The sequence below is a fragment of the Lolium perenne genome, chromosome 6 (genome assembly GCF_019359855.2).
Source record: "Lolium perenne isolate Kyuss_39 chromosome 6, Kyuss_2.0, whole genome shotgun sequence".
Taxonomy (NCBI): domain Eukaryota; kingdom Viridiplantae; phylum Streptophyta; class Magnoliopsida; order Poales; family Poaceae; genus Lolium; species Lolium perenne.
In genome coordinates, this window is record NC_067249.2 from 265,539,259 (window position 1) to 265,611,347 (window position 72,089).

General features: G+C 46.9%; 2 protein-coding genes and 1 long non-coding RNA gene across 6 annotated transcripts; 1 reads left to right on the forward strand and 2 right to left on the reverse strand.

Moving 5' to 3' along the window:
• Nucleotides 1-26,599: 26,599 nt before the first annotated feature.
• On the forward strand, nt 26,600-27,160 carry LOC139832732 (glucan endo-1,3-beta-glucosidase 12-like). Its single transcript, XM_071822556.1, has one exon. The coding sequence runs from the start codon at nt 26,600-26,602 to the stop codon at nt 27,158-27,160; it is 561 nt and encodes a 186-aa protein (XP_071678657.1).
• Nucleotides 27,161-28,924: 1,764 nt separating this feature from the next.
• On the reverse strand, nt 28,925-37,195 carry LOC127305494 (AP-1 complex subunit gamma-2). 4 transcript variants are annotated; one of them, XM_051335910.2, is made up of 20 exons: nt 36,921-37,195; nt 36,542-36,847; nt 36,306-36,447; nt 36,007-36,180; nt 35,725-35,904; nt 35,124-35,278; nt 34,742-34,832; nt 33,931-34,094; nt 33,806-33,860; nt 32,787-32,909; nt 32,577-32,672; nt 31,985-32,112; nt 31,514-31,618; nt 31,129-31,415; nt 30,540-30,638; nt 30,363-30,461; nt 30,165-30,242; nt 29,913-30,085; nt 29,693-29,797; nt 28,925-29,382 (listed from the first exon to the last, which is right to left on the reverse strand). In XM_051335910.2, the coding sequence occupies exons 1-20, from the start codon at nt 36,956-36,958 to the stop codon at nt 29,287-29,289; spliced, it is 2,694 nt and encodes an 897-aa protein (XP_051191870.1). In that variant the 5' UTR covers nt 36,959-37,195; the 3' UTR covers nt 28,925-29,286. The 4 variants fall into 4 exon arrangements, with proteins under 4 accessions (XP_051191870.1, XP_051191873.1, XP_051191871.1 ...); XM_051335913.2 differs by having other exon boundaries at nt 30,165-30,239; nt 30,363-30,458; nt 36,921-37,115; XM_051335911.2 differs by having other exon boundaries at nt 30,363-30,458; nt 36,921-37,115.
• A 1,916-nt stretch (nt 37,196-39,111) lies between these two features.
• LOC139831889 (uncharacterized) lies at nt 39,112-40,986 on the reverse strand. Its single transcript, XR_011746243.1, has 2 exons — nt 40,668-40,986; nt 39,112-39,341 (listed from the first exon to the last, which is right to left on the reverse strand). It is a non-coding gene; the product is annotated as an uncharacterized lncRNA (long non-coding RNA).
• Nucleotides 40,987-72,089: the final 31,103 nt, after the last annotated feature.

A 72,089-nucleotide genomic window follows, 5' to 3' on the forward strand; every position in this document is an offset into this window, starting at 1 on the left:
TCTTCAGTTTTCAGTGTTCCATTCTTCAGTTTTCACTCTTTGGTGCTGTATTCAATCTTGTTCTTTTCCATTCGTTAGTTATTTTATCTTTTCGTTCACTGACTTTTATTCATCAATTTTCACTCATGATTAAGGAATTTCAGTTTTTCAATCTTTAGCAACTCACCACCAACTCTTTTGTTTCGGTCTCTTGTAACTCTTCAATTATTTCGTCAGTCTTTAACTACTTAGTTCCTCTGTCTTTAGTCCATCATTGTTTATTCATTCATTCTTCATTCTTCATTCTTAATTGTCTTATTCGCTTTTTCTTCAGTGAATAGCAACCTAGTCCCTCTGCCTTGAGTAATTCATTTATCAGTTTTTTTCTCTCTTTGGTGCTCTTAGATTTTTCAGTCCTACTTTTTTTTTTCTTCCGTCTTCATCAGTCACTTTATTTGCTGTAGCAGTCAATATTTACATTTCTGAAATCCCTACTTCTGTATATTAGAAGCCATGTGATAGCAAGGTCTTTTTTTTTTGTAAATTGCCATTCTTCATTCACTTATACGCTCTTCCTTTAATTGTTAGCAACTTATACCCTCTGCTTTTAGTAATTCAATTTTCACTTTTTCAGTTAATTCTTTCTCAAGTGTCCTTAGGTTTTTCAGTGGTACTTTCTCTTTCTTTTTCTGCAGCCTTTTTCAGTTTTACTATTTTTGCAGTCAATCTTTTCATATTTTTGAAATCCCTACTTGTGTGAATTAGAAGCATGCGCATATCTTTTTTAAAATTTTCGGCTGGGTGTGCGTATATGAGATCTCCAAGAATGCAGTTCTACAAGTCTACGCAGTGGTGCAGAGATTACGGCCTGAAAAAAAGGCGAAATGCACTCTATTTCAGAACTCCTATATGCATGGCGTCAAATATCTTTGCCATTGTGCTGACTTAATCTCATCCGCACCAAAACATCCTATTTTTTTTTATCTTTTTGCTGTTGGCACTCCTCAATTGCTTACTTTGTAGAATCAAGTTGGATTCAGAAGGTTTGTCATTGTTCAGTTTTTGGAAATTTATAGAAGAGAACAATTCTATCACGAGGTTGTCTTTTGCTTATTATTCGTTTCTGTTAGGATAATTCTGATACTCGATCAGATCGTTGTGTGCACTCAGCGTGTAGAGCAGGTGGCCTCCTAGTCTTGTGGATCTCAGCTAGGCTGAGTTAGTCGTGTGTGGTGCATGTATCCACGAGTGTAGGAGGTGCTGTTAGTGGGCGCGTGGGCAGGTGTGGAGCAGGGCGTCATGTGTGCGTGCTCCGCGTATAAATAACCCCTGTGTACTGATCGATGGTTTGAGCCAGCTGAAGAAAAAGAAAAAGTAGGGCGTTCGTGCGCCCCGTTGCCTTCTTCTACCTCTGTTCGTGAGTGAGCTGAGAGAGAGGGTGCAGCCTCGGGCTGCACCAACAGTTTCTTGTAAGTATGAAAGTATACAAGTGATTTATCTTTTATGCCATTCCTCGTCTTCCTCCATCTCCCTGTCCTCCTTGGTTCAGTTCGGTGTTTCTGATCTTCTCCTTTTCTTCTTTTCTTTTCCTGTCGCTTTTCCTTTTCGCCTCAGACCATGGTGCATGGGACGTGGTCGACACAACTGGCTTTTCTTTTCTTCGTGCGCAAGAATGTTGGAGAAAATCAGGAGGGGTGCATATTTCTGAAGGCTGAGCAAAGGACGCAATCAGCTAGCTCAGGGGAATCTGAGTACTGATGGAGTACTTTTCACGCTTGCGGATGTGCAATAATTTCAGCCTGGCCGGCTTGACCATGGTATCTGCTGCGCTCATCATGGATGCCTTCGTCGGTAATCTGCAAGAAGCCATCTGTAAGATGAACCCAGACACCACACAGGTATTCTTTGTACATTTTGACGGCCTTTGTTTCTATGAAAATTAAGTGAACACCAACACAGAAGGCTTTTCTCTGATTAGATGGAGATGTTGTTTTGCCCAACTATTGTTGGGCTGCCACTGGTGCTACCTGGGAAGCTCCTGGCGGCATGGAATGTGTGTTCTCAGGTATAAAATCAGAAGCTCTGCTACAAATTCTGTCAATGTTCTGGCATTTTAATCGTCAGATACTTTCAGAGTATGTACAAACCAGATGGTAGGGAAAGAATCAATTACCCTTTTGTCAATAGGAATTCATCTTCAGTAGTAGTAGGAGAGTACGTCTTTGCAGAGGAAAAGACATCCCAGCACTATATTCTTCACTCTGGTGATTTGATTCTGACCGTTCCAGAAAAGATAATTAGGCACTCGTACATAGAACCAAAACTTATAAGTGCAGGATTCCATTTTGTTCATTAACACTGGCAGAATGTCAAAATGGAGTACTCTGTGGAGTCTTTGCTTGAGCACAAAAACTTAAGTTCCCTGATCTGAAATTAAGAAGCATGTAAACTGGCAAATGACGAGTCATACTTAGTCAACTGCTAGTCGCCCTTGCTAGTCTTCCATTTATTCATAGTGTAATGCTTCCTGGCTGGCACTGGACGGCGATATAAGTTCCTGCCCACCCTTGCCGTTTTACTCTGCCACTCCACAGCAGGAAAGCATGGCGCACACTCACGTCCTCTGCCTCGTCCTTTCTTCTCATCTGCTGGCACTGCCTCGTCCTTTCTTCTCATCTGCTGGCACGGAGGCGGCAGCGTTTTCATTTTGGAAATCGCTAGCACGGGTAACAATGCAGACGTTTCTTTGTTTACATTGCAGAGGCGGGCCAGGTTGGCGAGGAACTACGGGAGGATCGGCGGGCCGGGCGGTGGTGGTGCTGCTACTCAAGAGGAACGGCATCACGATGGTGCGGGTGTGTGACACCGATGCCGCGGTGCTGATCAAGCGCGATGGCCAACACCGGCATCGATCTGCTGGTGGCGCTTGCCAACGAGTTGGTGGCGGCGCGGACCCGTCGTATGCTCTCCAGGGGCCAAGAGCAGGCTCATGCCCTGCTACCCGGCCAAGGACATCCGCGGTGTGACTCTTCCAGCAGGCCGAGGACCTCACGCCGAAGCTCCTTGCGGCCGTGAAGAAGTGCAGGCGATGCTGGCAGCTGGCCGACGCATGAAGGTGGTGACCACGCCGATGGCGTTCCCGGGCGCGTTCCAGGACGACATCGACCAGCCCATGCTCGACTTCCTGGAGCAGACCGGCTCCTACCTCATGGTCAACATCTACCCGTACAGTCGGACGTGATCGACCCAACGCCGGCGTCGTGGTAGACCTTCACTCCGGCCTCAGCTACTCCAACCTGTTCGACACCCAGCTCGACGCCGTGTACTAGGACATGGACAACATGTAACCAAGGGGAGAATCCGATAGATCGATGGGTCTGGACGTACAGGCTGTACGGTACAGCCAAGGAGCTAGCTGGTTCGCGTGGCTGGCAGGGATCGGTTCTGGGGAGATTGAACGCGTTGTCGTGTCCTACCATGATACGGACTCGTTACACAGATTAACTAGCACAGGCCTAACGCCAAAGCGACTAGCACTACAGGACTTGATTTATTAGTCCCACACGGCCAAACCCAGCTGCGCATACACCTGCACAAATAGGCACGCCCATGCGACTGTATCGGCCAAGCGCGGTGGTGAGCGCTTGTGACTCCAGCTTAGGAGGGCCAAGAGTTGGTACGGTTGGTCGGTGGGCTCGAGCCCATGCCAGGGTCTTGAGGTGTACCGTGGAGGGCGCCGCACCGATTGTGGATCGGCCCAACACGGGTGTGCACACGTCTAAGCTTGGCTTCCCTTGGACAACTAACCGGCAACCCGTGGAGGCCGGCTGTGGTCGAGCGGATTCTCGAGCCCTTTGAACGGCCCCGTGGAGGCCGGCTATGGTTGAGCGGATTTTTGAGCCCTTTGAACGGCCCCAAGACTTGGGTCCCCGGGCCTGGCACCCCCCACGTCCGAGGATGACTCGGGCGGAAACCTTTCAGATAGTGCCTGCGGGGTTTCCACGCACACGGGAGCCGCTTGCGTGGAGCATGTGTTCGCCTACCGACCAACCTGCCAACTCTTTTTACCTTTTAGGATGGCTAGATTAATTCGTTCTACCACCCTAACCATAGATCTCGAGGTAGCTTTATTAGCCCATGAGGAGTTAGGACAAGTCTTGGTTGTGTTGGGCTCTCATGGGGCTATTAGTGTGATCCAAAAGTTGGGGCTTGGGAGTATTAGGTATGTGGCAAATACTTAAAAAAACGATTTAGCCCGTCCTCGTCCCCCCGTGCGGGCGACTCCTTTGTTTTAGACAAACCAAACCCCCCAACCTCCTTCCTTCCTTCCGCCGCCACCGGACAAAGGCTAGGCGATGCCGGTGGTGGCGGCCTTCCATTACCCGCGTGCGCGGAGCTCAGTGCCGGATGGGGCTCTGCGACGATGGTCCGCTCAGGAATGAGTTTTGGGGCTACCGGAGCGGTCTGCAGCGTGCAGCGGCGGATGGTGGCGCTAGCAGCCGGTGGTGGTGCGGGAGGTGATGTCCGGGAGGAGGCCATGGAGGCGTGGATCTCCTGGCCCAGATCACCCCCCCCCCCCCACACACACACACAGATCTGGGCTAGGTGGGCCCTTGCCACTGTTGCCTGCTCTGGACGATGTCGTCCTCGAACCGCTAGTCGTCGTCGACGGCTTCACCATGGGACCTGGTGGGGCTGATGCAGGGAGGGCGGCATGAACTTGCAGGTTGTTTCCGGCTGCGGACATGGCGTAGCAACACGCTGGTCAGGCTAGTCAGACCTGCTGGGACTGATAGGCCTAACTAATGCGTCCGGTCGGCGACCGTCTTCAGTGGTGGAGGATGGCTGATCTCCTCCTAATGGCTATGCCCTATTCGAGGCTAGATCCAGACTAGATCTGGCCGTCAAGGACCACGGAGGGCGACTGGCAGGAGGCCACGTGCCACCTTCCTACTGCTATTCTGCCACACATGCGAGTTTGTTGCTGGCCTACCTTCCTCGATCCGTAGGTCATACGGTCAGCGGTTTATCAATCCCTGGTACCAAGCTCATGGACGCCGGGTTGGCGGCCCCGGAAGGTGGACTACGCGGGCGTCTCTACGGCAAACGATGTGGCGGTGGTGATGGCACTCCTCTTTGGTCGTGTGGATGGCGAAGAGCAGGTGACAGGGTTTCCTGTAGTTGGCGGCGCTTTGGCGAAAACAACTCCCAGATCGTGTTCGGGAGGCCTGGTTCAGGGACGGTGGGCGGTCTGAGATACCATGCGTGGCGTAAAGGTTTTTCCGGGCGGAAGATCTGTAAGAGGATTCCCTCATCACCTTGTATCGGTTCAGCTGCTGTAGCTTTATTTATAAAGCAGGGCAAAAGCCTATTTCAAGAAGTATTAGGCATGTGGCATCCTGAAGGAGCTGTAAAATGTTTTCCTCTAGTTCTTAAAGAATAGGCAGCGTTCTTAACAAATAGGCAGCACTCCTAGAGCGTTAGCAAAATCCTACCGTGTTAGCAAAAAAAAAAGATGAAGCATGTGAGTGAACAAAGATGGGTGGAGTCTTGCAAACATGTAGAGGAGAGCAACTTGAAAGAACATCATCGTCTTGAACCAGTAGCAAAACCACACTGCAAGCTGGTATTTTGAAGTACATCGCTGTTGAACTGGTATTTATAGCCAACACTATTTACAATGAAAATACACATATTTGCAACGAGGGAGTGTCATCGGTTTTCCTTTGCTGGTAGTATAACTGAAGGGGGGGGACGAACAATTTTGATTTATGTGCACCGGACATGAAACACATTGCATACTACTGCTATACAATATGTTGGGTAAGCCTCTGTTGTTTCCGTGCCCTCAAATGGGAACAAGAGCCCCCCAAAAAAGTAGAACAAACAAAAGAAATCCTCCTCCGGCACAAAGACTTGTTATAAAGACAACTATGAGAACATAAGGCTATATGATACCAACAAAAGGCACTATAATCCACGAGGAAAATTGCTGACTTGACCTTGGTCCAACAAGTCCTCGTGCACTTTGAAGACATCCGGAAGCGCATAGCAAGCGGTTTCTGCATGCCCGTCATTATAGATATGTCAAAGATAAATCAGCCATAACAACGGGGCAGACAAGAGAAGTCCAAAATATTGAAGGGGAGCCAGACATATTCCGTGACCGACCATGACACTCCAGGAAGCAGGAATCATGTTTATGCATCAAAATGCGCTTATTTATGCACAAAGGTAATTGCATTGTACGGCAAACAAGGTAAATAACTGAGGCAATGGGGTATAAAAAGATAAGTCCAAAACACTAAAGATAATACAGATATACTTTGTAATCATGGCATTCCTTCCACGAAGCAGGAATCATGTTGGTGCATCAAAACATATTCATTTATGCAGACTGGTATGCCATTATACGACAGGAGAGGTAAACAACTGATGCAATGCCGAACTGTTTTCTTAAAAGCGCTAGTCTAAACTTACAAGCACCTGAAATATAAAAACTCTGCAGACTAAATATACCTGCCACCCTGGTATGTACATGTTGGTAGCAGAAACATGGATGGAAATGATGTATGCTTTACAGAATACAACTAGCAGTAGATGGACATTAATCCCACATATCGCAGGTGGAGGTTGTATGGATGACGCCTTAAAATACAGTTCAATCAAATTATGGATATAAAAGATGAGCCCAAAGTAAAGGATGCGGGACTATACCTGCCTATGTTGATTATTGGTGACATTCAACCCATGTGTGATTGAACCCTTTCCACTAGCTGGAACAACGTTGCCACAAGCTAGATCCAGTCGTAATTGGATGAACTGCAATATTTGAATTCTTTCACAAAAAAAAAAAAACTGCAATATTTGAATTGCACAACATAAGAAATATTCCCATCAGTATTGAGAAATTATTTTAGCCCTTGTCACTAAAATAATCAAGGAACTATAACAAAGATACAATACCGATGTAATTGGTAACCCGAGAGAACAGCTCAACATAGGATATGATATTACCTTTGGATCAACTGCCTTAAGTAGTAGACCTGTAGATGTGAACCAGTTGATTCAGTTTTGTGATTGAAGGCCTAGAGCTTGTGAACCAGTTGGACATTCAATAAAAATTGTATCTGTAATTCATGATTTGACTACCTGTAAATTTTTGAATGTTCGACCCAGAAAGGAACCAAGAGCCAAACCATAATCTGGAAAAAATACTCGTATCCGAAGTTCCACGCATATTTGCAGGCATGTGGTATCAAATTCAAACAAGTGTCAAACAGCATGAAAATAACATTTAAATCAAACCAAATTATCCCAGAACAAAACTGAAAAATATAATGAGTTCACTGGACATCAAGCAAGAAAACAAACATAATTAGCTCCTCAGATGTCCCTTCTGCTTCACACAACGTGTAGCATCCCATAGATGTGTTTTCAGGAATTGGAACGATATACGAAATAATTCATCACCGGAGCGTCTCACCCTCAAGGAAGCAGAAAAATTTGTACGTTGCACCATTTCAAACAAGTAATATGGAGAAGTGAATCATTTAAAATTCTATGCATGTTCACTTGTGGTGTCAAACTCAAAGTTGCCGGCAGCATGAAAATAGTTTCCAGAGTCAAACAACTCAACAAAGAACACTGAAATAAAAAAATCCATGTCCAAGCACTTAGCAACACAAAAGAAGAGCAGAACTCCTCAGTTGTCTCTTCAGCTCCACAAAATATGCAGCATCCCATGGATGCTCCTTTTCAGGAATTGGAACGATATATAATGTGAAATAACTCATCACTGGAGTGTAAGGAAGCAATTAAATATGTTGCACTATTTCGATCCAGACTACTCAAAATATTGACAGAAGGGTTATATTTCAAGCAGCACACACGTTTCGCCCGGTTTTCCCTAATTGAACAAGGTAGCTCTGGTAAATTAATAGATTGAGGCCGTTTAAAGAAAATCAACGAACTGTTGGCAGCATGCAAATATTTCACGAATCAATCAATTCCCATTAAGACTACCGAAATAAAAAAAAAGAGTTATCCAAGAATTGTCAGGAAAAAAAAGAATTGAACTCCTCAAGATGTCCCTTCTGTTCAGGAATTATAATGATTTACGAGGTGAAATTAGTCATCACTGGGGTATGCCACACAATAAGCAAGCAATTCAGTACACTGCACTATTTCAAACTAGAAATATATGCAAAGGGGGTCATATGGGAAGCACAGTAGACATTTGCTTGCAGGTATTGAATGCAACCAAATGCCGACAACATTTGATAGTTCTGAAATCCGAAAAAAAACCCTCAAAGAGCACCTCTGAAATGAGAAGAGTTCACCAAACATTGAGCCACTAACACACAAGCTGAGATCCCGAGAATGTCTATGTAACTCCACGCAGCATGTGGCATCCCGTGTGAGATCGGTCATCCCTGGACTAAAGGTATCAGATTCGATACTGCATAAAACGAAATGGATCTCGTGCAAAACTAAAGCAACGTGTCCAATGTTTCTAGGTTAATTTATTCGTCTGAAGCAGGAGGAAAGACGCGATACTATTCGGGCGTAGAGGGCTTCCGCCGGAGTGGCAGACGATGGGAGGCGGCCGGCACCCTGTGCGTACAGCGGCATAGGGCTCCATCGGACAGGGAAAGCACAAAAAAGCCCAGCTAATAGTTTGTTCAAGTAGAACCGCGAGGCCAGGCCGAGCGACCCCGGATCGTGCTCTACTGCTCAGGCCTGGCCCAAGTAATACATGTTCTTTCTAGTGCAATAAACCGGAATACGTCAGCGTCGATTGATTCTCAAACTTCTGCAGCCGCCTCTGGTGTTCCCTCATCTTCTAATGTCTGATCTGCATCTCATCTTGTTGCTGTGGTGAAAGCCGGCGATGGAATCGCGGCCGGTGACCATGCCAAAGGCCTCGAGGGAAGGAGCGAGGCGTCTCTGCTGCAGCCTCTCCGACGATATTGTCGTCTGGGAGATCCTCGTCCGCCTTCCTACCAAATCCCTCCTCCGCTGCCGAGCGGTGTGCCGCACCTGGTGTCGCGCCACTTCGACCCGCCTTTTTCTGCTGGCCCACCACGGCCATCAGCCCTCCCTCCCCATTATTTGCGCCTCCCAATACTCTGGTGCTCGCCACAAAGCTATCCTCACCTTCCATCACCGGACCATTGGCACCCAGCTCCAACCACTTGCCCGGCTTAACAACTCCTTCTGTCTGGAGGCCTCCTGTGACGGCGTTCTTGTCCTCTCCATGCCTGGCGGGGTTTTCTCTGTCTGCAACCCGGCTACGCGTCAGCATGCTCCCCTCCCCCAACTTTCAGGCTTCGGTTTGATGGGGATGTATCCGCACCGCCCTACCGACGAGTACCGGCTGTTACTGTGCAAGTATACCGCCGCTGGAACAATTGGCCACTACGTCTACACGGTGGGTTCCGACCGTCCGCCAAGGTACATCGGTCTGCTAGAGTTGACAGCGTCAGCATACTACTTAGCTCAACCTGCGCTTGTCCGTGACAGCCTGCATTGGTACCCAGTGCATTATGGGAGGAGTGACCCACAACAGCATCAGACCGGAAGCAAAGTGGTCGTAGTATTTCACACCATATCCGAGTCGTTCCGTCAGATGCGTGCTCCACTTGTTCCTGCCAAATCACATGTCTTTGAGATGGATGGCATCCTTGGCATCTATAGCTATAAGGTTGCCACACAAATTGTTGATATATGGATTTTGCAGAACTATGAAAACGAGCTTTGGACGTACAAGTACAGCGTCAAATTGCCAGCTGCACGTATCCGGTGGCGGTTTGGATGGTTGGGTGACAATTGGCATGTCAGCGTTCACTCGATCGATGGCAACGTCCTTTTGCTGGTCAGTCATGGCGGGTGGATGTTTTATGTTGACGTTAAAGGCAAACTGGTTAAACACTTCCGTCGTGATGGCCAAGGTGTCTATGCTTCTAACCTTGAGTTGAAACAAACTCTTGTTCCACACACCTTCTTCATGGCACTAGATGGTAATGCTCTGAACACTTCGCCTTTCGTCTAACAGCCGTCGAGGGAGGTTGTTCTTCTCAACGGCCTAGTTGTCATATCCTATCCTCAAGAATTTGATATGAACTGAATATAGTATGAGTTCGTTGGCTTCTTCTTCTTTTTTGCACTCATGCATATAGCGTTGTTGCCTGGAATATATGGTTGTTTTTCTAGTCGTTCGGGATGAAGTGTCCAAGTGTAGAAGTATGGTATAATTACTAAGTCATTTTTCTCTGCTTTTGAAATGAAATATTTGCCAACTCTACAGCCTCGTGCCTTTATTTCATCCTCCCTGCCTCTCTGATTAGGTAGATTACGTTTTGTAATGCATAGATTGCATGCTAAAAATGTCCAGATTATGCTTATATTTTCCTTACTAGTCGTGCGCGTGTGTGTACCTATAGAGGCCAATAGGTCTTTTTGAGTATCATGATCTCAGAATCGATCAGTTTCCTGATGCTGCTTGTCGAACCTATTGTTCCTGAATCCTGGTGCTATATGTGAAACTGCTATTCGTGATGCTATTTGTCAAATAGACAATGACCTTGGTCAGACTATCATTTTGATTATGTGACATCTGTTCAATTTATGAAATTAATTCATCTAAGTTAGGCTGAATGTTTCTTTGGAGTAGTGCACTGATTTGTAAAAACTAGCACTTAATATTCTAAAAATACTGTTCATACGTGGAGACAAATAAGATCACACATATCATTGTAGAGAGAATTCGAGATGATTATATTCGTTCCGTTCAAAGGAGTTCAAGTATTTCTAGGCACTACAGCATGAAATTCTGAAATATAATTCTGTGCTTCAATCTAGACACCGTTTTTCTTTTTAGGGTGCTGTGGGCAAATGTTCTTGGGTAGTTCTAATTTTTTGTTTACTGCTCTGTAACTTGGAGTGATTTTCACGTGGATGGCCTGTGGGCTGTTGATGGCCTGGCGCTGCAGACGCGCCCCGCTTTTTTTTTATTCGCAAAAATTTATAGCACCGGCGAACCTAACACGCTGCGCCAGCAGTGGTTGCACATACCGCAGGGGAACACTGTGGCGCCCCAGCGGTACCCAAGAATCTCCGGCGTGTTCCACTAGCGTATGCATGTGCGCCGGCAGTAGCAAAAAAAAGGTGCACCGGTGGTAGGCTATTCCCTAGTAATGGCAGTTGCATTGTTATGACTTATGAGTGATCTCTTATTATTTCCCTTTGGCCGCTAACCATTTTAAGGATTAATACTTCATGCAATGCAAAATCTGAACCTTAGTTTGAGAAACAAAACTTGTACTAATAAGCACAAAAAGGGATTTTTCGCTGTCTGGCTCAAGTCCCACATATATAGTGGTCATGTCGAGGACAGACACTTTCCTTTCCTCGGTCTCTCCTCCGCTCCTCTGTTTGAGAGTCGTCTCGGCTCTTCCTTCCTTTTCCCCGGCTCGCTCCTCTCGCCTCGCCACCGGCGATGCCGGTCGGTGTGGAGAAGGATGCGTAGCGCGGGCTGTGAATAGTAGAAGTAGGATTAGATTTAGGTTTGTTGTTCGCTTTATGCGAGGTTTCGTGGCGTATGCCCGCTTCTTTTTCTATTTCCCCTCCCTTCTTCTCGGTGGATTTCCGGCGACTTGCAGTGGCGCCGGAGCCGGGTCTCTCCCTTTCTGTCTCATAGATCCATGGAGGATCTTAAGCAGAGATGGAGACACTCGAAACCAATCAAATAAAACCGTCTGCTGTATCCTCTGCTTTGCAGATCGAGAGTTGGAGTGCAACGCTTTTCCTCCGGCCGTGGCGGCGAGGAGAGGGGATGCTGCTGCTACTCTTCCTCTAGATCGGCGAAGTGGAACTGGAGCTGGTTCGTCCTTGAGTTCAAGCGTTGACGTGGGGCGGCGACTACAACGCATCTCCGGCAAACTTGCATGGTGCAAGCTGAAGCAGGAGCGGCCTGGAGTCAGTTCCTTCATCAAGCGCTGCCTCCTCTTCTTCGAGCACGGATTTTGTCTTCCTCTGGCCGGCCGTGGTGGCAAGGTTAGGAAGAAGATCTTTTGCTTCGTGAAGTGGCTCGTGCTGCATCCTGGAGTTCCTCACGCGGTGGACAAGTTAGCCGATGCGTATCTGTGGCCAAGACGGTGGCCGAAGTTCAACATCCATGGCGGAGGCCTTCTCAATCAAGCGCCAGTGCTCGGCGACGTGAAGCTGCCAAGTGGTTCGTCCCCGGCTGCCTCTCGTTTGCTGGCGTTTGTGGTTACTTGCCGGAAGGGAGAGTCCGAGCATCAGAGCTCCGATGATCTTGGCGTACACGCTTGGAGATCGCCGGCGAGATGTGGCAGAGGTACCCAAGGACCTGATTGCGTTCTTATTTCCAGTTCTAGGGTGCTTTTTTGTAAAATCGAAGGCCCTTTCTTCGAATTCATGGTCTTTTAGGGCAAGAGTTGTAAAGGGCGTTCTTGTAATTTGTACCTGCCACGGTGATATATGAAATCGCAGCACAGGGGTCTTTTGACCCCACCCCTTGTTCAAAATATATAGCTGGGGCAAGAGTACATGTAGAAGTAAACACTCTAATCATTTGTTACTGCATATAATGTATTATGTGTCATTGCAGTGTTTGTTAGGGTGGATTTATTCATATTAAGTTAGGGCATGTTGTGCCTTTCTTCTAAAACCATGTAGGCTCGAGGAGAGTAATAAATAAGCTCACCGTTGAAGTAACGAGAATTAGACGTGGACTTATATTTGTCTTGAGAAAGGAGTTGTAGTATTCTTGTAGAAAAAGACACAACCTGAACATCTATGAACACCATCAGTTTTTTGTGTGCTTCTTTTTGATCTGAATAGAAAGAGCTCTGGTTGTATTCATTAAACAAGAGGGGATTCTTTACATGCCTGAAATCAGGCAGGGAAATTCAACGAAAAAGTAAAGGAAAAAAAGGCCATAAGCCTAGCAGACTCCCATTTACGGAAAGGAAAGTTCAGTGAATGCACATTTCGGAGCATTAAATAACCTACCTCACTAAGGGAGGAGATGCTCACAGAAGTACATGAATATTCATGTGTTCCACACATTAGTATTGAATTGTATGAAAGCATTATACTGCATGGTTGTTGCACCACATAATATCAAACTTAAAAATACCGTTCCTACTTAAGCATGAAAATAGAGATCAAACATGACCATGATTCAGAAAAAAGATATATGCTTGAGGCTGACAAAGGAGTAGTGCCCATACATTGCTAGCTTCCTATTGATATACTCCACACACCGATAACACGAGTTTTGCACTTAGGTAGATCTCATTTTCCCATGTTGCTGAAACCACAAGAATCTTAGTACTTGGAAGCATCGGAATGAGTGATTGTACGGAGTTAGATTTCTACATCAAGTGACGAGACCATGATGCTCGGTTAGACATGTACTCTTGTATAGCCTCTAGGGTATCAATTACTCCCTGGGTTCATCGCACTCCAATCTTCTTCGAGCCTGAGAGGTTTTGTTGTGGACCTATTCCGAGGGATACAATATCAGGGTTCAGGAGTCACTCCTAGTGGAAGGGGCACATGGCTTTCATTTTGGTTACCTAATTCTTACTGTATCGGCTTGATCAAATCAAATTTGTTTTGTATTGACATCTTCTATGCTATTTTGGGAAGGATCGAGTTTTAAAAAAATCATACTAAATGTTTGTAGTTATTTATTTACTATGTAAACTAGTATATTATCTCATTGTGACGTTAGCACAACTGGTTAGATGTCTGATTTTCTTTTGGATGATATGTTGGACCTCAACCTGATTTAGTAAAGGCATAGATTTTGGGCATGCTCCATTCCTTTGTCTTTTTTCATATTGCACTGTTCAACCTCGGTTGGACGTCTGATCGCATCATCCATATAAAGAAAAAGTCCTGGGAAGCCTCCATAACATAAAGAAAGGCTGGGAAACATTTGTGCAGTCTTTCTGGTAAGCCAGTGACGTTAGTTTCCTCTCTATATATTGATATTGCCATTGACATAATTATCACCGCAGGTTGAAAACCATCCATGCCCAGATTTTGTTGACAGACAGTGCACTTGGCTATTTGCATATTAACCTTTATGGCCGTTGCGGTCTGATCATGCATTGCTTGAAAAGAACCTTATAGGCTTCATTTTATAGATTCCTTTTAATTCACTTTCTTTCTTAAGTTTTCAGTGTTCCATACTTCAGTTTTCACTCACTCTTCAGTGTTGTATTCAGTCATGTTCTTTTTCATTCGCTAGTTATTTTTTATCTTTTCATTCGCCCTCTTTCATTCATCATCTCTAACTCATGACTAAGGGATTTAAATTTTTCAATCTTTAGCAACTCTCCACTAACTCTTGTGTTGCAATCTCTCGTAACCCTTCAATTATTTCTTCAGTCCTTAGCTGCTTAGTTTTTCTGTCTTTAGTCCATCATTGTTCATTCATTCATTCTTCATTACCTTATTCGCTTTTTCTTCAGTAAATAGCTACCTAGTCCCTTTTCCTTCAGCAATTCATTTATCAGTTTATTTTTTCTTTGGTGTTCATAGGGTGTGTTTGGTTCTGGAATGAAGAGGAATGGAACAGAACCGTCCCGCACTTGGAGCCCGTTCGCGTGTTCGGTTTGCCAAAGGAACGGAACCAACTGGTTCCATGAAAGAGAATATTCCTCTCAGATGCGGAACACACTGGTTCCACCAAATCGGTCGGACGATGAGGAACGGCTGGCTGACCAGCCCAACTAATCCCTCCAAAAAATAATTAGCCTCCCTAACCGTCTTCTCTCCGTCCTCGCCGGATTGCGAGCACGCGAGGCGGCCGATGGCGACCAGGCGCGGATGCCGACGGTGGGCAGGCGCAGATGTCGACGGCAAGAAAGCGAGGCGACAAACGACTAGCAGGCGCGGTGGCTGACGGCGAACACGCCGACGCGGCGGCTGCAAGACACGCTCGGCGGAGGACAGCGCACGGGCGACGGCGGCCAGCATGCGCGCGGTGGCGAGGCACACCCGGCGGCCGCCGCTCACACGGCGGCAGCCAGGCACGCGCGTGGTGGCCAGCTCATTCGGCGGCTGCGAGGCATGCGCCCGGCGGAGGACAGCGCACGAGCGACGGCGGCCAGCATGCGCGGGGTAGCGAGGCACACCCGGCGGCGGCCGCTCACGGCGGCGGCCAGGCACGCGCGCGGTGGCCAGCTCACTCGGCGGTGGCGAGGCACGCCCGGCGGCCCAGCACACGCGTGGCGGCACAAGCCCAGCGGTGGCCAGCACACGCAGCGGCGGACTAGCACAGATGCGCACAGCTATGCTTGTTGATTTTGGCATGTGATAATTTTGATTTGCACAAAAAATTATGGTTAGACATGTGTTGATTTTGATTTGTACACAGAAAATCATGCTTAGGTTGTTCCATTGTATTGTGCGATTCCAGAACCGACAGAAAACGGAACGATTTTTTCTGAACCGAACACAGGGTCGGAACCATCCCATGACATCGGAATGAAACCATTCCATTCCGTCCCCCCTGGTTCCACAACCGAACACACCCTTAGGTCTTTCAGTCCAACTTCTCTTTTTTTTTTCTCCAGTCTTCATCAGCGTTTCAGTTTCACTATATTTTCTGTTGCAGTCACTGTTTTCATCTCTAAAATACCTTTGTATATTAGAAGCCATGTGATAGCAAGGTATTTTTTTTGTAAATTACCATTCTTCATTAATTTATACAATCTTTCTTTATTTGTTAACAACTTATTCCCTCTGCTTTTAGCAATTCAATCTTCAGTTTTTTAGTTAATTCTTTTCTTACATGTTCTTAATTTTTTTCGTCGTACTTTCCTGTTCTTTTTCTGCAGTTTTCCAGGTTTACTATTCTTGTAGTCAATCTTTTCATATTTTTTAAATCCGTACATATGTAAATTAGAAGCATGTGCCTGTCTATCTTATTTAAAATATTTGGCTAGGTGTGCTAATGCGTATATGAGATTTTCAAGAATGTAGTTCTATAATTCTACACGGTGGTACAGAGATTACTGACCTGAAAAAAAAGGCACAATGCATTGTATTTCAGAGCTCATTCTATGTGGCGTAAAATTACTTTGTCGTTGTGCTGATTTAATCTCATCCACGCCAAAACATCCCATTTCTTTTCTTTTTGCTGTTGGTGCTCCTGAATTGCTTACCTCTTAGTATCAACTTGGATTCAGAAGGTTTGCCAATGTTCAGTTTTTGGAAATTTATAAAAGAGAGCAATTCTATCACGAGGTTATCTTTTAATACTTTTTTTCTTGTAAGTATGAAAGTATACAAGTAATTTGTCGTTTATGCCATTCCTCATCTTCCTCCATCTCCCTGTCTTCCCTGGTTAAGCTCGGTGTTTCTGATCTTCTCCTTTTCTTGTTTTCTTCTCCTGCCGCTTCTCTCTTTTTGCCTCAGACCATGGTGCATGGGAGGTGGTCGACACACAGCTGGCTTTTTTCCATCGTTTTTTTTAAGATAAAAGGCACTCAAGTGCCCAACTTTGAATTAACAAAGCCATCAACGACGAGAACGATATAAAGTGCTGAATCCAGCTTACAGAACGACACCACACACCCACACGAACTACCGAAGAAGCTACAACCGGAAGCGCGACCAGCAAGCTCAGCCAAAGCGCCTACGAGGACTCGGAGAAGAACTGGAGTCTACAGTATCGGGCCTCAACAAAACTCCTCCGTCGCAGAGACGCCACCGGAAGCGGACCACCACCGGGGACCGACCCACGTTGCTCACAAACCGAAGAGTAGCGCCAAGGAAGCTCGACAAGGGAAGGGCACGGAGCAAGCCTTGCCGAAGATCGCCGAAGAATCACCTTCGTCACAACCTTCGGTGAGCCTCGCGATGTGGGCCCCAAGACGATGTCTTCAAGAAGAGCACGACACCGGAGTGCCGCCACCGCCCGATCCGAGGATCTTGGGTTTTCACCCGGACGAAGTAGAGGGACGGAGATTGGCCTCACGGCGCCTTCAACAAGGGAACGCCGTCCGCGGACGCCGCCGCCCTGGCCCGAGGGGCAAAGGTTTCCCCTTGGCAACCTCACCGCCATCTACACCCCACAACACTCAACTCGCCGAGTACCACGTCGCCCTCACGACCATGGCACCGACCAGCACCAGAGCTACTGGCTCGCCCGCCAGCCAAAAAGCTCCCCCCTTCCAGGGCCGCCGCCCCGGCATCCCAACCCTACCCGCTGCAGCACCAAGGGAAACAAGAAACACCGCCGCGAGGTTCGACATACAGACCCCAAAGAAGGCCAGAGAGGCAGCCGCCCGTGATGCGGGGTGGCCTTCGGTCACCTCCACACCAAGACCAACAAGTCCCCCAAGTGGACCAATGACGCGAGCTCGAGTTAAAGCTCTACATGATGAGGTGAACTCGCTCCTCACCACCCTTGATCTCGATACCCCTTTGGATGGAATGCTACCTCATGCCGATGTGCTATGTGTCATTAGGTACAAGGCGCATCAAGACCCCGGAGAGGAGGACACGCCATGGTCAGGGGAAGGAGAGGAGCAGCGGGACATGGAGATGATCACGAAGCTGGACACGACGTCACTCGAAGCGCTCAAAGGAAGAGAAGAACGCTGGCCGGTCCAGGACCCGGTCGGACCGGACCCACAGCCGGATCACCCGGCCCCTGGCCCGGTCAACCGGGCGCCCAACCGGGCGCAGCTCCATCGTACCGGAAGGAAACCGGAAACTCCGCAAGTTCCCGGTTGGCGCCCGGTCGACCGGACCCAGGACCGGACCACCCGGTCATAGGCCCGGTCTGACCGGATTCCAAACCGGATTTGACGAGAATGCCCCGCCAAACTGCCTAAGTTATCCATTCGCGTACCTTTTCGCCTTGCTGGCCATGTATGCCTATATAAGTAGCCTGGACCCCTCCTTTACCTCTTAGACTTGTTTTGAACTCAAACCTAACTTTGAGCTTAGTCTCCCTAGGGTTACCATCCCTCTATAATCAAGGCATCCTGGTTGTTGATTTGGATATTGTTGAGTGAGATTCTAGTACAAGCTACTCTCTCTCCCTCATCAATCTCTTCTTCTCCAACCCCAATCTCTCTCCGGGAATTCTGCCGCGTGCCTCTTCCAGGAGATTCTATTGGCGTGGTCCATCGAGCCACGGGGGTAAGTATCGGGTGTATCGGGTTGGTGTGCGTGCGTGAGTACCGGCGTTCTTCGGGTTCTTCGTGTTCCTCGCGTTCTCCCACCTCCTCCCTTGGTCTTCGGGGTCAAATCGCGATATCGGGCCACTCCCGGGATCTTAGATCCTCATCATATGGTATTAGCAGCTCTTGGTTACCGCGATTTTGACCCTCCACCCACCCGATTTCGTTTCTAGAAAATTTTCCACAAAATCCCCAAAAATAGCCCCAAAGTGCCTCTTGACCGATCTGTGATTTGGTTGCGTTTTGAGTGGTTTTGGTCCGTGGATTCGGTGTTGTTGTGCTTGATCTACTATTTTCCCAACTTTTAGCCTCCAATTCCATCGTTTCCCGTCGATTTGCTCTTTTGGTTTTGGTTTGGGGAAGAACAGGAGAGAGAAACGGGAAACCCGGTTGAGAAACCCGGTCAACCGGACCCCAGACCGGACCAGCCGGCCCAGCACCCGGTCAACCGGGCGCCAACCGGATCCGCCGGTCCACAGTCCGGTCCAACCGGATCCAAACCGGGCGCAGCTCCGCGCCCTTCTCCGAGCTCGATCTTCGGCTACCACCACCACCACCATCATCGCAGGTATAACTTGCAGTTTTCCCTTGTAACCCTCTTCCTTTTGCGATCTATCCCATCGAGCATTGCTTGTTTAGTGTTGTGAGACATTGCACGTGGCCCCGATTGTGAGGTGTGTGTGTCGTGTTGAGTAAAGCATCCAAGCAAACACTCGTGTGGCAAGATAGCAAAAGCGAGGCTAACGCTAACATAGTGCGTGAAAAAGCCCCAAAAACACAAAAAGAGTGCAAGTAGCACCATACATCCATACATCCATACATCCATACATACAAAAGTGTGCAAGGGCCACCATAGATACAAAAGAGTGTGAGTGTCACCGTGTACAAAAGAGAAAAAGCTTTTAAGCAAACGAGAGAAGAAAAGAGAGGACGCGTGTGAATCTTGTTATCTCTTATTTTGCAACAAAAGCTTTGGCTCTCCTTGTGTTAGTGTGACACCGAGCACCTTTACATACACTTTTCCGCTCACTTTTGGTTGCACTAACCCCGCTTATCTCGTGTGTGTGTTCCACAACTTTTCCGTGTTTATAGTGATCTTCACATTGACATTTGGATTTTTGGACCTCACCCACTTTTAACAACATACTCGATCTTGGATTTGTCTTTTGGCTTTCCACAACACTCACCTAACACCATATTTGCTAGCTTTTGCGTGTGGTTTTGCGTGTGTCCCCGATACACTTGATCTTACTTTTGGCTTGGTTGATTGCCTCAATACTATCTTACCTTGGTAAGAGTGCGAGGTAGTCTCCTTCCACTAACATACACAACATAGTTTTTGTCTTTCCATCATGGATAGGAACGGAGATACCACAAGGGATGAAGAAGTCCTCCGCAACACCGAGAGGTTGGTTACTCAACACAACCTATGGACGCATCGACAAGAGTTCAAGGAGCAACTCGCCCTCTTCGAGACGCGCATCGATGAGCAATACGATGAAGTGGCTCACAACTTCTCCGCCGTCAACCAAGACTTGGCGCTCCTTCGTGAAGCTACGGACAACTTGAATGGCCAAATGGCAGCCAATGATGCGAACATGGAGCGGCGCATGGATAGCCTCGAGCGCGCCATCACCAACTTGGGTCGTCATCGCCGACACCGCTCTACTTCACCATCATCAAGCTCGCCACACGATTACTACTCTCATGGTGGCCTTTCGTCCTCAAGCTCTTCCTCAAGGCATGAAGACCATCATCGACCTCATCGCTCACATGCTTGTCATGAAGACTCTCGCTCCAACTCTAGGCGAGGAGAAATCCATCGCCATGCTCATCCAAATGAGCGTTCTCCACAAGACCAAGTCCTACAACAAGATCGTCACCAAGTTGATCGCCATGCCCACCATGGGCGTGACGGCCAACCCCAAGACCAAGGTCCTCAAGATCCACCTCGGCGAGATCTTCGCCGCCATCCTCGCCATGATCAACGTGGAAGAGGAGATCCACAACATGATCAAGATGAAAGGGCCAACATTGAGCCTCGTCAACAACCTCGACAAGATCTTCAACAACGTCCTCACCGCGAACCAAGTGAAGCTAGTGTCCACCTTGAACGTCAACCCAATGCTATGGTTGGCCGTGGAAGACCTCATATCCCACCTCAAGCCGCAAGAGATGAAGGCATCCGTCCTCGCCGAAGAAACTTGGAGGATGAAGAGAACATGTTTGGAAGGCTCAAGTTCACCATGCTAAAGTTCAAGGGTGAAGAAGATGCCGAGGCCTACCTCTCATGGGCACTCAAGGTTGACAAGATATTCCGCATCCACAACTACTCCGGTGCCAAGAAAGTGGCTATGGCGTCTCTTGAGTTTGAGGATTATGCCAACACTTGGTGGGAGCAAGTACTCACTCTTAGGGAAGAAAAGGGTGAACCTCCAATTGACACTTGGGAAGAGATGAAGAAAGAGATGCATGCTCGTTTTGTCCCAACGCACTACATGACCGACCTCTTCAACAAGCTACAACAATTGAAGCAACGAACCAAGACCGTTGAGGAGTTCTTCAAGGAGATGGAGCTCACTATGATGCGAGCCAACATCCAAGAGTCCGAGGAACAAACCATTGCTCGTTTCTTCAATGGCCTCAACTACCCCATCAAGAGAATTGTGGAGTTCCAACCATACTCCAACTTGGTTGAGTTGGTCCACCAAGCATCCAAGGCCGAGCGCCAAGTGATTGATGACATCAAGTACTCCAATCCCAAGACGTACTTCACCTCCAAGCTCGTGACCTCAACTCCTCCTACTACAAGTGTCAAGCCCGACGCGTCCTCTACATCATCCAAGAAACCGACTATCCAAAGTCGCATGAAGCAAACGGTGTCCTCCACCGCCTCCTCTAAGGCATCTACGGGACCCTCTAATATCACTTGTTTCAAGTGTGGCACCCAAGGCCACAAATCGTTTGAGTGCAAGAATACCAAGGTTATGATCACTATGGAGAATGGTGATATCGAGACACTAAGTGAAGGTGAATATGAAGCCCTTGTGCAAGCCGCCGCGGCCAATGAAGAAGCTTATGAGGAAGAAAGTGGAAAAGACCATCTCTTATGCGAGCATGACCCAAGTCCCTCACTTGTGGTCACAAGGGTGCTAACGACTCAACCTCAAGCTATGGAAGACCAACGGTGCAACATCTTCCAAACCCGTGCCGGAATTGGTGGCAAATCGATCAAGGTCATCATCGATGGTGGAAGTTGCCATAACCTTGCAAGCACCGAGTTGTGTGAGAAGCTCAACCTCACTCTCCGCAAGCATCCTCACCCTTACCATATCCAATGGTTGAGTGACAAGGGCAACGTCAAGATACAACATACCGTCACCTTCAAGATTGGACCTTATGAGGATACTATTGAGTGTGACGTGGTACCCATGACGGTGTGCCACATGTTGCTTGGCCGCCCTTGGCAATATGACAAGAAGGCTATACATGATGGACTCTCCAACACATACACCTTCAAGGTCAACGACAAGAAGTTCGAGTTGCGCCCGATGACTCCTAGCCAAATCATCGCGGATAATGCGAAGGCTTTAGCGAGGGCTCAACTCCGCACCCACCATAGTGAGATGAGAGGAGAGGGAGCGACCCACCACAAAGATAGTGAGCGCCACAAGCCATATATGAGTGAGACCAAGAGTGTTCTCCTAGACACCAAGAGTGAGTGGAGAGAGGTCCAAGAGAACCCATCCACCATATTGCACTACGTGCTCATATGCAAGGGACCATCATCGGTGACTAACGACTTAACCAACATTCCTTCGTCTTTGTTGTCTCTTTTGCAGGAATTTCAAGACGTCTTCCCCGACGATCTCCCTCATGGACTACCACCACTCCGAGGCATAGAACACCGCATCGACCTCATACCCGGCGCTCCGCTTCCAAACCGTGCCGCCTACCGCACCAACCCCGAAGACACAAAGGAGATCCAACGCCAAATTCAAGATCTCCTCGCCAAAGGGTATGTCCGCGAAAGCCTTAGCCCTTGTGCGGTTCCCGTGATTCTTGTGCCTAAACCGGATGAGACGCAACGGATGTGTATGGATTGTCGCCCCATCAATGCCATTACCGTCCGTTACCGCCATCCCATTCCGCGTTTAGATGACATGCTTGATGAGTTAAGTGGTGCCACGATTTTCTCTAAAGTCGATTTGTGTAGTGGCTACCACCAAATTCGCATGGCCATTGGTGATGAATGGAAAACGGCATTCAAGACCAAGCTTGGTCTCTATGAATGGCTCGTTATGCCTTTCGGTCTTTCCAATGCTCCATCCACATTCATGCGTCTTATGAATCACATCTTGCGTCCTCTCATTGGCAAGAGTGTGGTTGTCTATTTTGATGATATTCTCATTTATAGCAAAAATCTCGAGGACCATGTGAAACATGTGAGAGATGTCTTATGCATCTTGCGTCTTGAGAAGCTTTATGCCAACCTCCCTAAGTGCACCTTTGCTCAAAACAAATTGGTTTTCCTTGGCTTTGTGGTTTCCGCTAATGGGATTGAAGTTGATTCTTCCAAGGTGGAGGCCATCCACAATTGGCCTACTCCTACAAATGTTGGTCAAGTCCGAAGTTTTCATGGACTTGCCGGTTTGTACCGCCGCTTTGTGAAAGATTTTAGCACCATTGCTTGCCCTTTGAATGAACTTACCAAGAAGAATGTTCCGTTTGTTTGGGGCAAGGCCCAACAAAATGATTTTGATGAGTTGAAGAAACGCCTTACCGAAGCTCCCCTTCTTGTGCTTCCAAATTTTGCAAAAACTTTTGAGATTGAGTGTGATGCAAGTGGACTCGGTATTGGTGGCGTTCTTATGCAAGAGGGCAAACCCGTGGCATATTATAGTGAGAAGTTAGATGGCGCACGCCTCAACTATCCTATATATGACAAGGAGCTCTACGCTTTGGTTCGTGTTCTTGAAGTTTGGCAACACTATCTTTGGCCAAAAGAGTTTATCATTCATTCCGACCATGAGTCCTTGAAATATTTGAAAAGCCAACACAACTTGAACAAACGACATGCAAAATGGGTCGAGTTCATTGAGTCCTTCCCATATGTAATCAAATACAAGAAGGGCAAGGACAATGTTGTGGCGGATGCTCTTTCCCGCAAAAACACCCTTTTGCTTACTCGTTTGGATTTTCATGTTTTGGGACTTGAAGAGATCAAAGAACTCTATCCTTCCGATTCTTTCTTTGCTCCCATATTTGAGAAGTGCTCCGTTGAACGAGGAGTGGATGATTTCTATTTGCATGATGGCTACTTGTTTAAAGCTAACAAGATTTGCATTCCCGAGTCTTCCCTTCGAAAATTGCTTTTGCAAGAGTCACATGGAGGTGGTCTTATGGGACACTTTGGTCGAGAGAAGACATATGCCATGCTCTCAACCCACTACTATTGGCCAAGAATGTACCGCGACGTGGAACGCCTTTGCCGCCGGTGCACAACTTGCTTACAAGCTAAGTCTACCTCCAACCCTTATGGTCTTTACACACCATTGCCTATTCCATATGCACCATGGACCGATATTAGCATGGATTTCATCTTAGGATTGCCTCGCACTAAGCATGGTCATGATTCCATATTTGTGGTAGTGGATAGATTCTCTAAGATGGCTCATTTCATACCTTGCCACGAGAGCGACGATGCTTCACACATTGCTACATTGTTTTTCAGGGAAATTGTTCGCCTACACGGAGTACCGGCAAGCATTGTGTCGGATCGAGACGTCAAGTTCATGAGCTATCTTTGGAAGTCGCTCATGGCAAAGTTTGGAGTGAATCTCTTATTCTCATCATCCTCGCACCCGCAAACGGACGGCCAAACGGAAGTGGTCAATCGAAGCCTCTCCACTCTCCTACGCATCCTCGTGAAGAAGAACTTGAAGTCATGGGAGGAGTGCCTTCCACACGCGGAGTTCGCCTACAACCGCGCCAAGCACTCGACAACATCAAGGAGTTCCTTCATGATTGTCTACGGTTTCGAGCCGCTCACGGCACTCGACATACTACCACTTCCCCTTCATGAGCGGACGAACATGGACTTCGACAAGCGCACCGCCGCCATGAAGAAACTACATGAAGAAACAAGAGCAACCATTCAAGAACATGTGCTTCGTCAAGCTACCCGCCTCAACGCCAAGAAGAAGGAACACATATTTCAAGAAGACGACCTCGTTTGGATCCACCTCCGGAAGGAAAGATTCCCTCATGAACGTAACTCGAAGCTCAAGCCAAGAGGAGATGGCCCCTTCAAGGTCATCAAACGCATCAACAACAACGCTTACGTCATCGACATCCCTACCTCCAAGTACTTGGTGAGCAACACGTTCAACGTTGCGGACTTATCGCCATATCATGAAGATGAGGAGGCACAAGAGTCGAGGGCGACTCTTTCCCAAGGGGGGGAGATGATGCGGGGTGGCCTTCGGACACCTCCACACCAAGACCAACAAGTCCCCCAAGTGGACCAATGACGCGAGCTCGAGTTAAAGCTCTACATGATGAGGTGAACTCGCTCCTCACCACCCTTGATCTCGATACCCCTTTGGATGGAATGCTACCTCATGCCGATGTGCTATGTGTCATTAGGTACAAGGCGCATCAAGACCCCGGAGAGGAGGACACGCCATGGTCAGGGGAAGGAGAGGAGCAGAAGGGACATGGAGATGATCACGAAGCTGGACACGACGTCACTCGAAGCGCTCAAAGGAAGAGAAGAACACTGGCCGGTCCAGGACCCGGTCGGACCGGACCCATAGCCGGATCACCCGGCCCCTGGCCCGATCAACCGGGCGCCCAACCGGGCGCAGCTCCATCGTACCGGAAGGAAACCGGAAACTTCGCAAGTTCCCGGTTGGCGCCCGGTCGACCGGACCCAGGACCGGACCACCCGGTCATAGGCCCGGTCTGACCGGATTCCAAACCGGATTTGACGAGAATGCCCCACCAAACTGCCTAAGTTATCCATTCGCGTACCTTTTCGCCTTGCTGGCCATGTATGCCTATATAAGTAGCCTGGACCTCTCCTTTACCTCTTAGACTTGTTTTGAACTCAAACCTAACTTTGAGCTTAGTCTCCCTAGGGTTACCATCCCTCTGTAATCAAGGCATCCTAGTTGTTGATTTGGATATTGTTGAGTGAGATTCTAGTACAAGCTACTCTCTCTCCCTCATCAATCTCTTCTTCTCCAACCCCAATCTCTCTCCGGAAATTCTGCCGCGTGCCTCTTCCAGGAGATTCTATTGGCGTGGTCCATCGAGCCACGGGGGTAAGTATCGGGTGTATCGGGTTGGTGTGCGTGCGTGAGTACCGGCGTTCTTCGGGTTCTTCGTGTTCCTCGCGTTCTCCCACCTCCTCCCTTGGTCTTAGGGGTCAAATCGCGAGATCGGACCACTCCCGGGATCTTAGATCCTCATCAGCCCGCCACCATGGCCGCTGGGTACCAGATCTGGGGGCGAAGTGGGCCTGGCAGAGCCCGGGGCCCCTGCCCCAACCCGCACGCAGGGCGGCCAGGGAAGCCACCCAGCCCACGCCTCGCCCTGCTCCATCCCTGCAGGCCTCGCCACCGCCTGCCCGCCCGGCCGTGGCCGCCGAAGCTCCCGTCGCCGTGCTCGACGCCGACCTGCCGCCGGCCGAGCTCGCGCCGCCCACCACCGCAGACGCCTCCGCCGGAGCCGCCGACGCCCGAGTGCGCCCGGCACAGAGCCACCACGCCGCCGCAAGCGCAGCCGCGCCGCCACGCCTCGCCAAGATCGCGCCCCTTCGCGACAAGACCGCCCGCGCCGGCGACACCGCAAGGAGGGGAGAGGTGCCCCGCCGGCGCCCCCGAGCTTCGCCCGGCGGTGCCCTCCTGGCGGCGGCGAAGCGGGGGAGGGGGAGAAGAGCTCTGGTGGCGGCGGCGATTTAGGGTTTCGCCCTGGGCCTCGCGGGAGCCCAGGGACGAAACTTAGGGTTCGCTATGAAGTCTCGCTTTTTTCCATCGTGCTCGTGAAGGTTGAAGAAAATCAGGACTTCAGGAGGGGCGCGGGTTTCTGAAAGCTAAGCAAAGGACACAATCAGCTGCCACCCTCACCTCCTCAGCAGCAGGAAAGAATGGCGCACACTCACCTCCTCCTCCTCCTCCTTCTTCTCGGCACCACATTGCCACAGTTCTCCCCCTCCTCTGCAGGCACGGTGACGATAGGTTAACAATTATTTTGGAAGTAGCTAGCGCGGGTAACAATGCCGACGAATGTTTGTGTACATTGCAGAGGCGACCTAGGTTGGCGAGGAACTACCTCAAGAGGCGACCGGGAGGATCGGCGGGCCGGGCAGGGACTACCTGATGGAGCCAGCGGCGGTGGTGCAGCTACTCAAGAGGAACGACATCACAGCGGTGCCGCTGCAGGTGTGCGACACCGACGCCGCGGTGCTGAGCTCGATCTGCTGGTGGCGCTACCCAACGACGAGTTGGTGTCCTCTGCGGCCGCAGACCCGTCGCTCTCCAGTGGCCAAGAGCAGGCTCGTGACCTACGTCATGCGCAAGGACATCCGCGGCGTGGCCTCTGCGAACGAGGTCTTCCAACAGGCCGAGGACCTCACGTCAAAGCTCCTCCCGGCCATGAGGAACGTGCAGGCGGCGCTGGCAACTGTGTCTGGCCGACGCCGTGAAGGTGACCACGCCGATGGCGTTCACCACGCTCAAGGTGTCCTCCCGGCCGGGCACGTTCCAGCCTTCCAGGACGACATCGACCAGCCCATGCTCGACTTCCTGGAGCAGACTGGCTCCTACCTCATGATCAACCTCTACGCCGGCACCGTCGTAGACGTTCACTCCGGCCTCAGCCACTCCAACCTGTTCGACACCCAGCTCGACGCCGTGTGCTACGGCATGGACAACCAATAGAAGATCGATCGGTCTATACATACAGCCAAGGAGCTAGCTGGTCAATACTTTGATGCTTACTTGGTTCGCGTGGCTGGCAGGGATCGGATCTGGCCGGGGAGATTGAACGCGTTGTCATGTCCTACTCCTACCCTGATACGGACTCGTTACACGCAGTTTAACACTAACACGGGCCGTGACTAATACTACTCCTACAGGACTTGATTAATTAGTCCCACACGGCCAACCTAGGGACGCACACACCAGCACAAATAGGCACGCCCCTGGGATTCTACCGGCCAAGCGCGGTGGCGAGCGCTTGTGACTCCAGCTTAGGAGGGCCAAAGAGTTGGTACGGTTGGTTGGTGGGCTCGAAGCCCATGCCAGGGTCTTGAGGTGTACCGCCTAGGGCACCGCATCAACCGCGGATCGGCCCAACACGGGTGTGCACACGTCTAAGCTTGGCTTCCCTTGGACAAACTAACCGGCAACCCGTGGAGGCAGGCTGCGGTCGAGCGGATTCTTGAGCCCTTTGAACGGCCCTAAGACTTGGGTCCCAAGGCTGACACCCCCCGCGCTCGAGGAAACTCGGGCGAAGACCTTTCAGATAGTGCCTGCGGGGTTTCCACGCACACGGGAGCCGCTTGCGTGGAGCATGGGTTCGCCTACTCACCAACCTACCAACTCTTTTTATCTTTCGAGCTGACCAGGTTAATTCTCTTTCAGATAGTGTTTCCACGCACACGGGAGCCGCTTGCATGGAGCATGGGTTTGCCTATTGACCCACCTACCAACTCTTTTTACCATTCGAGATGGCTAGGTTAACTCGTTTTACTACCCTAACCCTAGATTTCGTAAATTTGGGCACTGCTAGTAGAGTTGTGGTCTTGAGACAATTCCTCATCATCTCCTCACGATACCATGTCAGGCGGTGAGGGAAAACTCTTCCAAAGAGATGGCGAAATCATAAGAGATGGTTCAAATTTGATTGATTAGGTTTGCAAAGATAAATGATCAAAATTTTCTTGTATTTTAGAGATGCATGCTATGTGAATGCACATAATTACATTGTCTATGCTTGTCAACTTAGGCTAAAACAAACCTTTGTTTCGCTTACATTCTTCACGGCCCTAGAAGGTCATGATGTGAACGCTTCTTCTTTAAGGTTGTTTTCGGAAAGCTCTCAGAATTTTTTTTCTGGCTGCATGAAATCTATGATTTTTGTTTAATCTAGTTGTGGTTTTCTTATGGTAGTCAATGTTTCGTGTGTTTCCTGTTTCCACCCTTTGTTGTAGCTGAAGAAAAAAGGCAGAATTTCATCTTTATGCATCTGACCTTAATTAAATTAAATGGTGGAACGGCCAATTTGCTTAAATGTTTTCTGTTATAATTAATCTTTATTCATGCATCAATTGCATCTGGTTCGGTAGGTCTTGTGGAGACTAATGAGCCCGCCATGAAGGTAAAAATTGTTTGTTATGTACAAGCTCAGGTTCCACACCGTAGTCACGTCTCAAGCAGGGACAGGAGTATAATTGTAGAAGTAAACATTCCGATCATCCACACTATAATGCAAGAATGGTCTGTCATGTTCAGGCTCAGGTTCCACATCGTGGTCATGTCTCAAGCAGGGACAAGATTATAGTTGTAGAAATAAGCACTCCGATCATTCATTGTGTGTCATTTTGCAGTGTAGGCAATTGATCATTGATTAGTGGGTGAACTTGATTATCTAGCTCAAAGTTGAACTAAATACCCAGGCTCACACAAAGAAAATACCACCGATACAAACAGGCCCAACTATCTAAGTTAAATATGTAAATTACAACAAAATTACAAATATTTGCAAAGAGAAAGCAATATCCTCAGCTTTTCCTTTGTTGCTGCTATAACTCAAGGGAGGAGGCCGAACAATTTTGATAATATCCTCAGGTGTGATTTGCACCAGACATGAAATACAATGTGTGCTACTACTACTACCGCTATACAATATATGTTGGTAAAATGATGGACATACATGCCGCTTTGTTTAAGTGACCTCAGATGGGAGCAAGAGCCCCCAAGATAAGTATATAACAAATAAAAAACTTCTCTCATATTAATACAGCTATCACAACATAATACAGTATATGATACACACAAACAGACTATAATCCAAGAGGAAAATTGCTGACTTGACCTTGCTCCAACCTGTCCTCTCCGTTCACTTTGTACGACATCCGTATACGCATGGCAAGGGGTTTCTGCATGCACATCACGATATGGAAACCAAAGATAGCTCAGCCATAACAATCAGGCAGAAAAAAGTTTAAGTCCAAAACATTGAAGAGAAAGCCAGATATTCTGTGATCATGGCAATCGATGAAGCAGGAACCATTTTATGCATCAAAAGGTATTCATTTATGCAGAAAGTTACTAGCATTGTGCGACAAGCAGATAAGCGTTAATTCCCCATGCAGTATGTGGAAGTTGTATGGATGAGGACTTCAAATGCAGTTCAATCAAATAATAGACATAAAAGATGAACCCGGAGTGAAGGATGCAGGCCTATACCTGCCCATGTTGACTATTGGTGACATTGAACCCTTGTGTGACTGAACCCTTTCCACTGGCTGGAACAACGTTGCCGCTAGCTGGATCCAGTCGCAATTGAATGAACTGCAATTCCGATTTGGACGGCATAAGAAACATTTCCAGCAGTTTACCAACACAGATGGGGAACTCAGACGAATAGCTCAAACATAGAATACAATATAAAGCACCATGATGTTACCTTTGGAACAGCTGCCTGAAAAATGAAATCTGTGTAAGTAGTAGATGTCAGATTTGTAAAAGTGGCATGGATGGTAGTCTCTTGTGGCTTTCCAAGCTGCTTTCTTAAATCGAAGACGATCTTCAAAGTTGCACTCTGGAAAGCCGTTATTGATGGGAGTGCATCTTCAAGTCCTGCCAGAATAAGAGGTTTATTAAAAAACATAGTATTATAGTCGGTTCTTGGTTGCAGAAAAACTGTAACCAAACTAACCAGAAACAGATGTACTTGCTGACAAACCATCGAGCAGATCCACAACTTGAGGTACAACAGTGCTGGATTTAGTCCCTGCTGCACAAGTGCTTACAATTCGGCAATGGTGCTAAACAGATATAGATGCAGCAACTGGTACGGATAGCATCAAACAGCTAACCAGAACTAAGTTGCCAAAAAGGAAAAAAAAAAACTAACCAGAACTAGATGCACTTGATGACAAGCTGCCGAGCAGATCAATAGGTTCAGGTACAGGAGAAACAACTTGAGGTACAGCAGAAACAGGTTTTTTCTCTGCTACGGAAGTATTTGAAAGTTCAGCGATGGTTACAGAAACAGAAATAAGGTAATTGTTACGATCAGAGTTATCTTTACCTTGGCCAGGAGAGGTCGAGTCTAGTAGGCCATTCTGTGACGGAGACGATCCGATGGATAGAAGATCCATCAGAATATCTGTGCTCGCTGAAGGTACTCCTGGACAGGACGGAAGGAGCTTATTAAGTCTAAGGTGAGGATAGGGTAATAGCAGGAAAAAAGAACGTAACAATTGATAGATGAGATAATAATTGAAGTGCAAAGATGAAATTTAATGTTAGAAGTTCAAATGTGAACTTTTCTGCAATACAATAAATATAAATGTTACAGTGTCAACGCAACTTACTAAAAAAGCACAAGCAAGCTTGGCTCGAACATTTTTGTGGCAAGCAACAAGCAGGGAGTTGAAAAAATAGTTGGAGAAGAGACATAAAACTAAATTCCAGGCTTGGATGATAATTAGTTAATTATTTAGCAAGGCCCTGAACATGTAGCATCCTCAAATTGTAGCAAAGTTAAAAGTAAACGTCAGAGGAGGGACGTGGGTGGAAATTAGATATAAAGTACTTTGCTCCATTTCAGTCAAGTGAGAAGAAAAATAACAAGGGAAGTCCATGAGAATAATATCCAAATACAATACAAAAAATACCTGCAGTTGGTAGATTTGTCCCACCAATACCCAAAAGGTCTTGTAGAAAATCATTAGGTGTTGTAGTAGCCGAAGTGCTAGGGACCGGTGCATCGTCAGAACTCAAATCAAGCAAATCAACTAAAGGAGCTGCAGCAGGTTTCGCTACACCATTCGGAAGCTTAAGGTCTCCAGGAGTGACTCGTGAAGCAGGCTTATATGCTGGAGTAGTTGCTTGTGTAGCACTAGCCCTCTTCACAAGATAAGCAGCTTCATCCAATACAGGCATACGTTCAAGCAAAGATGACCTGCACTTATACCATATTTCTCTAAGTTAATACCAGTCATGAGTACCAGAATAGAATATAAAGTTTATGTAGTAATATTTACAAGTTCTGTAAACCACCTGATAGACTGATGTCTTTGTATAATGGAACCGAATTCAATTGACCTTTGCTGTAGTTCAAGCACCATATTCTCTTTATTCTGGGCAACTATTAGTTTTATCCTCCTGTTAAGATAGTAACATAATATAAGCAGCAATTGGCAGTAGTTAACACTAGTTACATTATGATATAAGTTTGTACAGAAGGTAAGTTAACGCAGATGCCAAAATTATAGAAATCAACACATCATTACATAGTTCTTCAGTAAGTGACAGAAAAAATTCCATACTTAAAATGATCCAGCAAGTTAAAGCTCACTTGTAAGAGTTGGCACAGTTGCACAAACTTAGAAGTCATGGGAAAATGGTTTACAGAGAACATTGCAAATAGAGGAGAACCGAAAGAATAAATTCAACTAGCTTTGAGCCAGTATTTTGTACAGTAGAAAGTTACGCAACTACAGTATGAGGCCAAGTTGAAAGATATCTTACTCAGACATCGATGGGAACCGTGAGGAGAGCTTCAAAAGAGCAACAAGACACATAGACCGAGTCGTCACGTCTGCAGAGTAACGGTTAAAACCAAGCTCCACAGCATCCACAGCATCAGATTCTGTTACCTGGACAAGTTAACATGTTTGGCATGATGTCTGACAACAATATCATAGAAAATTAATGCTAACAGATGGAATATTAGCCTTGCAAAAGTTCATGGGACTGGCCCGATGCTCACCAATCACTATAGAACAACTGGTGTCTAATGGACCAACATAGAGCCCAATAATCAAGTTATGTCACCAAAACAAACAATTATAGGGTTCCATACTCCGATGAACCAACCTCACAAGTTGTTCTACCCACAGTGAAATTTACTCATGCTAATTAAATTCTCTTGGACTAAACACCAAATAATTAAATGAATGTTTTGCTAAGAAATAATGCCAACAATCATTGAGAATGAGAACAATAATGGTGGATCAGACAGTAATGCGACTTATAAATGTTCCAGCTTTTGTAGTTGAAATCTGAAACAGCTACAAAGTTCAAAACATCAAGAACGTGGCCTACAAGAATGTGCACTCACCGTGATTGGTGGCTCAGCTTCAAGCATGCCAACATTGTTCACTAGCATTTCACCATATTCTCCAATGCACCAAACAGCTACTCTCAGTAGACTTCCCTATTGTGTAAACATGTAATGTCAACAAAGTTACACAAATCTCAGGTAGAATGAGATATTGAGTGGAACGGAATGGAAGGCATCCATTATAAAGTACAAAAACAAGAACCAAACCTGTTCACTATATGCTCGTAAGGCCGTGTATAATGACCTCACTGCATATCCTTGAAGTTCAGATGCATTGCTTATTACAACAATAAGGGCATGCCATACATCATCCTTCACATGATTTCCAGCCTGTTAATCAATAAGAGTGCAAAACGAAATCAGATTCTTTTATATGTTGGTCATTAAGGAAAATTAACCTGGAGAACTGGACGTATGTATATGTCCCATCATATATTCAATAGTATTCACGTGAAAAACGCCCATAAATAGTAAGAAATTTGGATTATAAGCAGTTGTCTGGGAATCAACCAAGTAAGTTTTCATGATGTTTAACATTCTATGCACAGTATCCTTAATGCATATGAATATAGAAAATCGATGTCAAAATGGTTTAGCCGCTATACTCGATAAATTTAGTCCCTTCATTTTTTCTAGCCACAAATAAAGAATTGTATATGTTAAAGGTTTTTGTGCAATCCAGAAAAAAAACTGCACCAATACATAGGATAAAATGTGTGCAAAAGGCAACCAGTGATTTCTTTCTCTGTGATAGCAGGTCTGCAGGTGATTTCAACTAATTGTTAACATTCTTCAAAGTTTATGTGTGCATATTTGTAGAATGAGGTAAGGTAACTGGTGAAGAATGGCAAGGGATAATGCAGGACACACAAGTTATGACAAATGTTTGGAACCACTTAAGCAACAGTATCACAATATACCAATTGCAAACAGATCTCCCAGTAGACTGCAAAATCAAATTCTCTCTGTAACATGTGATATTCTTATGCATTATTGTCAATGGAGGTAACTCATAGTGATAGTCTGTGATGCCCTCACTCGCTATTCCCAGTGTGTAATATGTGCATGAACTTCCTTAGAACAGATCAAGAAAGCAACGATCATAGCTAAATCTTCTTACTAGTTCTAACAGCATTGCAGCAACAAGGCTGCATTGCCAACACAAATATGTTTTGGAATGCAAACCTTTCAGATATAGGATAGCTCCACTGTATCTTGATACTTACCAGGGATAAAACCTTGAACATCTGATCAAGATACCACAACTTCTCTTGAGAAAACCTATTAGAGATGCAACCTTGTTAAAAGTGCCATGAGACAAACAGAAACCAACAAACAAATAGGTACTAACTTTTCAGTGATTGAACATATTTTGGCTGTGAGATCTTCTTTGAAGTCAGGATCAGCTACATCTAAGTAGTCGACGAGCTCTTTGGTGAGAGGCTTTACATTTGTATCATTAACCAACAAAAAAACAAGTTCAAGGGCCCTTTTGCGAATTGAAGCATCGGCATCCTGAAAAGTGCACAGGTGGTTCAGAATGTTAAAAGCCAAAATAGCGGGACTAATGTTCCTGCATTAATAAATGGAAGTGTTGATTACAACCCGCAAGGTTGCAGCACTGAGTTCTTGTACAGTGGAGAATTAAGAAACTTATACATCAGTATGGTGTTTTTTTTTGGCAACTATTCCTCCGGTCTCTTTTAATTGACTCAGATTTAGTACAATTTTGTACTAAATTTGAGTCAATTAAAAAGGACCGGAGGGAGCACATTAGTATGTTGTAAGCCTTGAGTTACAACATTGCTGTGAAAGAGCAGTACTATCCAAACTGACTAATGCCCCCAAACAATATGTATCAAGCGTTAGCAAGCACACAAACATGATTGGAAGCAGTGAAACAACTGCATTTTCCTCTTTTCAGATGAGAAAGAGATGATGAGGAAAACACAAACATCGTAGGAAACAAAGTGAAGTTACGATAAATTCTCTCCTTTTCTATGGAAGGACTATACTAGCATATTGAAAACTTCATAAGTATGGGCCTGTCGAGGAAGAGGAATGAACAAGAGAGTCCTTATTATGGTACTGTACTACATTGGCCCCCAAGCCACAGTACAAGACAAATACTCAGCATATTAGACAGAGTTATGTATTGTTACCTTTACACACTCTAATATTGTCACCCTGTGCCTCTGGACGGCTTGTGTATCTACTGTAATGGCCCTCATAAGTATGTTCAGAGCAACATATCTGTAAGTACAAGAATAATATGAACAGTGAAAATTTTAGCATTGAACAGAGCAGATGGATAAACATTTTATTGATGTTATTGTTAGGAGAGAAGCAGAGACCCAATTGTTTGATGTATCATCACCAGAAAATAATTATAGCTAAAGCGACAGTCATAAGTTACAGCTGAGCTCTACTTCCTTATTACAACTAGTAGGTACATGACAAAGGTAAAAGGAAGTCTCGGCAAAGTGGCAAACACATTATCTTAAAGAAAATAAGCAACCAATGTCAAAATAAAAGAAAAATAACCTTATATTATTATCGCGGTTTGACAAGAATCTACCCAGAATATTGATAGCCAGGACACGTAGACCACTAGTAGCTTCGATGCCCATTATAGTCTCAACACATTCATACAAGATGGCATTTCCAGCATTCTTGTTTGACTCAGTTTTTGTGGCAACCTGGAAAAAAAATGGCACGGTTAATTATCCAATGTAATATTCAATCAAGAGCCAATTATAAAAACCAAAAAAAGTGGCACTTTGTGGTTAAAAAATTCAGTAAATAGGGAAGGAAATATGAATCTTTTATGGGTTAGTAGTAGTACTACCCAAAGCTCGACCTAAAGGAACAACAGCATACAGTAATTAACACAATATGAACTCAAGAAGTAATAGGTTAAGTATCAAAGCTTGCTCTTGACCCTAATAAGAGCAAAACTGAGCTCATGGTGTTTATAACATCTACAACATTGTAAGCATATCCCCTGAGTGGAAGGTCAACACAAGATATTTCAGAAACCAGATAAAACTCAGGCAATAGGAACTGACTAAATCATCATGATATGCATGGAGAATAAATGACAGTTTTGTGCATGTGAAACCAAATATAGATATTAAGCAATCACCTGAGCAAGAATATCATTCATATATTCACTGCAGTCTGCGTCTCCTTGACCCAACATACGCATAAGTTTAAGAACTCGAATATGCAAGAAAGGATCCGAAATTCCAGCAACATCATACTCAGGAGCATAAGAACTATTGGAGACATCTCTAAGTATACGGACCAAACCTTCGATGCAGTTCTGCAATGACATGAAGGGTTACAAACATAAATATAATTATTGATGATGGTCTTAATCCACTTACCGTAAAAAATTGCCTTAGGGGTAAAAGGAAGTCCTTACCTTCCTTAGGTACTCCAGTGCGTCTTTGCTGGCTTTACACAGTTCCGTGCAGAGCTGAACTGCGGATATCAAAACCCCATGGTGTTTTTCCTTGAGTAATGATGCAGCAAGACCCATGAAGTTCTCTGCCAAATCTGGTACTTTTCTTACAATCCTTACAGAGCACAGAGCAGCCTAATAAACAGGGAGAAGAATACCATGAATAACATCCTCTTTGTAATAAACAGGGAGAAGCTTAATTTGGGCATGCTCTACTGGATTCACTAACAAGATATCGAGCTGCGGTATGAATTAAGTACCTTCTTCTTTGTATTAACATCCCTACTGCGCAGCAGCTTCTCGACTTCAGGCGCCAGATCCCGGGCCATTTCAGCAGAGCAGATGTTCCCGAGCGCGCACAAGGCGAGTCCCACGATGAAGGGGCTCGAGTGGTTGAGATCTCTGCCCAATGTTAAGCACTAACATTACTCAAAACTCGGCATGACATCTGCGGAAAGCAGCAGCATTGCAAAAACAAGAGTCGGGGTGGCCCTACTGTTTGAGCGAGTTGGTGACGAGCATGAGCACCTCCTGCCGCTCGTCGAGGAGCAGCATGAGGCCGAGGTAGCCGATCCGCTTCTCCGGGTAGCCGACGGCGGCGATGAGCTTGAGGCACTCCATCTGGCCGAAGTGGGTCGGGTAGCCGAGCATGTGGATGAACATGAGCTTGGCCATGTTCCGGTGGCGCAGCTCCTCCTGCCCCCGCTCGCTGATCGCGGTCCGGATCGCCGCGCACTCCCGCCGCACCACCGCCCGCTCCTCGGCCGCCGTCTTGCTCGCGCGTATCGCCCGTATCATGTCCCTGCGGAATCATCCCGATTACAGCATTGCCCCGCGGCCGCGAAGGATCAGAAAGGGGAAATCTTGGTGCTCACCGGAGGCGCGTGCCGGAGGAGAAGGGGTTCAGGGCCATGTCCGAGGCGAAGTCCTCGACGATCTTCTCGACGGTATCCAGCTTGAGATCTCGGGGGGCGCGCGCGCGAACGCACGCACGCACGCGAGAGGATGGGAGGAGGGAGGGAGCTCGCGGGATCTGGCTGGCTGGCGAGGTAGGTAGTTGAGGCGGGAAGCAGGCTGGAGGAGGAAGAAGGGTGGATCTGGAGAGGAGTGGAAATGGTGGTGACGGTGGCCGGTGGGGACTGCGATTAACCCCCTGGATTCTTTCGTATTCTCAAACTTTAGGCCCGTTTGGAGCAAGGAGTCGAATGCATGTGGAGAAATTGTGCCGAACTGATAGATCCACAATGAGATTTAACAGTAGTTTTACAAGTTATGTTCAAAGAAGGGAAATCTGTCCTTATCAAATCTGTGCTACAGGCAGTCCCTGCATATGCAATGAGCTGCTTCCAACTCTCGAAGAAAATGTGTAAACAACTCAGCTCTATCTCGTCCAATTTTTGGTGGGGTGACAAGGATGGTCAGCGGAAGGTTCATTGGATTGGATGGGAGCGTATGTGCAAGAGCAAGGAGAGGGGTGGCATGGGCTTCCGGGACTATGAAAGTTTTAACCAAGCTTTTCTTGCAAAACAGGGATGGAGAATGATTACTGAGCCCAACTCTCTGTGCGCTAGGGTCTTGAGAGCTAGGTACTTCAAACAGGGTGATTTCCTCTAAGCTGGCTGCCCAAAGCGTGCTTCATACACATGGAGAGGAATAATCCATGGAAGAGAATTGCTTAAAGCCGGTCTGATATGACGTATAGGTAATGGCAAGTCAATCAGCGTTGGAAATGATTGTTGAATACCACTGGGAAGGAGAGCTGAAAATTGTCCAGAGAAAGTCAGTGAGTTTATACGACCAGAGGGGGGCGTGGGATGAAGAAAATTTAAATGAATTCTTTTACGAAACTGATGTTGCAGATATCCTCCGCATCCCTATCGGAAGGGCAAGCGCCGAAGACTTCCAAGCTTGGAATCACACCAAGTCAGGTGTGTTTTCGGTAAAATCAGCGTACCACCTGGCTGTTCAGCGGAAGATTGTAGCAAGAGGTAACATTGGGTCCTCAAGAACATGTTCAGAGCATAAAGGGTGGTTGGCGTTATGGGCGGCTAATGTCCCTGGAAAAACCAAAGTTCATGTCTGGCGTTTGGTGGAGAATGGTCTGGCACTAGGTACTGAACTAAGTCATAGAAGAATCAAAGACATCGTGGTATGTCTAGCGTGCAGCAGAACAGAAAGTTTGGTACATCGCTTCTGGACATGTCCCCATTCAGCAATGGCATGGTCTTTCCTTGCGGAGAAGACGGGCAGCAAGTGGGAGCCCCCGCCGAAGAAACTAGCATGCCATGCGGAGTTAAAAGGCTGGCCCCTTGATTGGATTGGGAAGAGCTCGGCGGACCAGACTTCATGGTTTTTTACCATGTTATACATTCTATGGCAGGCAAGGAATGATGCTCGTGAAACGAAGATCCTGAAAGACCCGAAGTCCATTGCACTACAAACCTGTGCCGCGGTGGAGGAGTGGAATGGGATCCATGGGAAATCTCTCAAGCCATCTACTAAGGTGGTGGAGCACTGGCTCCGACCTGAGACGCAATGGCACAAGATAAATTCGGATGGTGCTTTCAATCAGTCGGAAGGCAACGGAGGGGGCGGTGTGGTCCTCAGGGATCACCATGGAGACTTCCAAGCGGGAGCCAGCCATTTTTTCACCCATGTTGTCGACGCTGAAGGTGCCGAACTTCTTGCGTGTCGGAAGGGACTTATTCTAGCCAAGGATCATCAGGTACAGAGGGTTGTTCTAGAAACGGACAGCTTGGGGGTTGCCATGAAGCTGCGGCAGAAGGATCGCGATCGATCTATCTATGGACCAATCATCGAGGAAATAAAGGAACTTCTTCAGGACTTCGTCGGTGCCTCAGTTCGTGCGGTACGAAGAACTGCTAATGGAGTTGCTCATGCGTGTGACGCCCCAAAACCGGTACCATGAGGATCCCAGCGAATCCGCCGAAATCCGCACGATATCGATTTTAGGAGACGCACCACCAAGCGCCTCGTACATGCCGAAGCATGCACGCGATGCGGGTGGAATCAATCACGAGAGGTAACATTACAACATGATTACAATAGAGCCCACAAGATACAGATATATTACAACAACGACTCCAACGAGTCAAGATACGAATATACAATACAAAGATCCAAATCATACAGAAGATCAAATACATCCGAGTACGGACAAGATACAAATTTGGACTAAGAGTCCTGAAGATAACCAGTGGCGTCCATAACCCTGCCCAGGCCAAGCCGGAAGGGTAACCTTGCTAGCGTCATCTTCATCGAACATATCTTCATACCTGCCCGGTTATATCCCGTAGAAGCAGCAATAAGTACGGGTTCGTACTTAACAAGACTTCAACACGTATAAGCATTCGTCAACCAGTCGTCCTTTGTACTTGAGGCACGCAGGGGACTTAGAGGACGCAAGAGGAACGTCATAGGCAATATGGTGGGGTTAAGCGGCAACGCGCATGCACTAAAAACCTATAGAGACACTCTACAACATTCGTCTAAACAGAGAAGGTGAGAGAGCGCATAAACTAGCAGTTCTATACTCTGCAAACATAACACAGCCGATGCGTTCCCCCCTCGCAAGGAAGTACTTACAAAGGCACTCACACGGTTGTCAAGTTTTAACCAGTTATTATTTAAGTTGTTCTATCTTACTATGTAAGTTATTAGTATTAAAACAACAGGTGTAAGTTGTCTATGGTCGAGTCATACAGCTCCAAGTCGTCCATAACCGCGGACACGGCTTATCGATAAGATGTACACCCTGCAGGGGTTGCCCAAATGTACCCACACGCACCGCTCGATCCACTTACGACAGGTGGATATCACGGCTCGCACTCTCCTTCACGACAACAATGTCCAGGAAGCCACCTAACCAAGTTGAACCCGTATCGAAGTCCGACCGAATCTCCGAAGCGGACCTAGCTGTTGCGCCAGCGTACTAGGTGGTTTAAACACACACTGGGGCGATAAACCACTTCGCAGCGGCTCCGCGACCTATACGTGCATACCAGAAACAAGGGATACAAGGCACCCAAGGGCTTCCCAAAGTAAATAAGTAAAAGGCTGGCATGCACGCAAACAACAAATGGTAAAACATTGCAAACTAGTTGTGGCCACTGGACAAAGCTGTAGATTCCGGCAGTGGTCAAGGGGAGACCCATAAGCATACCCACGTGTGGTTAGAGCGCTCAGTCTCGGAACAGATAACAGGAACTCGGGTCCTAAGCTTCATGGAAACACAAGTGAGCCGTCATAAGACGAGCAACTGACCCACCGATGCCTCCGCTAACAACTATTAACAAGTAACCATGATATCCTCAACATATATATCCATAACCCATGTGTCATGATCTCCCAACAGATAACCCGATAAGATAGCAAAAACAGTAATGAGATAAAACATCACTAGCATGCACTACGACTCGCAAGGCAGACCCGATAACCAAACAATAGCTGTAGGTGGTTGGTGGAGGCAATATAGGCTGCTTGAGGTAACAAGTGGAAGGGACACGTGACAAGAACGCAACTTAAGGATAGCATGAGGGAGAAGGCAAAATAAAATAGGTGAGCGACTTCTGCAGGGGCAGAAGTATAGGGGAAATGCTTGCCTGTTAAAGCTTGCCGAGGGACATCCGGAGAACTTGACGTATCTCACCACACCACTTCGCGATCCTATCCGAGAAGAAGCAAATGCTGGAACAAGCAACAGGTGCAAGTCTTACAACTACGGAAGAAGAACCAGCATGATCAAGATGATATGCATGGCATGGCAAATATGATGCGGCGATGCAACTTATCCAAATTAATCGGAGTCGGAACCCCGAACAAGCAAATTAGGTTGGAGTTGCATTTTCTACCGTCAAAGTTAAGTGTTCATTAGCATGGCATAACATGGCAGGGGTGGGCTACTTCAATATTAAACGGAGCGGGGAAATCCTAGTTGGAAATCCAAAATACTCCGCATATATGTGAGGTGTGATGCACAAACTATCACGGCTCGACATGATGCGATATGCAAACAGATGAATGGATGGCATATTCATGTTCCTTGCATTTTTCTGGACAATTTTCATATAGAACACCTTTTATTTTGAGTTATGGATTGCAAGATATGATTTTATCAAGATAAACACATATTCTAGGACTTTTCAGAAAAACAAAAAAAAAGGCCTGGGACGTTTCTCACCGAAGAGGGATCCAGCCCAAGACGCTGACGTGCGGGGCCAGGGGGCGACTAGGCGCTGACTGGGTACATCATGCTGCTGTGTTGGCACCGGTAGACACTGACGAAGGGGCCCACTGTCAGGGAGCAAGAATTAAATAAGAAAAAGGGGAGGCTTTTGCACGCAACGGGATTTGAACAGAGGACCTCACGATGCAAACAAGAACAAACCAGACGGGCTGGGCGCTGGATGCTGAATGAGAACAGGCGCTCCACAACTTGAAGTAGAAGTAGAAATACACCTTGGAGCCAAGTTGCAGAAGGAAGCAGCGCTGGCCGTGCGCGCGGAGAAGTCGACGAGGTACATGGGAAGATGCAGCGAACGTAGGCAGACAGCGACGATGGCGTCGTTGAGCACGCGCGAGGTGGAGCCAAACTGGGAGGCGCGGAGCGACAGGCGACGACGGGGCTTGAGGCGAGCACGATGGGGTCGGGCGGCCAGATTCGTAGGTCTGTGCACATGCGTGCATGCAGGTGCCGGCCCTGTGATGCATCACGCGCAGCCCTCCTGGCTGCTGGACGTCAAGGTAGCTCCTTCGTGGAAGAAACCAGACGAGGGCGTAACTTGGACAGAGGAGGACCGGAGCATGCGGGCGACGTTGTCCTGCGGAGGAAGCGACGATGAACGCCCCGGTAGCATGGCAAGAAAAGAGACAGAGGCCGGGAAGACGTAGAGCTCACCAAGGAGAGCCGGGCGGCGAGGTGCTTGATGACGCCGTCGTGGCCACGGCGTCGACGCTTGGCGAGCTAGAGGCGGCCGGGATGAAACGGCCGGAGGCGGAGACGCAGGACTGGCCGCAGCAGCGCGGCGACGCGGCCGGAGGCGGATGATGACGATGGGAGGCGAGGTAGAGGCGCGCAGCAGCGCACGGCACTACTAGGTAAAGGCCTAGCCGTAAGACTGCCATCAGTGGCGCACCATGGCTGCCGTGCGCCACTACTACTTAGCAGTGGCGCACCACAAAACGGTGGGCCACTGTTACAAAAGTAGTAGTGGCGCACCTTGATTCTGGTGCGCCATAAGTAAGTGGTGACAGGAGGCCAGGTCCTCCCCCAACCTAGTAGTGGCGCACGTCTCCGGGGTGCGCCACTGCTACATTCCTTACCTATGGCGCACGTTGTAGAGGTGCGCCACTGCTAGGAGGTGTCCAGAGACCGTTTAGAGATGATAGGCTTAGCAATGGCGCACTGCTGTGGTGCGCCACTGCTACATAGGTTACCTATGGCGCATGTCATTAGGTGCGCCACTGCTAGGGGGTGGCCAGAGCCCCTTTAGAGATGAGAGGCGTAGCAGTGGCGCACCACTTAGCAGTGCAGTGGCGCGCCACTTTGTTGGTTTTATGCTTTGTGTGTGACCGGTTCCGATCGTCTTGCACACACACGTGTGTGTGCACATATGTTATGCGATTATTCTACACCGAAGAAAAGGACATGAAGAGCGATTATCAGAACTCCGGGGTAACGATGGAGTCCTACACCGGTGACGTCAAGCAGAGATACTACGGAAAGATCGAGGAGATCTGTGAGCTGAGCTACGCCGGAGAGAATGTGCCGATGTTCCGTGTCAGGTGGGCCAAGACGACGATGATGAAGAACCATACACAACAAGAAGAAGCAGGACCACCCTACCTAAAGGCCGTCCATTCAAGAGAAGAAGTCTAGGAGTTCCGGGGCTAAATTATTCAACCGCGAGAAAGAAGGGCAAGAAGATTGTGAAAAGATAATTATGTATCATTTTCTTGTATGAATAATGGATGTCATATTGTTAATCTACACATTGTACCGATCAAAATAGAAATATATTCTACATAATTTATATTTTTGGATATTTTCTAGATTCTATAGTATTTTAAATATTCTACATAATTATAATTATTTATGCCTTTTATTTTGGTGTATTATGCTATGTATTATAGTGTTAAATCAATTTAATTAAAAAGTGAAAAAATGGGGCCGCCAGGGTTCGAACCTGGCCGGCCAGGTTTGGCAAACCAACCAGGGGACAGAGCCAGTGCGGTACTAATCGATTTCTGTCAAACCCTGGTCTGTTTGCTTTTTGACCTAAACCTAAAGAGGCAGTGGCGCACCCCGGGGTGCGCTATTGCTAAGCCTCATAGTGGCGCACCCCAAGAGGTGCGCTATTGCTAAGGGGAGTCGGGGACTTAGAGAAAAATCCCCTTCTCTTCCCCGTCCCGACCAGATCCTCTTCTTCCTTGCGACTGCGCCCTCTTCTTCCTTGCGACTGCGCCCTCCTCTCCGCCGGCGACGCCCTGCGCCCATTCACCACTGCGCCCTCCTCTCCGTCGGCCACCTGCTCCTGGATCTCCGAAGCCACCTGCTCGCCCTCCTTTGCCTCCACCACTGCGCCCATTCCCCACTCGATCTCGATTCACCGGTGCCCCCTCTCCGACGCCACCTCCCACCGGCGTCCGCCTCTCCCTCGATTCACCTCGGACCCCGGCGACGCGAGCGACGACAGACCCCGGCGGCGTCACGCAGGTGGCCTCCTCGTCTGCGACCTCATCGTCGTCTCCTCGTCTGCGACCACAGACCTCCTTGTCTGCGACCTCGTCGCCGCGGAGCAGGTTCTTCCTCGCCGCCGTCCTCGTCTGCTCCAAGACCACCGCCCCCGCCAGGTACCCCTCGATTCACCTCCCCGCTCGACGACTAATAGTCACTGGCAGTTCATGCTAACATGGATAACATGCTTGAGTAAACTGCTAAGTAAACTAGCTACTGCATGCTTGCTGTTGTTGGTAGCTTGCTGCTGCTACTAGGTACTGCATGCTTGCTTACTGTTGTTGGTAGCTTGCTGCTGCTATGTGCTACTGCATGCTTGAGCTGCTGCAACAAAGAAGAAAGCAAAAATATTTAAGATAAGAGAAAATTAAACAATTTGGTACATCTGTACTGCTGCTGCTATGTGCTTGCTGCTATGTTCTCTGTTAATTAGCTTTATTCTGAGTATAGTTTCTCTGTTAATTAGCTACTAGCTACTACCTAATGTTCTCTAAAAATTTGGAAAATGAAAATTTCGAAATGTTCTCTGTTGACAGTAGGTTTAGTGGTTTGAAAATTTGGAAATTTTCTCTGTTGAAATGGAAATTTGGAAATGTTCTCTCTTGACAGTAGGTTTAGTGGTTTGGAAATTTGGAAATGTTCTCTCTTAGTGGTTTGAAAATTTGGAAATGTTCTCTGTTGAAATGGAAATTTGGAAATGTTCTCTTTGACAGTAGGTTTAGTGGCTTGAAAATTTGGCTGATCCAAGAACTTCATGGTAAATATGTAGTTGGTGTTGTGTCTGCATTTGGCTGCTATAGTATATATCTTGCAAGGTTTTGTTTTGCTAGGTGCTGCTGCTAGCATGCATATTAGTGCTAGGTTCTGCTGCTAGGATGCATATTAGTGTTAGGTGCTGCTGCTAGCTAGCATATTGGTGCTAGGTGCAGTTTTTAATTTCTGCCATCATAGTAGCAACTGTAGCTCTTTTATATTCAGAGTTCAAAGCTTACTGACTTTTTATTTTAAACATTTGCAAGGCTGAGAAGGAGGTCATGGCTGAGACTTGAGCAGCAGCTTGGAGCAGCAGCTGGAGAAGCAGCTTGGAGCAGCAGCTTGGAGCAGCAGCTGGAGAAGCACGCCGCGCCGTGCCGCCCTCGACCGCTGACGGCGCCGCACTTGCGAGCAGTAGCCCCCGATGCCCCTCCTCCTCTAGTGATGTTGCTTGCTGGTGCTACCTAGGCTGCTGCTAGAAAGTGTTCCTCTATGGGTGGATTTACTTCCTTTTCAAATGCATGGTTATCTCAACAATGATGCTGACAGCCATTTTATATGTCAAAAGATATCTGGTTACACTGCGTTGCTAGCTGCATTTTGGTTGCGGTGGCTTTGCTGCTGCTTGTGGCTGCTTGTTGGCTGGTTGCTAGGTGTTGCTGCTAGCATATTAGTGATAGGTGCTGCTGCTAGATGTAGTTCTTTTATTTCTGCCATAGTAGTAGCAACTTCAGCAATTTTTCCTATTGGATGCATATGATCATGGATTCATTGCTTAATGATTACGATCAACAGAATCAAGCTATTCCATCATGAAGTAGCTAGCAGTAGCAAATAAATCAAAAATAACACCATTGGCATGGGCTGCTTGGAATATTCAGTAGAATCATTTAGATGAAAATAATGAAGAACTCCACTGGTAATTAAGCTGCGCATATTTTATTGATCATTTTCTTACCATATTGTCATTCTTTCACGGCCCTAACCGTCGCTGCCGCATCTTCCTCGACCCGGGGCAACACCTCACCTCTCGGCGACTCCACGCGACTCACGGTGAGCATGCTGCTAGCTGCTAGCTGTTGCTGCTTGCTGTTGATGCATGTTGCTAGCTGCTGCTGCTTGCTTGCTGTTGATGCATGCTGCTAGCTGTTGCTGCTGCTTGCTTGCTGTATATGGTGTCATATTCTTGTGCATGTGCCATGGTGCTCAGCTGGTGTATATGAGGAACAATTGTACATGTGCCATGGTGCTCAGCTGGTGTATATGGTGTCATATTCTTGTGCAGGGATCGACAGAGTTGCCCATTATCGCCGAAATGTTGATTCATTTCCATTTCGGCGAAAATGGGGCACTCATATGTCCATAAATTAGCATAGGTCATGCCCAATTTTTCCGTGAAATCTTGCGCTAATTTTATGCATTTTTTCCTACTTAGTTCGAACATGGCCAACAACGAAGAGGCCGGCGGCAGCGGCAGCAAGCCGTTCTGGATGCTAACCGATGAAATTGAGGTGATGGAGTCACAACCTCGCCGCGACGACGGCGAGGATGATGGCCCCGATCCAGAGTACCGAGCGGACGATGCCGCCGAGGATGACACCACGGATGGTGCCGCCGAGGATGACACCGGCGCACCGAAGAAGCTACGGAGGGAGCGTCGCCCGAATGTGCTCAGCACCGTGAAGCAAGCATTCACCGAAGTGAACGCCAGTGGGCATCCAACGGCGCCCCCTGATTTAGTCAAAGGGTACTCGCCCACCTCGGGAGCACCCTCTGGAGCACGGTCTCGATCAACACCGAGAACCTCAGGCATCCTGACCGAGCGAATTTGCGCACCCTCCTCTTCAAGAAGCTACACGAACGATACGAGTTCCCGGTGGACTGCTCAGAAAAGCGTCTCATGCGGAACAAAGTGCACAATGCCGCCCTCACGAAGATGAGCACCGCCCTCGCTAGTTGGAGGACCCGAGTGAAGAAAATGATTAATAGTGGTGAGAGTTACGAGAAGATCAAGGAGTCAAATCCCTCGATCACCGAGCAAGACTACGCTGATTTCAAGATCAAGTGCGAGAGCGAGTCAACGTCGGATTCTAGTCAGTGGGGGAAGGACATGCGAAAACTGAACTTAGGCACCCACAAACTTGGTCCTGGCGGTTTTAGGGTGGCGCAACCGAAATGGGACGCCGCGGATGAGGAGCGTGTGAAGAACGGCCTCGAGCCCCTCCTCCCGCAATACACAAACAAGCAAACCAGGAACTTTCTCCTGGCCCGGTACCGTATTGACCCGAAAACAAAGGAGCTCACCACCACTCCGGATGTGAAGAAGTTTGAGGCTCTTCTGGTAAGGAATGCACCCGCTTAATTAGCTCCTTTATGGTTGCATTCTTATTGATGAATCCAAATTTCTAAATGGTTCATGCATGTTCCTCCCGTAGGCTAAGGAGATCGCTGCGGAAAGTGAAAAGGAAGCTAGTAGCGGCGCGGGGTCCACGAGCTCCTCGCAGTGTGCCCCTTGGGACAACCCTTTAAATAGGGCGTTGAATGCCCATAAGAAGAGGGATCCATTGAGTAAGCCGACGTCGGCTGGTCGTGTGGTCGGCGAAGGATGCTCTATGAAATGGTCAGAATACTATAAGTCGGGGAAAAAGGAGAGAAAGGCCACCATCGATGAGAAGGAGGTCGCACAGCTCAAGGCACAAGTTGCGCAGATCCCGACATTGGTCGAGGAGCAAGTGCGGCAACAAGTGCAACAAATCGTGGAGACCCAACAGAGGACGCAAAGACAGCAAGTGGAGGACCAAGTGGGCACGACGCTTAGCTCCCTCATCCCTACCTTGGTTGCCGGTCTGGACGCGTGGTATGAGGGAGGAAAAAAGGAGCCTCCCCCCGGTTCCCAGTTTCACGGGCAGCAACTCCCACAGCGTGGAGCCATCGGTGAGTCCGCAGGCGGCAACAATGGTGTCTCCGGCGGCGCCAACATTGGTGGCTCCGGCGGCGCCAACCTTGGTGGCTCCCGCGGCGCCAACCGTGGTGGCTCCCGCAGCGCCAACCTTGGTGTCTCCCGCGGCGCCATTACTTCAGCTCAATGCACCCGTCGCTGCGGATAATACGCCGCCCGGCACCGCGCCAACAAGCGGCCACTCCATCAGTTGCACGCCCGCCGCCGGTGGTGCCTCGACCTTAGCCGAGCTGGACGCCATCACGGTAACCAACCCTTGGCCAATGACTTCCATATCCTTGCCTTTGACTAGCTAGCCATCCCTAGCGCCCTACATGTTTTCCGCAGAGCTCCGCCGTCGACGTCCCATGCACTCTCCTGCAGTTTGTGAACGGCGAGTTGATCGATGTTGCCAAGGCCAAAATCGTTCAACCGAGCAACCGTCAGTTACACGGTTGTTGTCGTCAGAAACCCACCGGCGGGCAGCGACGGGCAACACCGTAGAGCCGGGAACAACCTAGAGCTGCGGCTGGCTGAGGTCCCTCCGAGCGACGGCCCGCAAAGCCTTCTGGTCACACGTCCGATGCTGATGCAAGGGCGTGCCACCTGACCTATACCTGGTCAGGAAGGTGATGGAGATGCCTCGCTTAGTTTCCTGCATGGCATACACGTAAACATTAAATACGAGCCTCGATCGGCTCTCAGGTTATCCTGTGAATCGGCTCAGGGAGCCGATCCACCCATGATTCGTACGAGGTGCACGAATATATGGTGGTCCTGCTTGATCAAGATAAAGCTAATTAGATCTACGACGATTTAGGGTTTTCACCGCATAATCGGATCATCCTACTCACGGTTGGGCCTCGCGGCCACGCACGGTGATCGTAAGCCGATCCTAAACAAGGCCTAAAAACCAACACGAGGTTGATCCCCGGAACATCCTGTTTAGGGCTAGCGAACGACACCCTACGTGCCGCTGGATCCTCCACCCCTTTGTAAGGCCTAACTATTGCAGATATTAAACTAATCCTTGTAGAACAAGGAGCAATCGTAACGGATCAGATCTACTAAATAATGATCAAGCGGGGTGCCGCCCCCACACCTAAGATAGGTGTGAGGGCGGCTAGACATGCAAGGGTTGCACTACGATAGCATGTTACGCGAAGAACTATGCTAACCCTAACACATCTATGATAACTACATTGCTCGCCATCAACAAGGCTTCAGTACGAGCAACGCATGAACAACGTGGAGCTTGTGCTGCCTAGATCGCAAGATGCGATCTAGGCAGCATGTTGCTTACCGGTAGAAACCCTCGAGACGAAGGAGTTGGCGATGCGCCGAGATTGATTTGTTTGGTTGAACGTTGGTTGTTGTTTATTCCATAAACCCTAGATACATATTTATAGTCCAGGGGACTTTCTAACTTAGACGTGCACCTAACCGTGCACGGGTAAAATTCTAACTAACCGACACGTATCCTAATATGTTACAGATACAAAGGCAAACTAGCCCAAACTCAGCATAACAGGCCGATTCACGTAATTCTTTCATGTATATTCTTCAATTTCATCTTGATCGCGGCCCACCTCTGGCTCGGTCAAATTCTGGTGATAACACATGCCCCCCTGGTTTTGGAATTGGTAATTCCAAAATCACTCTGCTTTTCCTTCGTCGGGTCATGTCGTGGCAGAACCGTTGCAGTATCCGTCATCATGATGCCTTGCCTTCTCAACTTCTCCGCGTGACCTGGCAGTTTTTTTCCCTTTAGGCACCACTTCCTCGGAAACTGCTGTGGCATTGAATTTCCACTATATCCCCTTTTATTTAACCGCTCCGCACAGTTTATTTCCGCATCTTCTTCGCATTAGCACTCCAAAAGCCCTCCTGTGCCACCATGTCTTCTTCCTCCTCTGCCTCATCGGATCTTTCCACCCAGTCCTTTTCCTCCCGCGAGCCGACGCCGGAACCGAATCCGGCGGAGGTCCACGCAGCCAACATCCGCCGCGCCATTGAGGCCGGGGAGGAGTCTAGCCATGACTTCTCCATCTGGTCGAGGACGACAAGTCCCCGACCGACGGGGAGAGCGACCTCCGCTTCCTCGCCAGCGGGGAAACGGAGGAGGAGAGCGACGACGACCGCTTCTCCTGCGACTTCACCTCTCCCGAGGAGGTGGAGGAGGAAGAAGAGGAGGAGGAGGAGGACGACACCTCCTCCGACGAGCCGCCGGCCAAGCGGTTCTGCCCCTGGCCGGGGAACCTCAGCGACTTCGACAGCGACGACGACGACGCTGACGAAGAGGACGAGGACAATGAGGGCCCGGTCGGCGGCCATTGGAGCGACGACGAGCCCGCCGGGAGCAGCGCCGACAGCGGCGACGACGGCGACGACGAGGGCAGCGACGGCCCGTAGATAGGACCTCTAGTATAGGACCAGTAGTAGTAGATGGGGCAATGTATCCCCTAGTACTTCCTTTTGAGAGCAATCAGCTCTTTATGTAAGAAATCTATCAATGAAGAACTTTCCCCAATTTGATCTTGCCGATTTCCTTTGAGTTTAATTTAGCCGATTTCTTCTTATACTGATCTTGCCGATTTGTCCCCTTTGCCAATGCGTAATGAGCCGATAGCAACGCATCGGTCCTTTAAAAATCACCCCTCCATCCTTCAACTGATGATTTTGAAATCTGGTGGATAATGTAGAATCTTCAGGGAAGCCTTTGAATTCTTCCAACCAAACCTAATGGTCTTCTTTAATACTCATCATTTGTGAAGAAGGTGGCGACGAAAGACCAGCCGATGGTACCCCAATCGGCTCTTAAACAGAGTATCCACCAGGCCTGCTGCCCCCCAAGCCTTACTCGGGGCGAGAATGTCAGAGAGGACGCCACCACAGCTGGCCTGGATTTGGTGGAGATTCGGTAAACCTCGCATGATTCCACTAGAGTCGATGGCTACGCATCGGCTGCTTCTCAATTCTAAAGTCGATGCACTTGCATCGGCTATCTAAAATTTTTTTTTTTTACTGGCCGATTTTCTCCTATCGGCCCCAATATTTTACTGCACACATGTCCTCCTGCACCTGTTCCCATGTTCATCGTGTTTAGGTGCCCCCCGAGCCGAATCTGTCAGGGAATGGCAGATATCGGCTCTGTAATTCGCACGTCGGCTCCTGATAGGATCAAGGACGAACACAAGCAGAACATGTGGTGAGGATAATTTTGGCCGATCGCTGGAATCGGCCTCCATATCTATTGAAGTATTGACTGAAGGTTCTGTAATGCTCCTTCATAATTTTTGGGGCCGATCACAAGGATCAGCCTCGCCCCGTTTGCTCATTGCTTTGCCTCAGCTACATGGTCAGGCCAGTGGATAAAACCAGCTTAACCCTTCCCTTCGTCACGTCGATGCGCTCGCAGTCGTCCAAATTGATACCTGAGAGGGGTTCTTGGCCTGCTGCTTCCCATGCGTTCATGCCAGCCGTTGAAATTTCGGCTGAATCATCGGCCTGGACGACTTCTACCTCATCTCCATCCCACTGTATTATGCATTGGTGCATCGTGGAGGGAATGCAGCAGTTGGCGTGGATCCAGTCTCTTCCTAGCAGAACAGCATAAGTGCTCGTGCTATCGACGATGAAGAACGTTGTAGGGATAGTTTTCCTTCCTACGGTCAGATCCACGTTCAGAACACCTTGTGTGTCAGACGCTTGGCCGTTGAAATCGCTCAATGTCACGTTGGTCTTGATTAGATAGATCTGAGCTAGAGCGTCCCAGCCGACGTAGCATAGAGTACGGCATGATGTTGACTGCCGCTCCGGTGTCCACCAGCATCTTATTTACAGGCCTCCCATCGATATAACCTCGCAAATACAAGGCCTTCAGATGTCTGTAGCTTCTTTCTCGTGGCTTCTCAAAGATAACCGGCCTCGGGCCGCAGTCAAGTTGTGCAACAGGTGCCTCATCTAATCCTGGAGCACTGAACTCCGAAGGGAGGATGAACACCATGTTTGTGCCAGCCGATGTTTCATCATCGGCTTTCCTTTGCTTGGGGCGCCACTCCATTTTCCGTGGACGATCCTCTTCGTCCAGGGTTCGCTGAACTTTCGCAGCCAGATCAGGTCGTGCCTTCCTTAACGTATGCAAGTATAACCTTTCGGCTTCCTCCAGGCCGCGCAATCGCTGAACCCTGCGCTTTTGGGAACGGCTGAGTCCATCAGGGCACCACCTTGGACGGTGGTACCTGTCTTCTTCCTCTTCTTGTCCCTCGTCTTCTGAATCCTCGAGATCTGCCCAGCGAGGGGACTCAGCGCGTTTGCTTTGTGGCGGGAGAGGCCCTAGGCGCTTGAACACAGACACGTTGGCTGCCTCCTTCTTCTTCTGGTTGCATTCTGGGCAATTGCCGATTGTGGGCAATCGGCTCATTCCTGAATCCCAGCAGTGTCTGAAGAAGGGGCAGTCCCAGTGCCTGTCGCTGTCGTCTTGCTCCCTTGATTTTTCCGTGGCACGGCGCTCGTGCTCCTCCTCATCGCGATCGTGCCGACGATGTCTTCTGGCTTCTCTAGCCAGACGATCTCTCTCATCATCATCGCTGGATCGTCGGCGTTGGTCATACTGACTCACATACTTGTTGAGGAGGTGATCAGAGAGGGGTCTTTGATATCTCATGTTCTTCACTTCTCCCTCTGTGACGTAGCGCTTGCCATCATGACGGAGCCGATCGCGTGGAGCGGCCTCCTCTGTGTCTTTGCTACGAGAGCAGCTGCCCTCGTCTACATCTTTGCCAGAGTGGTGCCCAGGTCCTACCATGTTGATGCTGAACGAGGATCCTGGCTGGCAACCTCCAGGGTAAGTGCAGTCTACCATGTTAACGGCGGGAAAGGGCTGGGTGTCGACCTTCATGGCGTACTGGTTGAAAATTAGACGCCCTTTTTCTATCGCCGCTTGGATGTGCTGACGCCATACCCTGCAGTCGTTGGTGGCATGGGAGAGCGAGTTGTGCCATTTGCAGTATGGCTTTCCGTTCAGCTCTTGCACCGTGGGGAATTTGAGACCTTCAGGAATCGTCAACTGTTTCTCCTTGAGCAGGAGGTCGAAGATTTGCTCAGTCTTGGTCACGTCAAAATCAAACCCCCGGGGCGGGCCTGGTGGCTTTACCCATTTGCAGGACACGGGGGTTCCTCCCCGAGTCCATTCAGCCACTGCTACCTCTTGGTCTCCCGCAGGAACTTCGTCTTCCTCTGCATCGACCAGGACTACTGCACGCTTGAACTTGTCTTGGTACAGGTCCGGGTGGCGCTGTTCATATGCCGATAGTTTCTGAACCATGTGCGCCAGTGAGGGGTAGTCTGCTTGGGAGGCCATGTCCTTGAGCGGTGTTGCGAGGCCCGCTACTGCCAACTCGACTGCTTCCTTTTCAGTTATACGAACCGAATAACATCGGTTCCTAAGATTCCTGAAGCGCTGGATGTATTCTGTCACAGTTTCTCCGCGCTTCTGACGTAGTTGTGCTAGATCGGCAATGCCAGACTCGGAAGCCTCTGAATGGTACTGCATATGGAACTGCTCTTCCAACTGCTTCCAAGTCCGGATGGAGTCTGGTGGCAAAGAGGTGTACCATCCGAAAGCCGATCCCGTGAGGGACTGTGAGAAGAGCCTCAAGCGTAGTTGATCCAACACTGAAGCCGGTCCTAGTTGCGCCAAATATCGGCCCACGTGCTCGATGGAGCTGGAACCATCTGATCCACTGAATTTGGAGAAGTCAGGGAGCCGATATTTAGGTGGTAGCGGGATCATCTCGTAGTCGTCGGGGTACGGCTTGGAATAGCTGATTGCCCTCCTCTTCGGCACCATGCCGAACTGGTCTCTCAGTATGGTACTGATCTGATCCACTGTGCTGGCTGCAGGAGTTGAATTCTGAAGATTCACCGGGGTGGCGTACTTAGCCAGCCATGTTTGCTTTTCCAGCTCTGAGCCAACTGCAGGAGCTGAGCTCTGGAGGTTCGTCGGGGTGGCGTACTTAGTTAGCCACGTCTGCTTCTCAAGCTCTGTCGCTGACGTCCCTCCTGTTTTCCCAGAAGTCCCTGATGTTGTGGCCTGGTTTGTGAGTGCCCAGTTGCCACAATCTGGCACATACGTGCACGTGTACCCGTGAGGGATCTCCTTAGGCGCCTCGGGCAAGAACTGGTAGTCACTAGGGTCACCACCGATCTTGTAGACGACGAATGCCGGTGTAGCCGGCACTTCTGGTGCTGCCAACGCATATGGCAGCGGTGGACGGGACTGGAGTGGCAACTCTCCTTGATGCGTCCCGAGAGCTGGTCCTGACGGCGAGTACTGGTGCCTCATGATCTCCTGGATCACGCGAAGAGCGACACGCTCCAACGTGTTGACCAGGTTCTCAGAGTGGCGGTGTAGCGAGTGAGCCACCAAGTAGTTGATCTCCTGCCGCAGGGACCTGGTGCGTTCTTCCGACGGGGCAGAGAGGTCTATCCCATCTAGTGCACCATTAGGCGAGAACCCCTTCCACCTGATGCCATGTGAACGGGTTCTGTGGAAAGAGCCGATGAGGTCGGCTTCGAGGATGACTTTGATCTCGTCATACTTCTTCTTGAGCTCGTCCGTCAGATCCTCGTACGTGACTGGCGTGCCGTCCGCCATCTCAGATGTAGATGGCGATGTGGTTGATGTAGAAGCTTGTCCCACCGGGCGTGCCAGAATGTGTTGTCGTCAGAAACCCACCGGCGGGCAGCGACGGGCAACACCGTAGAGCCGGGAACAACCTAGAGCTGCGGCTGGCTGAGGTCCCTCCGAGCGACGGCCCGCAAAGCCTTCGGTCACACGTCCGATGCTGATGCAAGGGCGTGCCACCTAACCTATACCTGGTCAGGAAGGTGATGGAGATGCCTCGCTTAGTTTCCTGCATGGCATACACGTAAACATTAAATACGAGCCTCGATCGGCTCTCAGGTTATCCTGTGAATCGGCTCAGGGAGCCGATCCACCCATGATTCGTACGAGGTGCACGAATATATGGTGGTCCTGCTTGATCAAGATAAAGCTAATTAGATCTACGACGATTTAGGGTTTTCACCGCATAATCGGATCATCCTACTCACGGTTGGGCCTCGCGGCCACGCACGGTGATCGTAAGCCGATCCTAAACAAGGCCTAAAAACCAACACGAGGTTGATCCCCGGAACATCCTGTTTAGGGCTAGCGAACGACACCCTACGTGCCGCTGGATCCTCCACCCCTTTGTAAGGCCTAACTATTGCAGATATTAAACTAATCCTTGTAGAACAAGGAGCAATCGTAACGGATCAGATCTACTAAATAATGATCAAGCGGGGTGCCGCCCCCACACCTAAGATAGGTGTGAGGGCGGCTAGACATGCAAGGGTTGCACTACGATAGCATGTTACGCGAAGAACTATGCTAACCCTAACACATCTATGATAACTACGTTGCTCGCCATCAACAAGGCTTCAGTACGAGCAACGCATGAACAACGTGGAGCTTGTGCTGCCTAGATCGCAAGATGCGATCTAGGCAGCATGTTGCTTACCGGTAGAAACCCTCGAGACGAAGGAGTTGGCGATGCGCCGAGATTGATTTGTTTGGTTGAACGTTGGTTGTTGTTTATTCCATAAACCCTAGATACATATTTATAGTCCAGGGGACTTTCTAACTTAGACGTGCACCTAACCGTGCACGGGTAAAATTCTAACTAACCGACACGTATCCTAATATGTTACAGATACAAAGGCAAACTAGCCCAAACTCAGCATAACAGGCCGATTCACGTAATTCTTCCATGTATATTCTTCAATTTCATCTTGATCGCGGCCCACCTCTGGCTCGGTCAAATTCTGGTGATAACAACGGTACACCCATGCAACCCGACGTGTATAGGATTCAACTGGTTCGGGTGCTTAGCGGCTACGACGACGTGCTACCTCCCTTTCAACCCCATGGTGCCGACGAAGATGAGGTCCTTACCCTCCAGCATTGCTTCAATTGGTCCATGGTTTGGCCAAAGAGCCAGATTCGTTTGGGGGCGAGGGACACCACCCCACAGACAGCACCCCCAGCCGTGCCGGTGCCAAGCCATGGCAAGACCACCCCAACGGTGCCGCCATCAGCTGATGTGGACATGCAGATGGCACAGGATCCGAACGATGGTCCGGACGAGGACAAGATGCGTTCGCCAACCTGGACTGCAACTTCGATTTTGGGGTGATGGACTACGATCTCAGTAGCCAACCCTCTCAAGCTGCCGCCGAGGGGAAAACCTATTGCAACAAGCGGCGCCTATTCTGTTCTCAGGAGACGCCTCCAGCTGCCGATTTCACCGAGACTCAGCCGATAGCCGAGGTGAGAAGTGTTATCAGTCCTAACACACTGAAGAAGGCTTGCGAAGAGGAGAATGCAGTCCCAGTAAAAATGAAGCCGAAGGGACGGAAAAGAAAGAAGAAGGATGACAAGTCTGCCAGCCAGCCGGCACCTATCCGTGCTCAGGACGGGCCACCAGTGCCCAAGAATATAGAGGCGAGGGTGCATGTGTCGGGTGAGCGGATGCTAATTCAAAGATTGTACGATGCTGCACCCGGTCCTATGCGATCTCTGGTTGATGGTGTTATGTTTATGGAGGAGCGGCGTCTCAGGGAGAAAGATCATGGATACCCAGTGTATGTTGCCAAGGTGCCCTCGGGCCATGGCTTTGTCGATAGTGGCTTCGCGGAGAATATCTTCCTGCGGTATGATGACATCTTCGCCATGCTGAACAGTTATCCGCTGCACTACACCTTCATTCGCCTATACTCGCTCAGCAAGGCGATGCGGATCATTAGAAACAACATCCCGGACATCGCGATAGCCGACCCCTTCTACATGCGTGCCGTCCACTTGGCCACCGCCGGAGACCGGGCAGTCGCGAGTGGATACCTCAAAGACTTCTTTCTAGCGAACCAGAAGAAGTGTAACATCCTCCTGCCTGTATTTCCCGAGTAAGTCACCCCTCACCGTACCGGTCTTAACTCGTGATTTTTTTAGATTTCAATCGTCATGTTCTTAAACATTATGTGTTCTACGCAGAGACAAAACCTGCACACTCATCTCCATAACCCCGAAGCATTCCGTGGCCACATACCTCGATGCGGACGGTAAGTCAACCACGGACTACACGAATGTCAAGGCCGTACTTGATGATGCTCTCAATGGCTACGTCAAAGCGAAAGGCAACATGCAGAGGCCAAATGTTAGGTACGGGAAGCATGTGTTCAAGCACCAAACAAAGTTTCCCTGCGTCAAGAAGCCGCCTTCTAGTAACAAGGATGCCTACTACGCCCTCTATCACATGGATAAGTTCATACGGGACCAGCAGCAGCTTACGCTACACGAGCATCTCGTAGACTGGGCCAACAAATTGGCGCGGGTCCCTGACGACGGCATCAAGCAAGACTTCTTCCGCATCCAAGTAGAGTTTTGTGAAATCATCCATCAAGATGTCGTTAGAAGCGCGGGGGAGTTCTTCGCCGGCTATCAGCCGTCAAACAGTGACATAGACACAAAGCTCCAAATGCAGGGTGACGACTACTGCTCATGGATGTGCTTGAAGAAAGGCGGCGGTTTTATCCACGCTCCGAGAAAGTCTTGATGTGCGAGCCTAGTTATGTAGTTGTGAACTAAAGACGAGCTTCTGTTGTAATAAACTTTATCCAGCACTTTACTTGCTATTAATTACTAGTTCGGCTTTGTTTGTGAACTTATATATATGGCTCTGTCGTTTTCCGCACTTGATTTGGTCGTTAATTTTGTTTGCATATGCCGATGTTAGAATGGTTGGTCACTTGTACACTCGGGGGTGGAGCGAGCGAGCCTGGTGTGATGGCACAAATATCCATGTCTTGTGCATCCTACCTGGCCTCGCTCACTCCATCCCTGAATGTTAAAATTTGTTTTGACCAACAATGTATGAGGCATTCCATTTAGTTCATAGTAGCTACTTATCTCTTGTTTGAGTTGGCACTTCTTAATTGCATTTGGCCGATGATTAGAATGGTTGGTCACTTGTACACTCCGTGGTGACGTAAGCGAGCCTGGTGTGATGGCACAAATATCCATGTCTTGTGCATCCTACCTGGCCTCGCTGACGCCATCACGGAATGTTAATATTTGTTTTGACCGACAAAGTATGAGGCCCTTGTCATTCTTCCATTTGCTTTCGTATTTTAAAATGCCGATGATTAGAATGTTCGGTCAATGATGGCGTGTAACTCACACGTTCGTTGGGAACCCCAAGAGGAAGGTATGATGCGCACAGCAGCAAGTTTTCCCTCAGAAAGAAACCAAGGTTTATCGAACCAGGAGGAGCCAAGAAGCACGTTGAAGGTTGATGGCGGCGGGATGTTGTGCGGCGCAACACCAGGGATTCCGGCGCCAACGTGGAACCTGCACAACACAACCAAAGTACTTTGCCCCAACGAAACAGTGAGGTTGTCAATCTCACCGGCTTGCTGTAACAAAGGATTAACCGTATTGTGTGGAAGATGATTGTTTGCAGAAAACAGTAGAACAAGTATTGCAGTAGATTGTATTTCAGTATAGAGAATTGGACCGGGGTCCACAGTTCACTAGAGGCGTCTCTCCCATAAGATAAACAGCATGTTGGGTGAACAAATTACAGTTGGGCAATTGACAAATAAAGAGGGCATGACCATGCACATACATATCATGATGAGTATAGTGAGATTTAATTGGGCATTACGACAAAGTACATAGACCGCCATCCAGCATGCATCTATGCCTAAAAAGTCCACCTTCAGGTTATCATTCGAACCCCCTCCAGTATTTAGTTGCTAACAACAGACAATTGCATTAAGTATTGCGCGTAATGTAACTAGTGACTACATCCTTGAATATAGCACCAATGTTTTATCTCTAGTGGCAACAGCACATCCATAACCTTAGAGGTTCTTGTCACCCCTCCAGATTCACGGAGACATGAACCCACTATCGAGCATAAATACTCCCTCTTGGAGTTACTAGCATCAACTTGGCCAGAGCATCTACTAATAACGGAGAGCATGCAAGATCATAAACAACACATAGACATAGCTTTGATAATCAACATAACAAGTATTCTCTATTCATCGGATCCCAACAAACGCAACATATAGAATTACAGATAGATGATCTTGATCATGTTAGGCAGCTCACAAGATCCGACAATGATAGCACAATGGGGAGAAGACAACCATCTAGCTACTGCTATGGACCCATAGTCCAGGGGTAGACTACTCACACATCACTCCGGAGGCGACCATGGCGGCGTAGAGTCCTCCGGGAGATGATTCCCCTCTCCGGCAGGGTGCCGGAGGCGATCTCCTGGATCCCCCGAGATGGGATCGGCGGCGGCGGCGTCTCTGGAAGGTTTTCCGTATCGTGGCTCTCGGTACTGGGGGTTTCGCAACGGAGGCTATTTGTAGGCGGAAGGGCATGTCAAGAGGCGGCACGAGGGCCCCACACCACAGGGCCGCGCGGCCAAGGGGGGGGCCGCGCTGCCCTAGGGTGTGGCCCCCTCGTGGCCCCTCTTCGTCTCCTCTTCGGACTTCTGGAAGCTTCGTGGCAAAATAGGACCCTGGGCGTTGATTTCGTCCAATTCCGAGAATATTTCGTTACTAGGATTTCTGAAACCAAAAACAGCAGAAAACAGCAACTGGCACTTCGGCATCTTGTTAATAGGTTAGTTCCAGAAAATGCACGAATATGACATAAAGTGTGCATAAAACATGTAGATAACATCAATAATGTGGCATGGAACATAAGAAATTATCGATACGTTGGAGACGTATCAGCATCCCCAAGCTTAGTTCTGCTCGTCCCGAGCAGGTAAAACGATAACACAGATAATTTCTGGAGTGACATGCCATCATAACCTTGATCATACTATTTGTAAAGCATATGTAGTGAATGCAGCGATCAAAACAATGTATATGACATGAGTAAACAAGTGAATCATAAAGCAAAGACTTTTCATGAATAGCACTTCAAGACAAGCATCAATAAGTCTTGCATAAGAGTTAACTCATAAAGCAATAATTCAAAGTAAAGGCATTGAAGCAACACAAAGGAAGATTAAGTTTCAGCGGTTGCTTTCAACTTGTAACATGTATATCTCATGGATATTGTCAACATAGAGTAATATAATAAGTGCAATAAGCAAGTATGTAGGAATCAATGCACAGTTCACACAAGTGTTTGCTTCTTGAGGTGGAGAGAAATAGGTGAACTGACTCAACATTGAAAGTAAAAGAATGGTCCTCCATAGAGGAAAAGCATCGATTGCTATATTTGTGCTAGAGCTTTGATTTTGAAAACATGAAACAATTTTGTCAACGGTAGTAATAAAGCATATGTATCATGTAAATTATATCTTATAAGTTGCAAGCCTCATGCATAGTGTACTAATAGTGCCCGCACCTTGTCCTAATTAGCTTGGACTACCGGATCATCACAATGCACATGTTTTAACCAAGTGTCACAAAGGGGTACCTCTATGCCGCCTGTACAAAGGTCTAAGGAGAAAGCTCGCATTGGATTTCTCGCTATTGATTATTCTTCAACTTAGACATCCATACCGGGACAACATAGACAACAGATAATGGACTCCTCTTTTATGCATAAGCATGTAACAACAATTAATAATTTTCTCATTTGAGATTGAGGATATATGTCCAAAACTGAAACTTCCACCATGGATCATGGCTTTAGTTAGCGGCCCAATGCTCTTCTCTAACAATATGCATGCTTAACCATAAGGTGGTAGATCGCTCTTACTTCAGACAAGACGAACATGCATAGCAACTCACATGAAATTCAACAAAGAATAGTTGATGGCGTCCCCAGTGAACATGGTTATCGCACAACAAGCAACTTAATAAGAGATAAAGTGCATAATTACATATTCAATACCACAATAGTTTTTAAGCTATTTGTCCCATGAGCTATATATTGCAAAGGTGAATGATGGAATTTTAAAGGTAGCACTCAAGCAATTTACTTTGGAATGGCGGAAAATACCATGTAGTAGGTAGGTATGGTGGACACAAATGGCATAGTGGTTGGCTCAAGTATTTTGGATGCATGAGAAGTATTCCCTCTCGATACAAGGTTTAGGCTAGCAAGGCTTATTTGAAACAAACACAAGGATGAACCGGTGCAGCAAAACTCACATAAAAGACATATTGAAAATATTATAAGACTCTACACCGTCTTCCTTGTTGTTCAAACTCAATACTAGAAATTATCTAGACCTTAGAGAAACCAAATATGCAAACCAAATTTTAGCATGCTCTATGTATTTCTTCATTGGTGCAAAGCATATGATGCAAGAGCTTAATCATGAGCACAACAATTGCCAAGTATCACATTACCCAAGACATTAATAGCAATTACTACATGTATCATTTTCCAATTCCAACCATATAACAATTTAACGAAGGAGAAACTTCGCCATGAATACTATGAGTAGAAACCAAGGACATACTTGTCCATATGCTACAGCGGAGCGTGTCTCTCTCCCATAAAGTGAATGCTAGGATCCATTTTATTCAAACAAAACAAAAAACAAAAACAAACCGACGCTCCAAGCAAAGCACATAAGATGTGATGGAATAAAAATATAGTTTCAGGGGAGGAACCTGATAATGTTGTCGATGAAGAAGGGGATGCCTTGGGCATCCCCAAGCTTAGACGCTTGAGTCTTCTTAGAATATGCAGGGGTGAACCACCGGGGCATCCCCAAGCTTAGAGCTTTCACTCTCCTTGATCATGTTGCATCATACTCCTCTCTTGATCCTTGAAAACTTCCTCCACACCAAACTTAGAACAACTCATTAGAGGGTTAGCGACAATAAAAATTAACATGTTCAGAGGTGACACAATCATTTTTAACACTTCTGGACATTGCATAATGCTACTGGACATTAATGGATCAAAGAAATTCATCCAACATAGCAAAAGAGGCAATGCGAAATAAAAGGCAGAATCTGTCAAAACAGAACAGTTCGTATTGACGAATTTTAAAATGGCACCAGACTTGCTCAAATGAAAATGCCCAAATTGAATGAAAGTTGCGTACATATCTGTGGATCACTCACGTAAATTGGCATAATTTTTTGAGTTACCTACAGGGGAAAACAGCCCAGATTCGTGACAGCAAAGAAATCTGTTTCTGCGCAGTAATCCAAATCTAGTATGAACATTTCTTTCAACGACTTTACTTGGCACAATAAAACACTGAACTAAGATAAGGAGAGGTTGCTACAGTAGTAAACAACTTCCAAGACACAAAATAAAAACAAAGTACTGTAGGTAAAAACACATGGGTTGTCTCCCATAAGCGCTTTTCTTTAACGCCTTTCAGCTAGGCGCAGAAAGTGTGTATCAAGTATTATTGCCCACAAGTATAGGGGGTGTATCGTAGTATCTTCGATAAGTAAGAATGTCGATCCCAACGAGGAGCAGAAGGTGTTGACAAGCAGTTTCGATGAAGGATTCACTCTAAATGCTCACAGACAAGTATTCAGGGGGGTTTGATGTAACAGTTGAATAAAGTACGAGTAAGTAAAGTGCGAGAGTAACAATTGCAGCGAGTGGCCCAATCCTTTTTAACACAAAGGACAAGCCGGTTTGTTTACTTATAATGACCAAGCGTTCTCGAGGACACACGGGATTTTAGTCTAGTGCTTTCGCTACATACGGATAAATAATCTTCATTGTTATGATAAGTGTTGTGTGGGTGAACCTATGCTAATGTACCGCCCTTCCTAGGACTAATACATACTTGTGATTATACCCCTTGCAAGCATCCGCAACTACAAGAAAGTAATTAAGAATAAATCTAACCACAGCCTTAAACTCTGAGATCCTGCGATCCCTCCTGCATCGATATACCAACGGGGGTTTAGGTTTCTGTCACTCCGGCAACCCCGCAATTAGCAAACGAATACAAGATGCATTCCCCTAGGCCCATAAATGGTGAAGTGTCATGTAGTCGACGTTCACATGACACCACTAGAAGAATAACACCACAACTTAAATATCATACCATTGAATATTACTCAACCATAGTTCACTACTAACATTTAGACTTCACCCATGTCCTCAAGAACTAAATGAACTACTCACGAGACATCATATGGAACATGATCAGAGGTGATATGATGATGAATAACAATCTGAACATAAACTTGGTTCAATGGTTTCACTCAATAGCATCAACAACAAGTAGAGATCGATACCGGGAGAGTTTCCCCTATCAAACAATCAAGATCAAACCCAAATTGCTACGGCGGTGACGTTGTCCAGCGGTGGAGACGGCGGTGATGATGGTGGAGATGATGATGATGGTGATGGAGATGATGTCCAGCTCGATGACGGTGACGATGGCATCGATTTCCCCCTCCCGGAGGGAATTTCCCCGGCGGATTCCTGCCCGCCAGAGAGCTCTTTTCTCTCTGGTGTTCTCCGCCCCGCAGAGGCGGCTGTAACTCCTCGCGAGGTACCCTCTGTGGCTTAGGTTTTCGGGACGAAGGATTTCGCGAAGAAAAGGAGGCGAAAGGGGCCGTGGGCCCCCCACACCACATGGCGGCGCGGCCAGGGCATGGGCCGCGCCGCCCTAGGGTGTGGGCCCACCCTGGGTCCTCCTGGCTCCTCCTTCTGGCTTCCTTCGTCATCTTGAAAAATAGGATTTTTGGTATAATTTCCTTCCACAGTTGATCTTCCGAAATATTGCGTTCTGAAGGTGCTTTTTCCCGCAGAATCCTGGCTCCGGTGCTTGATCCTCCAATAATGATGAAACATGCAAAATAGATGAAATAACATAAGTATTGTGTCCCAATATGAAATATATCAATGAATAACAGCAAATTATGATATAAAATAGTGATGCAAATTGGACGTATCAACTCCCCCCAAGCTTAGACTTCGCTTGTCCCCAAGCGAAACTGAGCTCGATAAACAGGACCACATGTTTATAGAGTGAAGAGTCGATAAATAAAATACGGACAAGAAGCATCATATTCATTCGCACAAGACATTGTAGTAAACAACCTCTTATAACTCAACTTGAAACAAGTATAAGGTAATCACAAGTAAAGGTGCATAAGAAATCATAATTGGTGATGGCAAACTTCGTTCTTGGTCAGAGAACAATTAACAGATTATACTTATCTCATTGAGCAGCGCTCTCATGTTAAAGTTTATAAGGCACAACTTGCATACTCAATCATAATGGTCTCTTCATAATCATTGATAACGTGCAAAGCTATATTCATTCAGATAAAACTTGTACTAAACAAGGAAGAATAAAAGACATGATGAAGCAAATCACAATATAATGGTTTGATCACAACTACTCAAATGCTTGCTTGAGATGGAGGGAAATAGGTTTACTGACTCAACATAAAGTAAAAGACAGGCCCTTCGCAGAGGGAAGCAGGGATTAAATCATGTGCTAGAGCTTTTTCAGTTTTTGCAATCATATAAAGAGAATAAAAGTAACATTTTGAGAGGTGTTTGTTGTTGTCAACGACTGGTAGCGGGTACTCTAACCCCCTTGCCAGACAACCTTCAAAGAGCGGCTCCCATATTATTTTTATTTTGTGTGGCACTCCTTCCAACCTTTTCTTTCACAAACCATGGCTAACCGAATCCTCGGGTGCCTGCCAACAATCTCATACCATGAAGGAGTGCCTTTTTATTTTAGTTTTATTATGATGATGACACTCCCCCCAACCTTTGCTTACACAAGCCATGGCTAACCGAATCCTTCGGGTGCCGTCCATCAATCACATACCATGGAGGAGTGTCTATTTAGTTTAATTAATTTGGGACTGGGAATCCCATTGCCAGCTCTTTTTGCAAAATTATTGGATAAGCGGATGAAGCCACTAGTCCATTGGTGGAAGTTGCCCAACAAGATTGAAAGATAAAACACCACATACTTCCTCATGAGCTATGAAACATTGACACAAATAAGAGATACTAAGTTTTGAATTGTTTAAAGGTAGCACATGAAGTATTTACTTGGAATGGCAGAAAATACCATGTGGTAGGTAGGTATGGTGGACACAAATGGCATAGGTTTGGGTTAAGGTTTGGATGCACGAGAAGTATTCCCTCTCAGTACAGGTCTTTGGCTAGCAAGGTTAATTAGCAAGCATAAGAGTCGAGGGAAACAAACAAATATACATATGATAGAAACAATCATGCATCTTCCTTGTAAGCACAAACAATCTTAACTTCAGAATAATAAGCTATGAGCTAACAAGAAAGACAATGAAACATCTACATGTATTTCTCTTTTCTACTTAAACCTCAAAGTGTTGTTGCTATTGACCAATGCTAAGTTTGCCAAAACCAAATAGATTTATTCAATGCTCCCAAAGTGATACCAATACTAACAACAAGGTAAGTCATATGATAGAGATTGCAAACTAGAATAAGATGTGCAATATGTAAATGATAAGACTTCTCATTAATATTCCATAACGATAACTCACACCAAGGGATACATAGATAACCAACTAAAGGAGAGATACTTCCAACTGCAACCCATCTTATATGATAACTTCCCTACTCATGATATGACACTACTTGACAATAAAAGTAAAAGGTAGTGATAATGTGATACCGCGGCACTCCCCCAAGCTTGGAACAAACCAAGGGGATGCCAATACCGATGATGAATTACTCCTGCGGCGATGGTGGTGATGAACTCCTCCCGCGCTTCTTAATAAACTCCTTCAACTTCAGTTTCTCAGCTTGACAATTCTGCACTAAGATTCGAAGAGATTCATTGTTATCTGAAGTTGGCGATGACGACCTTGTGATGCGAATCGAGTGGTATTCCAGCATTCTTCGGAGACGGCAATTCTCCTCTTGGAGTATCTCCACTTCTCTTCTTAGAGCCCGATATTGATCACAAAACTCATCAGTGGTCCGTAGAACTTCTTCCAACATGGGGAAGGAGTCGAGGCTAAGAGCGGGTGGTAAAGGTCCCTGCAGGTTATGAGAAAAAGAACGTCGAGTGTCAACAGATCCCACCAAGATTTGCTTGCTCCCTCCGGCTTGCTGCTCTTGTCTTGATGGCATCTTCTTCACTTCTTCCTCCGAAAGCCCCTTGCCCTTGTTGTTGGAGGCCATGGTGCTTCTAGACCGAAAACAGATCCTGGCAGAAACAGCTCGAAACAAAACACGTCGAGAACACGATATACGGACCTCCAGGGGTCCGGGGGATTATATAGCAAAAAATTTCTCGATAAACGGAAAGTACCAGATCGAAACAGAGTCGGAAAGGGGCGACGGGGCGGCCAGACCATAGGTCGGCGCGGGCCCAGGTCAGGCCGCGCCGCCCTATGGTGGCACCCCCTCGTGCGTCATTTCCACTCCGTTTCGAACTCGTAATTTTTCTTATTTTCCAAAAACAGCAAAAATATTGTTCGGAAAGTAAATTGCGTACTTTTCATTACCAGTACTGTTACCTATTCAAAGTCGAGTTCTGGCGGACTGTCAATTTTCCCTTTGATGAAAGCCTCCGGTGTTTCCACTTGAATAATATCAACATCAACATTATAGGAATCACCTGAGATATAATGCTTGAGTCTTTGTCCATTCACCACTTGCGTAGCATTGCCTTGGAGAGAGCTAATTTTGATTGCTCCTGAACGATACACCTCCTCGACAACATATGGTCCTTCCCATTTCGAGAGTAATTTCCCTACAAAGAATCTGAGACGAGACCGATACAATAGGACTTTATCCCCAATATTAAATTCTCTTTTGATAATCCTCCTATCATGCCATTTTTTAACTTTCTCTTTAAAGAGTTTAGCATTTTCATAAGCTTCACTTCTCCATTCATCTAGAGAACTTAATTGCAACAACCTCTTATCACCGGCAAGTTTAGGATCTTTATTTAATTCTCTAACAGCCCAATAAGCTTTGTGCTCTAGTTCTAAAGGTAAATGACAAGCTTTCCCATAAACCATTTTATAAGGTGACATTCCCATGGGATTTTTATAAGCAGTTCTATAAGCCCATAGTGCATCCTTCAATTTACTAGCCCAATTCTTTCTAGTTTTATTAACAGTCTTTCCCAAAATAGATTTAATCTCTCTATTTGATAATTCTACTTGACCACTAGTTTGAGGATGATAAGCGGAAGCAATTCTATGATTAATACCATACCTAGCAAGAGTTTTTCTAAAACCTCCATGAATAAAATGAGAACCTCCATCAGTCATAATATATCTAGGTACTCCAAATCTAGGAAAAATAATATCTAAAAGCATTCTTAAAGAGGTCTCACCATCAGCACTTTTTGTAGGTATAGCTTCCACCCATTTAGTAACATAATCAACAGCAACAAGTATGTGAGTGTTACCTTCTGAAGACGGAAAAGGTCCCATGAAGTCAAATCCCCAACAATCAAATGGTTCAATAACAAGAGTATAATTCATTGGCATTTCATTACGTCTGGAGATATTACCAACCCTTTGGCATTCATCACAAGATAAAATAAACTTTCTCGCATCCTTGAAGAGAGTTGGCCAATAAAAACCTGATTGTAGAACCTTTTGCGCGGTTCTTTCTCCGGCGTGATGTCCTCCATAAGCACTACCATGACATTTACTCAATATCTCTTGTTGTTCATATTCGGGAACACATCTTCGCATAATACCATCCACTCCTTCTTTATATAAGTGTGGGTCATCCCAGAAATAATGCCTCAAGTCATAAAAGAACTTCCTCCTTTGCTGAGCTGAAAAGGTTGGAGGCAAGTACTTAGAAACAATAAAGTTAGCATAATCAGCATACCAAGGACTGTCTCGCGAGCTCACCTTTATTACAGCCAATTGTTCATTTGGAAAACTATCATTAACAGGAACAGGATCATAAGCAATATTTTCCAATCTAGACAAATTATCAGCAACAGGATTATCAGCACCTTTCCTATCTACAATATGTAAATCAAATTCTTGCAAAAGAAGTACCCATCTAATAAGCCTCGGCTTAGCATCTTTCTTTGTCATAAGGTATCTAATTGCAGCATGATCAGTATGAATAGTAACTTTTGAATCAACAATATAAGATCTAAATTTATCGCAAGCAAAGACTACAGCTAATAATTCTTTTTCAGTTGTAGCATAATTTCTTTGAGCAGCATCAAGAGTTTTACTAGCATAATGAATAACATTCAGTTTTTTATCTACTCGCTATCCAAGAACAGCGCCTACAGCGAAATCACTAGCATCACACATAATCTCAAAGGGTAAGTTCCAATCAGAAGGTTCAACTATAGGAGCAGTTGTTAAGGCTTTCTTAAGAGTTTCAAAAGCTTCCTTACAATCGTCATCAAAAACAAAAGGTACATCTTTTTGAAGAAGATTAGTAAGAGGCTTTGAAATCTTGGAGAAATCTTTAATAAATCTCCTATAAAACCCAGCATGACCAAGAACACTACGAATACCTTTAACATCCCTCGGATAGGGCATCTTCTCAATTGCTTCAACTTTAGCTCTATCAACTTCAATACCTCTCTCAGAAATTTTATGTCCCAATACAATTCCTTCATTAACCATAAAATGGCATTTCTCCCAATTAAGAACAAGGTTAGTTTCTTCACATCTCTGCAAAACTTTATCAAGGTTTCGCAAGCAACTATCAAAAGAATTCCCATAGACGGAAAAATCATCCATGAATACCTCTACAATACTTTCACAAAAACCATGAAAAATAGCAGACATGCATCTTTGAAAAGTAGCAGGAGCATTACATAAACCAAAAGGCATGCGTCTATAAGCATAAGTTCCATAGGGACAAGTAAAAGTGGTTTTCTCTTGATCTTTAGCTTTAACAGCAATTTGTGAGAACCCAGAATAACCATCAAGAAAGCAAAAATGAGTATTTTTAGACAATCTTTCTAGCATTTGATCAATAAATGGTAAAGGGTAATGATCTTTCTTAGTAACTTTATTAACTTTTCGAAAATCAATGCACATTCTATACCCTACAACTACTCTTTGAGGGATGAGCTCATCATTATCATTAGGCACAACAGTCATTCCTCCTTTCTTGGGAACGCAATGCACAGGACTAACCCATCTACTATCAGCAATAGGATATATAATACCAGCTTCAAGAAGTCTTAATACCTCATTCCTTACCACTTCCTTCATCTTCGGGATTAGACGACGCTGATGTTCAACAACAGGCTTTGCATCATCTTCCATATTAATAGCATGTTGGCAAATAGAAGGAGAAATCCCTTTCAAATCATCAAGAGTATAGCCAATAGCGCCTCGGTGCTTCTTCAATATTTCCAATAACCTTTCTTCTTCAAACTCTGAAAGCTTAGAACTAATAATAACAGGATATATTTTCTTATCATCAATATGAGCATATTTAAGGTTATCAGGCAAAGGCTTTAAATCAAAAACAGGATCTTCCTTTGGTGGAGGTGTTGTACCCAAATCTTCCACCGGTAAATCATGCTTGAGAATGGGTTGGCGAAGAAAAATTTCCTCGAGCTCATCTCTTTCTTTCCTAAAAACTTCACTCTCGCTATCCTCCAAATGTTGCTGCAAAGGATTGTTAGGAACAAGAACAATAGATGCACACTGTTCCATTTTAAAATCATCACTAGGCAAATCAGCTTTATAAGGAGTTTTAGTAAATTTAGAGAAGTTAAACTCATAAGATTCACCAGCAAATTTAGTCAAAATTTTCTCTTTCTTGCAATCTATAATAGCTCCACAAGTATTTAGAAAAGGTCTACCAAAAATAATAGGACAATAATCACTAGCAGCAGAACCAAGTACCAAAAAGTCAGCAGGATATTTAATCTTACCGCATAATACTTCCACATCTCGAACAATACCAATTGGAGAAATAGTTTCTCTATTAGCCAGCTGAATAACCACATCAATATCTTCAAGTTCACAAGAATCAATTTCGTGCATAATCTCCGTGTAAAGCTCATAAGGAATAGCACTAACACTTGCACCAATATCACATAATCCATAATAGCAATGATCACCAATTCTAACAGATAGCATAGGAACACTAGCTTGTTTGGGTTTATTAGGATGTGAAACAATATTAGAAGCATCTTCACAGAAAATAATATGACCATCCTCTACATTTTCAGTCACAAGATCTTTAACTATTGCAACAGCAGGTTCAACTTTTATTTGTTCTTCAGGTTCTACAGGTTTCTTTTCGCTTTTATGAACCGCACTATTTATAACAGAGTACTCCTTCATTTTAGCAGGGAAAGGAGTTTTTTCAATATAAGCTTCAAGAATAACATGATCAACAGTTTCAACTACAACGCATTTATTAATAGATGAATCAATTTTATCTTTATAAGGTTCATGATACTTATCAAAATTCTTCTTTGGCAATTCATAATGAAAGGCTAAAGCTTTATAAAGATTTACAGCAACTTGAGAATCAAGACCATATGTAGCACTCATATTACGAAATTTATCAGTATCCATAAAAGCTTCAATGCATTTATAATCATAAATTATACCTGATTCTCTATCCTTGTCGTTCTCCCAACCTTCAGTATTTTCTTGGATCCGATCGAGAAGGTCCCTTTTAAACTCTTCTTTGTTGCGTGTAAATGATCCAGAACAAGAAGTATCCAGCAAGGTCTTGTCTTGAAAAGAAAGTCTTGCATAGAAATTATCAATAATAACATTACTAGGAAGCTCATGAATGGGGCATTTGAGCATTAAAGACTTCAATCTCCCCCAAGCTTGGGCAATACTCTCTCCATCATGAGGCCAAAAATTATATATGCGATTCCGATCCTTGTGAATTTCACTTGGAGGATAGAACTTAGAATAAAACCGGGGCACAATATCATTCCATTCAAGAGAATCCCCATTATCCAGTAATTTATACCAATGCGCCGCTTTACCAGACAGCGATAAAGAGAATAGTTTCTTCCTCACTTCATCCATAGAAATACCTGCACATTTGAATAACCTGCATAATTCATGCAAAAACAGTAAATGATCACCAGGATGGACAGTTCCATCCCCTTCATAGCGGTTATCCATAACACATTCAATAATTTTCATAGGTATTTTATATGGTATCACTTCCTCACCTGGCGCCTCATCCACTACCGTTGCAGTAGTAGTAGATTTCCCAAATAAAAATTGAAGAGAAGATCTCTCCATAATGACTTATAGCAGCAGGCAGAAATAAAATCAGCACAACAGTAAAGGTTTTCCTTACCAATTCCACTTACCAATAGCGCTTCACTCCCCGGCAACGGTGCCAGAAAATAGTCTTGATGACCCACAAGTATAGGGGGTGTATCGTAGTATCTTCGGTAAGTAAGAATGTCGATCCCAACGAGGAGCAGAAGGTGTTGACAAGCAGTTTCGATGAAGGATTCACTGTAAATGCTCACAGACAAGTATTCAGGGGGGTTTGATGTAACAGTTGAATAAAGTACGAGTAAGTAAAGTGCGAGAGTAACAATTGCAGCGAGTGGCCCAATCCTTTTTAACACAAAGGACAAGCCGGTTTGTTTACTTATAATGACCAAGCGTTCTCGAGGACACACGGGATTTTAGTCTAGTGCTTTCGCTACATACGGATAAATAATCTTCATTGTTATGATAAGTGTTGTGTGGGTGAACCTATGCTAATGTACCGCCCTTCCTAGGACTAATACATACTTGTGATTATACCCCTTGCAAGCATCCGCAACTACAAGAAAGTAATTAAGAATAAATCTAACCACAGCCTTAAACTCCGAGATCCTGCGATCCCTCCCCGCATCGATATACCAACGGGGGTTTAGGTTTCTGTCACTCCGGCAACCCCGCAATTAGCAAACGAATACAAGATGCATTCCCCTAGGCCCATAAATGGTGAAGTGTCATGTAGTCGACGTTCACATGACACCACTAGAAGAATAACACCACAACTTAAATATCATACCATTGAATATTACTCAACCATAGTTCACTACTAACATTTAGACTTCACCCATGTCCTCAAGAACTAAACAAACTACTCACGAGACATCATATGGAACATGATCAGAGGTGATATGATGATGAATAACAATCTGAACATAAACTTGGTTCAATGGTTTCACTCAATAGCATCAACAACAAGTAGAGATCGATACCGGGAGAGTTTCCCCTATCAAACAATCAAGATCAAACCCAAATTGCTACGGCGGTGACGGTGTCCAGCGGTGGAGACGGCGGTGATGATGGTGGAGATGATGATGATGGTGATGGAGATGATGTCCAGCTCGATGACGGTGACGATGGCGTCGATTTCCCCCTCCCGGAGGGAATTTCCCCGGCGGATTCCTGCCCGCCGGAGAGCTCTTTTCTCTCTGGTGTTCTCCGCCCCGCAGAGGCGGCTGTAACTCCTCGCGAGGTACCCTCTGTGGCTTAGGTTTTCGGGACGAAGGATTTCGCAAAGAAAAGGAGGCGAAAGGGGCCGTGGGCCCCCCACACCACATGGCGGCGCGGCCAGGGCATGGGCCGCGC

What these genes read in the sequence shown, in the direction of transcription:
- LOC139832732 (XM_071822556.1), top strand. Translation starts at nt 26,600, where the DNA reads ATGGAGCCAGCGGCGGTGGTGCAGCTACTCAAGAGGAACGACATCACA.
- LOC127305494 (XM_051335910.2), bottom strand. Translation starts at nt 36,958, where the DNA reads ATGGCCCTGAACCCCTTCTCCTCCGGCACGCGCCTCCG. An exon ending in ATGTTAATACAAAGAAGAAG is followed by an intron (nt 36,181 to 36,305) that starts GTACTTAATTCA and finishes CCTGTTTATTAG; the next exon opens with GCTGCTCTGTGCTCTGTAAG. An exon ending in AAGCTGAGCCACCAATCACG is followed by an intron (nt 32,113 to 32,576) that starts GTGAGTGCACAT and finishes TAACTTGTCCAG; the next exon opens with GTAACAGAATCTGATGCTGT.